Source organism: Aquarana catesbeiana, linkage group LG05 (assembly GCF_042186555.1).
Source record: "Aquarana catesbeiana isolate 2022-GZ linkage group LG05, ASM4218655v1, whole genome shotgun sequence".
Lineage (NCBI taxonomy): Eukaryota > Metazoa > Chordata > Amphibia > Anura > Ranidae > Aquarana > Aquarana catesbeiana.
The window spans coordinates 216,984,123-217,056,211 of NC_133328.1; the positions used below are offsets into that span (position 1 = coordinate 216,984,123).

A 72,089-nucleotide genomic window follows, 5' to 3' on the forward strand; every position below is an offset into this window, starting at 1 on the left:
AAAATGTCATTTTGCTGTCAGACTGTTCTAAACACAGGAAACATGCGCCCCTTTACAGGCACACTATAGACACCCCCCAGGTACGAAATTTAAAGGGATATTACACTTTTATTGATTGACTTTAAGTATTATTAAAATCACTGCTCCTGAAAAAACGGCCGTTTTTAAAACTTTTTTTTGCATTGATCCATGTCCCCTGGGGCAGGACCCAGGTCCCTAAACACTTTTTATGACAATAACTTGCATATTAGCCTTTAAAATTAGCACTTTTGATTTCTCCCATAGACTTTTAAAGGGTGTTCCGCGGCATTCGAATTTGCCGCGAACACCCCAAATTGTTCGCTGTTCGGTGAACTTGCGAACAGCCAATGTTCGAGTCGAACATGAGTTCGACTCGAACTCGAAGCTCATCCCTACTGCCAGGTTTGCTCCAGTGATGAGGAGGGAGGGGATGATGAGGTCACTGACTCAACGTGGGTGCCTGATAGGAGAGAGGAGGAGGAGGAGGCACATCACCAACGAGGCAGGATGCCCTCCAGGGGCCAGCCTAAGGGCAGCACACTGACTGCATCACACCGCAAAGCTCCGCATGTGCAGGGCGCTGTTGTCTCTGTGCGTTATTCCAAGAGTTCTTTGGTGTGGGCATTTTTTGAGACGAGTGCATCAGATCGCACCGCTGCTATTTGCAACATATGTCTCAAGCGTATCTCGCGTGGCCAAAACATCTCCCGCTTGGGCACCAAATGCTTGACCAGACATATGTTGACCTGCCATGCAGTTCGTTGGCAAGCGTATCTAAAAGACCCACACCAAGGAACAAAGAGGACCTCTCCTTGCTCCTCATTAGCTGAGATCTCCAAGCACACTATACCTTCAGTCCTCTCTGAGACCTGCACTGAGAGGAATGAAGGTGTACAATTAGGTGTGTCACAGCCAAGTACTTGTTGGCAATCTGCTTTCGGTACACCGACATCAGATTGTACCAGGCAAATTTTCCTGCCCCAGCTGCTGCACCGGCGAAAGAAGTTCGCTCCCAGCCATCCACATGCCCAGTGGTTGAATGCTAGCTTGGCAAAATTGCTAGTACTTCAACTGCTACCTTTTCAGTTGGTAGACTCTGCCCCCTTCCATGAGTTTGTGGAATGTGCGGTTCCTCAGTGGCAGGTACCCATACGCCACTTTTTCTCGTGGAAGGCGATTCCAGCTCTCTACCGGCATGTGGAAGGCAATGTCCATGCGGTCAGGGCGGTCAGCGGTAAGGTGCATATTACCGCTGACTCATGGTCCAGCAGGCATGGACAGGGATGTTACCTAAGTTTCATGGCGCATTGGGTGACTGCTGGCAGCTGGGAAGGATGCAGGACAAGGTGCAGTAGTGTTTGAGGTTGTTCCGCCACCACGCCTCCAAAATGCCACTACTAATGATTCTGGCACACCTCTCTCCTCCACCCCCGCCTCTTCTTCTTCCTCCATGGCCTCTTCCTGTGCTTTGTCCTCAGAACCAGCGGTGCTCCGTAGGCATTCAAGGGGCTACTCAAGTATGCAGGCCAAAAGATGCCATGCGGTGCTTGAGCTGGTGTGCTTGGGGGACAGGAGCCTCACTGGGGTAGAGGTTCTGTCAGCTCTGCAGGGGCAGGTTCAGAGGTGGTTGATGCCACTCCAACTTAAAGCAGGAATGGTGGTTTGCGACAATGGCACCAACCTCCTCTCCGCCCTCCGACAGGGACAAATGACCCATGTGCCCTGTTTGGCTCACGTCCTTAACTTGGTGGTGCAGCGGTTCTTGGACAGGTACCCAGGCTTACAGGATGTCCTGAGGCAGGCCAGGAAAGTCTGTGTGCATTTCCGCCGGTCATATAATGCCAGTGCTCGGCTGGCAGACCTCCAAAAGGAATTTAACCTGCCCAAGAACCACCTAATCTGTGACATGCCCACCAGGTGGAACTCAACGTTGGCCATGCTGCAGAGGCTGCACACGCCGCAGAGGGCCATCAATGAGTACCTGTGTGACTATGGCACCAGGACAGGGTCAGGGGAGCTTGTTTTTTTTTCCCCATGCCAGTGGGCCATGATCAGGGATGCATGCACTGTCCTGTCACCATTTGAGGAGGCCACGAGGATGGTGATGGAGAACACGCTGCGTGGAATAATGGACAGGGCACTTGAGGCAGAACAGAGGCAGGAAGAGGAGGACTTCCTTAGCTCTCAAGGCCCCCTTTATCGAGACAGTGTTCCTGCGTGCCCGCCGATCACACAGGAAGAGGAGGAGGAGGACTGTGTCAGTATGGAGGTGGAGCCTGGCACTCAGCATCAGCAGCAGTCTTTAAGGGATCAGTTACAGTCCCAAGAAACACATGGACTTGTACGTGGCTGGGAGGGGGTGGCTGCGGATCATGTCGTCCTTAGTGACCCAGAGGACTCCGGACCGAATGCCTCAGCAAACCTACGCTGCATGGCCTCCCAGATCCTGCAAAGCCTGCGGAAGGATCCTCATATTCGTGATATCAAGGAGGGGGATCGCTACTGGCTGGCAACCCTCCTTGGGTAAGGTTGCGGACCTTATCTTGCCGTCGCAGAGGGAGCAGAGGATGAAACATCTTCAGGAGGCCTTGCAGAAAGGTCTGTGCAACACGTTCCCAGAGACTGGGAGGTTACAAACTACTGTTTCTGGACAGCGTGTTGCTGAGGCTTCAGTCAGTCAAAGAAGGAGCGGTGGAGAAGGTGGCCGTCTGACCGATGCGTTCAGACAATTTTTTAGTCCACAGCCCTAAATTATGATCGGTTCCAGCAACCATCGCCAGCGTCTCTTTTACATGGTGCAGGAATACCTAGGGGCAAGATCTGACTTGGACACATTTCCCACCGAAAATCCTCTGGGTTACTGGGTCTTGAGGATGGATCACTGGCCAGAGCTTGCACAGTATGCAATTGAGCTACTGGCCTGTCCTGCATCCAGCGTTCTTTCGGAACGCACATTCAGTGCTGCTGGAGGCTTTGTAACTGATCACAGGGTGCGTCTGTCCACCGACTCGGTCAATCGACTGACCTTCATAAAAATGAATCAGTCTTGGATCACCACCAGCTAAAAAAGCACCTAATGCTGATGTAACCGAATACATTTTTTTGAAATGTCAGATCCCTTCAAAGACTGCCTATGCTGATGCTGAGCGACTATCCTGTTATACTGAGTAATTATCCTCTTCTTCCTCAATGATCATGATGATAGCTTGTAAGAACATTTTTGGTTCTGGGCGCCGCTAGTCCCACCACCAGTGCCTAAGGCCCAATTTTTCAGCCCCTGTTTAACAGGGGCATGTAATTACAATGTTTGATGCAATTCTTTGCAGCAGGGCTAGTTCCTGCGCTCCAACTAGAGTATCTGTGAGGGGTTGCAGTGTTGTGGCACCAGCACCAGTGCCTAAGGTCCAATTTTTCAGCCCCTGTTTAACAGAGGCATGTAATTACAATTTTTGATGCAATTCTTTGCAGCAGGGCTAGTTCCTGCGCTCCAACTAGAGTATCTGTGAGGGGTTCCAGTGTTGTGGCACCGGCACCAGTGCCTAAGGCCCAATTTTTCAGCCCCTGTTCAACAGGGACATGTAATTAGAATTCTTGATCTAATATTTCACAGCAGGGCCCGTTTCTGCACCCACCAAGAGTATCTGTGAGGACTTACAGTGTTGTGGCACCAGCACCACCACCACCAAAGGCCCAATTTTTCTGCCCCTGTTCAACAGGGGCATGTCATTACAATTCTTGATCTAATATTTCACAGCAGGGCCCTGTGAGGGCTTACAGTGTTGTGGCCACAACAACACCTAAGGCCCAAATTTCTGCTGAGTATATAGGGCAGGCCCCTACTTTCAAACATCCAATTTACAAATGACTCCTACTTGCAAATGGAAGGAGACAACAGGAAGTGAGATGAAATCTACCTCTAGGAAGGGAAATTCTCTCCTGTAAGAGTTAATATGGGAAAAACTTTTCTCCTTTCCACTGATGTTTTATCACCAATCCTTGTTTCACAAAAAAAACCAAATTTTCAAAAAACATTTGTCATTGGGACAAAAAGTGAGGTGAAATCTTCTGAAGATGAGCACAGACAGCAAAACAAATGTCACAGGGGTGATAACCCTTCCCTAGGTTTTCCAAAAAGCTTAAAATAGATTTTTTGGCTGGAGCTAAACACGTTAAAAATGTACCAGTTCAAAATTACAAACAGATTCTACTTAACAACAAACCTACAGTCCCGGTCTTGTTTGCACCGCCTGTATACTGCTGTTCAGAGTATATAGGGCCTGGGGGCCCCACACCTTTCCTTTTTTAATTTGGATGTGGGGTTCCCCTTAATATCCATACAAGACCCAAAGGGCCTGGTAATGGACTTGGGGGTACCCATGCCGTTTGTCTCACTGATTTTCATCCATATTGCCAGGACCCGACATTACATTAAAGCCGCAAGCAGTTTTAAATGACTTTTTTTCCTTTAAAAATGACATTTTGTGCAGGGACTGTTCTAAGCACGGGAAGCACGGGAAACACGTGCCACGTTGTACCCAAACAAAATTGGCCTCCTTTTTTTCCCCACAAATAGAGCTTTCTTTTGGTGGTTTGATCACCTCTGCGGTTTTTATTTTTTGCGCTATAAACAAAAGAAGAACGACAATTTTGAAAAAAACACAATATTTTTTACTTTTTGCTATAATAAATATCCCAATTTTTTTAAAAAAAAACAAATTTTTTCCTCAGTTTCGGCCGATACGTATTCTTCTACATATTTTTGGTAAAAAAATCGCAATAACCGTATTGGTTTGATTGGTTTGCGCAAAAGTTATAGCGTCTACAAAATACGGGATAGATTTATGGCATTTTTAAAAAAAATATATTTATTTATTTTTTTTACTAGTAATAGCGGCAATCGCAATTTTTTTTCATGACTGCGACATTATGGCGGACACATCGGACACTTTTGACACATTTTTGGGACCATTCACATTTATACAGCGATCAATGCTATAAAATTGCATTGATTACTGTGTAAATGTGACAGGCAGTGAAGGGGTTAACCACTAGGGGGACACAAGGGGTTAAATGTGTTTCCTAGGGAATGCTTCTAACTGTAGGGGGCGGGGACGTACAAGGGGAGGAGACCGATCAGTGTTCCGCTGTACTGGGAACACAGATCGCTCTCCTCTCACCTGACAGGACGTGGATCTGTGTGTTTACACACACAGATCCACGGTCCTGCCCGGTTAACCCGAGGCCGTCATATGATGTCCACCCAGGATGGGAGATCCCATCTGTGGACGTCATATGTATATACGCGGGTAGGGAAGTGGTTAAAGGAATATTTCACTTTTTTTTTTTTTACTTTAAGCATCATTAAAATCACTGCTCCTGAAAAAACGGCCGTTTTTTACAAGTTTTTTTTGCATTGATACATGTTCCCTGGGGCTGGACCCGGGTCCCCAAACCCTTTTTAGGACAATACCATGCAAATTATCCTTTAAAATGAGCACTTTTGATTTTGAACGTTCGAGTCCCATAGACGTCAATAGGGTTCTAACATTCGTGCAAATTTTCGGTCTGTTCGCAGGTTCTGGTGCGAACCGAACCGGGGGTGTTTGGCTCATCCCTAGTGTTTACCAATGCCAGGAGCCTGGCGGACAAGATGGGTGAACTAGAGATACTGTACAAGGAGGATTTGGATTTTGTGGGAATTTCAGAGACCTGGTTCAACAGCTCTCATGATTGGCTGGCAAACATTCAAGGGTATACCCTTTTTTCGCAAGGATATAGAGGGTAAAAAAGGGGTATGCCTATATATCAAGAATAATGTACAAGTGACATGACATCAGTAAGGGAGCTAGGGAGGAGGTGGAATCCTTATGGGTAGAGCTCCAAAGGGATGAAGCTAAGGGGAAAATAATACTGCGAGTATGCTATAGGCCCCCTAACCTGAGGGAGGAAGGGGAGACAGATCTCCTATCACAATTTGGATTAGCAGCAAGGATGGGAAGTGTTATAATAGGGGATCTTAACTATCCAGACATAGCTTGGCAGAGGGAACCACGTATTCATCTAAGGCTCGCCAGTTCCTAAATGTCTTGCAGGACAATTTTATGGATCAGATGGTAGACGCACCAACTAGAAATAAAGCGTTACTGGATCTACTAATTACCAACAATACAGACCTGATCACGGATGTGTAAATACGGGGCAATTTAGGTAACAGCAATCACAGGTCAATTGGCTTCAGTATAAATCACACAAATAGGAAACATAAGGGGAATACAAAGACACTGAATTTCAAAAGAGCCAACTTCCCAAAACTACAAACCTTGCTAGAAGGCATAAATTGGGATAAAATCTTAGGAACAAAGAACACAGAGGAGAGATAGGTTTGCTTTAAGAGCATATTAAATAATGGCATTAGCCAATGCATCCCATTGGGTAATAAATTTAAAAGAGCAAACAAAAGTCCTGGATGGCTTAACTCCAATGTAAAAATGCATATAAATGCAAAGGAGAAGGCCTTCAAAAAACACAAGGTTGAGGGTTCATCATCAGCATTCAGACTTTAAAAAAAGAATGCAACAAGAAATGTAAGGGTGCAAAAAGGACGGCTAAAATACAACATGAAAGACACATAGCAGAGGAGAGCAAAAAAAATCCCAAGAAATTCTTTAACCACTTCGCACCCGCGCTATAGCCGAAAGACGGCTGCAGCGCGGACGCTAACTGCCAGGAGGCCGTCCCTGGACGTCCTGCTGTTTACTCCCGCGATGCGTGCTCCCGCAGGCGCACATCGGGGAAGTTCTGTGCTGGCCGTGTCCCTTGGACACAGCCAGTCACAGATCGCCGTAAACGGACAATCACAGCGGCCATTTACAGTGCGATCGGCGGTTCCAATGAGAGATGATCTCATATGTAAACATATGAGATCATCTCTCATCGCCGGTTCTCTCTCCTCACACAGAGACAGCGTGTGAGGAGGGAGAGCAAACCGCTACAGCCTGAGTGTCAGAAAAAAAAATGGAAAAAAAAGTGAACACTACCTGTCAGTGCCATCTGTCCCCACTGTCATCTGTCCCCACTGCCATCTGTCCCCACTGTCATCTGTCATCAGTGCCATCTGTCATCAGTGCCACATATTAGTGCCATCTGTCATCAGTGCCATATGTCATCAGTGCCACATATTAGTGCCATCTGTCATCAGTGCCATCTGTCATCAGTACCACATATTAGTGCCATCTGTCATCAGTGCCACCTGTCAGTGTCACGTTCCATCTGTTATCAGTGTCACGTGTCATCAGTGCCACGTATTAGTGCCATCTGTCATCAGTTTCTTGTGTCATCAGTGCCACGTATTAGTGCCATCTGTCACCAGTGCCACGTATTAGTGCCATCTGTCATCAGTGCCACGTATAAGTGCCATCTGTCATCAGTGTCACGTGTCATCAGTGTCACGTATTAGTGCCATCTGTCAGTGCCACGTATTAGTGCCATCTGTCATCAGTGCCATGTATTAGTGCCATCTGTCATCAGTGCCACGTATTAGTGCCATCTGTCATCAGTGCCACGTATTAGTGCCATCTGTCATCAGTGCCACATCAGTGTCATCAGTGCCACGTATCAGTGCCATCTGTCATCAGTGCCACATCAGTGTCATGAGTGCCATCTGTCATCAGTGCCACGTCAGTGTCACGTGTCATTGTCCTGGTGCTCCAGTGCCTTCAAAAGTGTAATAGGTAGTCAACAAGTTAGATGTGTAATTTATGCTCCTAGAACACGTGATGGGACTCCCTGCATGTTGTGCCTCTCTATGTGGCCAGGCTGTGAAAAAGTCCCACACATGTGGTATCGTAATACTCAGGAGGATAAGCAGAATGTATTTTGGGGTGTTATTTGTGGTATATACATGCCATGTGAGAGAAATAACCTATTACAATGACAATTTTGTGGGGAAAAAAATCAAAAATAAAAAAATCTTCATTTTGCAAAGAATTGTGGGAAAAAATGACAACATCAAAAACCTCACCATCCATCTTACTAAACACCTTGGAATGTCTAGTTTCAAAAAAGGGGTCATTTGGGGGGTATTTGTACTTTCCTGGCTTGTTCGGGTTGCAAGAAATGAGACCAGTGCATCAGGTGTGATCAATTTTTTATGATTTGCACCATAGCTTGTAGACTCTCTAACTTTCACACAGACCAAATAATATCCACTAATTTGGGTTATTTTTACCAAAGATATGTAGCAGTATAAATTGTGGCCAAAATTTATGAAGAAAAATTAATAATTTGCAAAATTGTATCACAGAAACTAAGAAAAATGTGTTTGTTTTTTTTTTCAAAATTTTCGGTCTTTTTTCATTCATAGCGCAAAAAATAAAAAACCCAGAGGTGATCAAATACCACCAAAAGAAAGCTCTATTTGTATGAAAAAAAGGACAAAAAATTCATTCGGGTACAGTATTACATGACTGAGTAATTGTCATTCAAAGTGTGAGAGCACTGAAAACTGAAAATTGGTCTGGGCAGGAGGGGGGTTTAAGTGCCCAGTAGGCAAGTGGTTAAGTATGTAAACAGTAAAAAAGGGAGGACAGACCATATTGGCCCCATAAAGAATGAGGAAGGACATCTGGTTACAAAGGATGGGGAGATGGCGAAGGTATTGAATTTATTCTTCTCCTCAGTCTTCACGAGGGAATCGGGGGCTTCAGTAACCAAAACTGCAGTGTTTATCCTCATGACACATCACAGGAAGCACCTCAATGGTTAACAAAGGACAGAATTAAAATTAGACTTGGGAAACACTAACATTAATAAATCCCCGGGACCAGATGGCTTGCCCCCCGAGGGTACTTAGGGAACTCAGTCAAGTAATTGCCAGACCATTGTTCCTAATCTTTAGTGACAGTCTACTGACTGGAATGGTGCCAGCTGATTGGAGAAAAGCCAATGTACCACCAATATTTAAAAAGGGCTCAGAATACATCCCTGGGAATTACAGACCAGTTAGCCTAACATCAATAGTATTTTAGTAATGAGAACAGTATCATTAGCAGTAATCAGCATGGATTCATGAAGAATCGTTCTTGCCAAACCAATCTATTAACCTTCTATGAGGAGGTGAGTTGCCATCTAGATAAAGGAAGGCCCGTAGACGTGGTGTATCTGGATTTTGCAAAAGCATTTGACGCAGTTCCCCATAAACGTTTACTGTACAAAATAAGGTCCGTTGGCATGGACCATAGAGTGAGTACATGGATTGAAAACTGGCTACAAGGGCGAGTTTAGAGGGTGGTGATAAATGGGGAGTACTCGGAATGGTCAGGGGAGGATAGTGGGGTCCCCCAGGGTTCTGTGCTGGGACCAATCCTGTTTAATTTGTTCATAAACAACCTGGAGGATGGGGTAAACAGTTCAATCTCTGTATTCTAAGCTAAGCAGGGCAATAACTTCTCCGCAGGATGTGGAAACCTTGCAAAAAGATCTGAACCAATTTAATGGGGTCGGCAACTACATGGCAAATGAGGTTCAATGTAGAAAAATGTAAAATAATGCATTTGGGTGGCAAAAATATGAATGCAATCTATACACTGGGGGGAGAACCTCTGGGGGAATATAGGATGGAAAAAGACCTGGGGGTCCTAGTAGATGACAGGCTCAGCAATGGCATGCAATGCCAAGCTGCTGCTAACAAAGCAAACAAAATATTGGCATGCATTAAAAAGGGGATTAATTCCAGAGATAAAATGATAATTCTCCCGCTCTACAAGACTCTGGTCTGGCCGCACCTAGAGTATGCTGTCCAGTTCTAGGCACCAGTCCTCAGGAAGGATGTACTGGAAATGGAGCGAGTATAAATAAGGGCAACAAAGCTAATAAAGGGTCTGGAGGATATTAGTTATGAGGAAAGGTTGCAAGCACTGAACTTATTCTCTCTGGAGAAGAGACGCTTGAGAGGGGATATGATTTCAATATACAAATACCATACTGGTGACCCCAGAATAGGGATAAAACTTTTTCGCAGAAGGGAGTTTAACAAGACTTGTGGCCACTCATTAAAATTAGAAGTAAAGAGGTTTAACCTTAAACTACATAAAGGGTTCTTTACTGTAAGAGCGGCAAGGATGTGGAATTTCCTTTCCACAGGCGGTGGTCTCAGCGGGGGGCATTAATAGTTTAAAGAAACTATTAGATAAGCACCTGAACGACCGCAACACACAGGGATATACAATGTAATACTGACATATAATCACACACATAGGTTGAACTTGATAGACTTGTGTCTTTTTTCACCCTCATCTACTATGTAACTATTTAACTATGTAAGTCACTGATAATGAAAACAAGAAAGACGCCGCTCCAGGTGAGTAGATCCAAGTGAAATTAATTAAATGGGTGGGACTCCTATCACAGGTGCACGCCTCTGCTCGCCAGCCATAAGGTATCCATGTGAAAAGAAGGGGCTGCACACCAAAATTACGAAAGTCCATTTATTGCATCATCCCAATAAAAGTGCATGACAGATACAGAGGTTGACACGTTTCACAAAGTTACATTTTGCTGACTCATAACCAAGCCACTTCTTTTCACATGGCACAAAACTCAGTTTGAGCGTATCTTCAGAGGGGAAAGTAGCGACATGTACCAGTCCTTCTTACCTCCCTTTGAATTAAGTTGTTGGTTTAGAAGACAAAAAAGACAAATGCTCTTCCTTTGGCAAAAGAAGTAAAATTTCAAATATAGAATAGTGGGAAATGTGATGGGTTCATCGTTCAAGAAGTCAGATGGGAGTCACCATGAAATGTTCAGAAAAGTAGCGTCTGATACTGCCCCCCAAATATCTTGTGTGTGCATTGTATGGATTCTGACCAAATCCTTTTGGGATAGGAGCACCCTAATCCCTCATTAAGTACCTCTCATTAGTGTCCACTTGTGTCATAGGTGGAGACCTTTAAATTCTCCCATTTAGAAGAGTGTAGCTCTCATGGTTCAGAGAAGCAGGATCTCACAAATCTATGGAAAGTGTAGGACCCACTAATTATGGGGTACTTTGTCGCAGTAAGTGGGCTTAGCACCATATAGCAATATGGTGTGACCAAATCCCCATATTTTTGAAAATGTCTTTTTGAGAATGTTTAGGTGTTTTTAAATTAGCCTTGCTGGAGGTAAATCTTTTTGCATGTGTGCGCTGTAATATTTCTCTTCTGCTACTGCACAAGTCGCGTGGGTTGAGGTCCATAGGCACATTGTGCCATTGATCGGGACTTGAGAGCCTTCTGATGTTGGCTGAGAGTGGAAGATCTTGTTTGTAGAGACTTGGCAGATCTAGAGGAGTGTCTCATAGATGCAGAGTGATATGATTTAGATTCAAGTTGTGTGATTCTCACTTTTACCTTTGTAGTACTAAACTGGATGTAACTAGAGCAGGGGTGCCCAAAAGCTGGCCCGCTGATGTGGCCCGCCACCTCCACCTTTGTGATGGTGGGTCGGCAAGCCAAGATCGCGGGTTCCCAACCCCCAGAGCATCGGTGTGAAGAATGGAGCCGACGCTAGAGGAAGCAGAGCCGATGCTTCCTGTATAGCGCCAGCTCCTATCACAGGCGGAGTGATACCAAATGCACTCCGTCTGTGACAGGAGCAATTCGGGAAGCATCGGTTTTGCTCTCTACTGCAGCCGCATGCTTCCTCCAGCACAGGCTCTTGTCACACTGATGCTCAGAGGTGGCGGGTTGGGAACCAGCCAGCAATACCCACCAACAGTACCCACCAGCAGTATCCCCAGCAGTACCCACCAGCAGTACCCGCCAGCAGTACCTGCCAGCAGTACCCCCCAGCCGTACCAGCCAGTAGTACCCCCCAGCAGTACCCCCCAGCAGTACCCCCCAGCAGGATCCACCAGCAGTACCAGCCAGCAGTACCCACCAGCAGTTCCAGCCCTGGAGGACAGCCAGTAGCAGCCACCAGCCATACCCGCCTGGGGGACAGCAGCAGCCAGCGATACCTGCAGGAATCTTGAGGAAAAAGTGAAGATTGAGGTCAGTTGAGGTGCAGGTAAACCGCAGTGCATCAGTGTGAAAGCAGCCTTAGACCCCTTTCATGCAATCGGTCCGATCGGGTCCGCCTGTCTGTTTTTCAGGCGGACCCAATTGGACCCTACATTCACATCTATAGAGCAGCAGATGTAAACGGCTTTGTGTCCTTTTACACCCACCTATCTCCAATCCGATCCACTTAATAGAACAGAAGGGGATCTGTCCCCTTCTGTCTGGGCAGAACGGATTGGATGACCCATAGAGTAGAGCGTGCTGTGTCTGTGTCCACTCTGCATATGCTGAGTGGACACAGACCTGTCATCTGCCCGCTTTACTCATTGTGGCCCACGTCCAATTATCAAGTCGCTAAAGTGGTCCTCGCTCTTCAAAAAGTTGGGCACCCCTGATCTAGAGTAAGCTCATCTAATCCATTTAATTCTTTCAGTGACTCTTCAGTTTTGTACTGCTTCAAGAGATTAAAGAGTCATCTTTAAGGTGCAGTCTTTGATAACTCTCATAGATAACAATAAATTGTTGTAGTAAAATTAGGCCAAAAATGTATTAAAATGATTAAAAACGCACACTCGCATAGATATAAGCCAAACAGGCATCACATTATACTGTAAGCATTCGATCAGCCGCTGTCTCCATGTCAAGCCGCTTCCGGTATTCATGGAGACAGTGGCTTAATTTTACTACACTATGAAAGTGTGGATTGCTGGAGTGCTTATAATGTGGCATATGTGAAGACCTGTGGAGACTGGGCGGCTGCATATTCCTGAGCGCTATATGGCCATACTTATAATAAATGGGAAAATTCAGAAAAAGAGGGTTCCCCTAATTTGGATTTTTCCGGCACTTGCATAATATTTATATGGAGTGAGAAAGTACACAATTATATGTAGAATAAAACAATGTGTATATTTATTTAGAAACTTTTCATATTAAAAACAATGCAAACATTTGTGAACAACGAAAACATATTATGTAATACACATGAATCAAAGAAAATTCTGTATCTGTCTGTTAATGGATAACACATTAGATGATGGGGTTCTTTTCAAGCCCATCTTTTCAAGCCCAAGTAGGGCTTGAAAAGAACCCCATCATCTAATGTGTTATCCATTAACAGACAGATACAGAATTTTCTTTGATTCATGTGTATTACATAATATGTTTTCGTTGTTCACAAATGTTTGCATTGTTTTTAATATGAAAAGTTTCTAAATAAATATAAACATTGTTTTATTCTACATATAATTGTGTACTTTCTCACTCCATATAAATATTATGCAAGTGCCGGAAAAATCCATAATTAGGGGAACCCTCTTTTTCTGAATAAGCCTCCTGGATGTGGCACGGCCCCTTTTCTTCTTTAACCTAGGAGAACCAGTCATCCTCTTGTATACTTATAATAAATGGTCATATACAGTATATTTCTGGTAACTGGTGGATGAAAATCGTTGACATTTCTCCATTTGCTGTTAAATCTTCTCAAACTGTGGTTTACATTCTTTGTTGGGACACTGACACTAAAGCCTTGTACACACGATCGGATTTTCCGCCGACAAAACCGCTGACTTTTCTCCGTAGGGAGTTGGCCCCAAAGTTTGGTGAGTGTCGATTCGTGCTTTTCAGTTCGTGCTTGTCAGTTCGTCTCTGAACGGCCTTTCGTCAACTAGCCATGTTGCGTTCTCGTCAGAGAGAACATGCTATCATTGGGCTTGGAGTTATTGCTTTTACCCAAGTTCATTCCAGTAACAGGAGGAGGAGGAGTTCTTGGACCAAGAATTGGTTGCTTAATCATGACCAATTCTCTCATATGTCTTTGCTGCAGGAGCTCCAGGAGAATAATCCTGATGATTTTAGGAATTATCTCTGGATGACGGACGCCTGCTTTCATCGTCTCTTGGCATTGCTGACCCCCTATATTAAGAAGCAGGACACATGCATGTGGCTTGCCATCTTCAGGACCTCAAGTTTACCACTGGGATCTCCCCCAGGCTCTGGGACTCATTATTCCAGAGACCTGTTCTGCCATTATTCAAGTCCTGCAGAAGGACTATATTCAGGTAAGTGTTTTAGTCTTTACCATCACATTCTATGTATTTAATGTTTGCTAATGTATTGTATTAATTTCTTGAGTCCATAATTACCATTATTGTAATATGCTGTGAATGTCCTCTTCATCCTCATGCATGCTGTAAGCTTCTAATGGTCCTTTTTTGTCCTTCATGCATATTTTCCTTAACTAACCTCCCCAGCATGCTATCCTGGGCCCATACACACCGAGCCTAGTAACTTAACAATGTATTTTGTCAGCTACATTTTTGTGCTTACCCTAAAGACCCCCTAAAATGTGTCCAAATGATATTGTTGTCCTCAAATTCAGGCAGAGTGCAAGAGGCCATTTTTTGGGGGCACAAACTCATTTGGAACCCCCCCAAATGCTAAGTCAACCGATACCAGTACTCTATCTGCTGACTTTGCAAAACCCATACATACTATACCTCTTTTGTGGTCATATTTCTTGATGAATTCACCAAAGCATGTAGTGCAAGGGCCTGCCTGATTACCTTCAAATTGTAAAGTAGAAAGTTTTTGTCTCATATTATCATGATAGGTCATTTATGAATGGCAAAATGCGCTTCAATTTGGACATATTTTTAGATTATGACACTTCTTACCTGTCCACTGGGCTGCCAATAGTGTAAGTAAGGAGGGGTTGACCAAAGTATCACACATTATTTATGCATTCAGCTCTCATGGAAGTGGAGAGGGTTACCTGTATAAATACAGGTAATATACCCATTACCTCCCCCCCACCATAACATTTTTCTAATGGGCTACTAGATGGGGTGATAAATCTGATAAGTTGCCCTTACACTTTTGTCTTTAAATACTCATTTCAATTTTATACTTATGTTGGCCAAAAATGTTTTTGTCAAATCTGCTTGCAATTTTATGTGCAGAAGTTGTAATTTCTTCTTTCTTTTTTGACTCCAGTTTCCTTCCAACCCACAGCAATGGCAGGATGTTGCAGGCCAGTTTCAGCACCAGTGGGATTTTCCCAACTGTGGTGGTGCTATTGATGGGAAACATGTGAGGATTGTCCCACCACCCAACTCGGGCTCATATCATTTTAATTACAAGGGCTTTTGCAGCATAGTGCTGCTAGTTGTTGTTTCTGCAACGTATGAGTTCCTTTTTTTGGGTGTTGGGATGAATGGCCGTAACTCAGATTGAGGTGTCATAATGCAGACGGAGTTCTACCATCGTCTCCAGAAAAATGGCACCTTAAATTTGCCACCTGCTCAGGACAATGTCGAGGGCCTCAATTTTGTTTTTGTAGCAGATGAGGCCTTTGCTCTGGGGGAACATTTTATGAAGCCCTTTCCTATGAGGAACCTCACCCCAGAGCAAATAATCTTTAACTACAGGCTCTCTCATGCCAGAAGGGTGGTTGAAAACACCTTTGCCATCATCTTCAGTCACTTCAGGCTGTTTTTAACCCCCATCAACCTGGCACAATATAAAATAAACTATGTTGTTTTGTGCTGTCGCATCCTCCACAATTTTTTACGGAGGAATGCTAGCAGCTACCTTTCTTCGCTGTCAGCTGATGTGGACCCCACAGTGTCAGGCCCAGCTGAAGAGGCTGCAGTTCGTCTGTCGGAGGGCAACATGACAGCTCTCGAAACTGCCCATGCTGGGTTGCCCTCCCAAAATGCCTGCGATATCAGCCCAAAATATATGGAATATTTTGTGGGTAGAGGGGCAATGGCTTGGCAGCAAAATGTAGCTGATCCAGAATCATAATTTTATTTTATCATAAACTACTATTTCATTTGAACTACTGTTCTCTGTGTTTATTATCTGTATAATAGGTTGTCAAATGGCCTTTTTTTCCATTTTAGACAATAGTGCAAACGTACCTTATTTTCTACATGTGGTGACAATCTCTTCTTCAGCTATTATGTTGTGCTGTGGGTCTGCTACACACATACAATGTTTTTGTTCTTAATGTATCTAATGCATTAATTTCAAAAACATTATGCTTTTTCAACTCCTTTAATTTCTTTGAGGCAATAAAATTGCCTGAGTTGGGCACATTTTTTAGCACATTGTCGCTGTAACTACACCAACTTAACAAATACACCGGTATTGAGCATTGAAATAATAAGCCACACATTGTTTAGTAAAAAACATTTTACTCCAAGCACATTCACATGTGCGTTTTAAGGTTTTATAACAAACAAACATCTTGGTGAATAAACATGTATGTTTACCATCATTGTGGCTTTTTTGGGGGATAAACAGGCATGTTTGAAAACATAACATATACATCCCCAACTCAGGAACTTACAAAGTTTGCGTTTGTTAAAGTGAAGGCCATATGAGACATTAGTATCCCAAGACTATGTTGATGTTGCCTTCCTCAGATAGGGTGATCTCACCCCTCTAAAACACAAAAATTGAAGCCATGTCCCCGTAGAGGCATAACTGTTAAATGTCCCTTATGATCCCCTGCCTAAAATGTGTGTAGGTACAAACAGGTTAGTTTGTAAAGCCCCAAAACACACAGTGTGTCAACATGTGCTATCTCCCATCACAGGGTATAAATGGACTCGTTTTGTGGGTGCAACCCCTTCCTCATAACTAAAGTAGGTAAGAGGAAGAGGTTGCACCCCCAAAATGCGTTCAATGATACCCCATGATGGGAGCTAGCACATGTTGACCCACTGTGTGTTTTGTGGCTTTAGCAAACTAGATGTAGGGAAAGACACACATTTTAGGCATGGGATCATGAGGGAAATAAGAATATTTTGTCACCATTTGTGGGCAGCTTCAAAGTTTGGCTTTGCGATTCTTAAAAACACATAAAGATTACAATTAACATTACTTAGGGCAGTGTTTCCCAACTATCCTTCTCCAGATGCATTCCCAGGTCATGTTTTTTCGGACACTAAAGCCTAGGTTCACATTGGAGCGAGTTGTCATGCGATTTGAGAGATTAAATCACATGACAAGTCACAGCCTATTGGAGGCAATGACACTATTCCAATCGGTGCGACACAGAATTAGCGGCGCTGCACCAATTTGCAAAAGTAGTTCCTGCACTACTTTTGCCGGTTTCAGGTGTGACTTCAATAGACATCTGGGCATGAAGCCACACAAATGTCTAACAAGTAGCACCTGAAATTGCGCTGACCTTGCTACTTAGAAATCGCGCGACCTCAAGTGAAGTATTTCAAAGTAGCATCAATCTGAACCAGGGCTTACATTGATTTTTGCATTTGCCACATAAGGCTTTGTTGCCCAAACCGATTTGCATCCTAAATAAACAAAGTACGTATTTGTACTTTCCTGAACACAAAATACAGCATTCCTAAAGAAGCAAGGACAGACACAAAGTTGGTTCCTACTTTTTTAGATGTAACTTGGCTAACAGCCACATTTCTTATAAACATTTCTTAGAAAACTACATAAATTACAGGTAAACGTGTAATTAAAACTGGTGAAGGTATTCAAGTTTTTGGGAGAGATAGTAATATTCAAAATACGGTACAATGTGTGAAAGCACACCTTCAAGCTTTTTGTACATGGCAATTCTTTTGGAGAAGCTACACCACCATATTCAACAATGTGCAGTGTCCAATTTGGTGCTGTAGCTGGGGGAGCAAACCACCCTGAGAAGTGAGCAAAGTTAAAATATGAGCTGGCAACTCGATGATTCCTCTTTTTCTCACCAAAAATGTAAATAGGAAACAAGCTGATGTGTTTCATCTAAAGCATATTTAATCAACTGAGGAAGGCTGCAAACGCTGAAACGCATTGGTGTGATCCTGTTTAACATAATGTAGGCAAAAAAAAGATCATGACAAGTCATTGAGTTGCAGGTTTATATGTCAATCTTTTGCTAAAGTGAAATCGTACATTCAAATATAACAGTTGCAACTATTAAAAAAAGTGCAAAGGTTGGTCAATTTTAAACTGTACAAACACATGTACAACAGTACGAAAAAAATAAAACATGTTTGGTTTTTAAATTTTAGCTAAGATATTGATGATGTTGATAACTCTGTTTTGGAGAGCATGCATGTTTTCTTTCATTTTCTACAAATTCCCTATTGCAAACCAAGAGCTCACTGAAAAGTATTTGTGCACTTGCACTGCTGAAGTGAGTTTGGTCCTCCACAACATCCACATCACCTAAAAAAATATAAAACACACCATCTATCAGAAATATGCAGGCATGCATCTATTACTTGAAGCTGTGGTCTCAGACACTGACCTGTGGTCGACACAGTTTCAAGAACTTCACACAGTACTTCCTGCACATCAGCATCAACATCTTCTTTAGGATGTGTGGTGAGTTGACTTTCTGGATCTTCAGGAGGTGCTGGGTTACTGGTGTCCACACACAGCTCAGATGTTCCTCTTCATTTCTCCCCTATGTGAATACAAAAAAGGTATACTTAGCAGACAGACATGTTAGGCTAGAAATAGTAATATGAAACATTGTTTGGAAGTGTATTTCAATTGTCTGTTTTGGCAGGGATCCAAACTGAATACATGATTTTTTCCCTTTCCAAAGCAGGAATACTTATCTGTTTTGTGCAAGTTTCACACATGGAGATACCCCTAGTATCCACTGGAGCATCTGTGTGGGACACTATAACAAGGGTGTTATGGTGTCCCACACTGGTGCTCCTGCGTCCAGCTGCTGAGTGTCCTCTACTGACACTGAATCAAGTTGACATTTCATTAGTTACGAACACATCTAGACTACAATCGAATGAACTTATGTCACATCAAAATAGGCCATAACAAATGCATTTAACGTGCATCTACCAATAACGAAGTATTAGTGGTTGATCAAAACAATGTTTCATGTCCCGCAAAAGATTTCTGTGTCCACGAAAATAAAACTTGGCATTTAAAACTGTAGAACAGTAAAGAAAAGAACATGGACCAGCACGAAAGTAATAATAGGAACACAGGACAAATACTTACTTTTTCGCAGCACTTTCCTGATCTTTCTATACTGATCTTCCTCTCTCAAATTAAAGTCTGACCAGTTTTTTCTCAACTGATCCTTGTTTCGTCTTTCCCCCAAATTTATGTGCAGACTTCTCACAACTTTATCCATGATCTTGGCCTTTCTGGCATTTGGGGTTCTGTAAGGTCCATGTTTCCCATCATAGTCTGTCCTCACAAAGATGTCCACCATCCCCACTATTTCTTCAAATGACATATTTGTGGCCTTATAGCTCCTCCTGGATCTGGAAGTGGCTTTCTCTGGATTTTCATCATTGCTGCTCTCACCACATACCTGCTGTCTCGCCGCCATTTGCTCTCCCACTGCCCCAAAAGAGAAGAGGCAGGGAATACACTAAAAAGGACACGCATGCGCAGTGTATATAAAGCCATGAGGTGCGATCGATGTAACGGCCGTAGGAACGATCTGGGACTGGAGGACGAATGATAGCCATCGCCAGCACACAAAAGGAGCCATAAGACAAAGGTACAATTGTAAATTGGGCCATCGGTGGTTAGTGGCTTATACTGCTTAGATTGAGGATTATATTGGGACCAGATTATGAGTTAAGCCTGACATTTGCCTTGTGTTCTGTCTTGCAGGCATCAGAGAAAAAAATTGGAAATGGTGGATAAATTCACTGCACCCGACTTTTTGCCTCAATTTATCGACCAATACCGGGAGCTTCTCTGTCTGTGTAAGGTGAAAAGTAGGGATTACTCTAATAAAATCAGGAGGAAGGCAGCGATGGAGAAACTTCTGGAATTGGAGAAGCCTCTGTACCCCAGGGCAGACATCAATTTTGTTAAGAGCAAAATTGGGAACCTGAGGAGTACGTTTAATAGGGAGCACAAGAAGGTCCATGAATCACAGAGATCGGGAGCATCAGCAGATGACATATATGTCCCCAGGCTGTGGAACTACAACAGCCTGCGTTTTTTGTCCATCCAAACCCAACCCAGGCCATCACTCTCAACACTCCCTTCCACTTCGAATGAGGCCACAGCTCCTGAGGTCCACCCTGGTCCTTTGACACAGGATGAAGATGTGGAGGAGCCCAGCTTGACCCAGGTATAGCATTGTTGAACATATTTGTATCCAAAAATAGAATGATGATAACTAGACGTTATTGTTCCTAAATTTCTGCCTGAACAAAGTGGTTTTCATATCAATAGACAGTAGTGGCCAAAAATTATTTGGACAAGAAGGAAAAATGCTGGGGTCAGAATGATAGACTTTTCTATTTCTCCACATTCAATTTGCAAAAGTCATGAGCTCAAAATTGTTTGTGATTGATGACAAAAAAAAATACTAATTATGTCCCATTTTCATACACAGGAAAGTGGCAGTTTGGAGGAGCCAGTGGCCAGTAGATTTCCAGATCCCTCCCCTACGCCCTCCTGTTAAAAGGGCCAGGAAGAGCAGGAACCTAGACGAGGCCACAGCTGCCTTCCTCAGCAACGCAACAACAGCAATTAGTACAGCCCCAGATGCAGCTGAGGCATTTGGCTGTGTGACAGCTACTAAGTTGAGGGATGTGAATGTGGAGCAAAGTAGGATGTGCGAGGAACTAATCCTCCAGCTCCTCAACAAGGAGGGGAGGGGAGAAATTACATGAAAAACCCATATCTCTGATTTAGATGCCCCACCTCCACAGCCACCACAGCAACCCCACCCACCACAGCATGCCAGACGTTGGCAGTTCCAGCCCCAAGACACCCAACAAGCCCGCTGGGCTGGGGATTTTCATCCATACAATTTTGAATTTTTTTTATTTTTTTATTATGATTTTAGTTGTTATACTTTATTTCTTTTTGTATGCAGAGAATGCACTTTTTGGTTAAAGTTATTGAATTTTGATTTGGATGGCAGAGAACATGTCTAGTTTATTTTAGTTTATTTTTGGAATATAATGCACAAGAAAAAAAATGGCCTCAGCCGATGTGGAATGGAGCGTTGACAGCGATGGCCTTGGTTCGGTTTGTTCTGTCAAAAACCACAGGCTGTTGTAATAGCACAGCCTGGGGACATACCGGTCATCTGCTGCTGCTCTCGATCTCTCTGAGTCCAGGACATTCTTGTGCTCCCTATAAATGTACTCCTCAGGTTCCCAATTTTGCTCTTACATAATACAGGTCTGCCCTGGGGTACAAAGGCTTCACCAATTCCAACAGTTTCTCCATCGCTGCTTTCCTTTTGATTTTTATAGGACCTTCTTGTGATCCCTATTAAATTAAAAAAAAATAAATGTGAAAAATACTTGGCTATGTGTTTTACTTAAAATGACAGTTTGGGATTAGGTAGGTACATTTTAAGACGTAAAATTAACAAGGGACATCAACATTGTATCTTTGATCTTCAAAACTAGGGGATAATGGTGTTGTGGTAACTTGACAAAAAAAAAAAAAATCTCTTCTTGATATCACTAGAAAAAAAAAGCTTTTTAAATACGTTTGGCAGAACTCCGTCAGTATCACCAGCAAGGCAGATTCATTATTATCCCATTGAAAAGAAGAGAATGTGCGCTACATTTCTAGATTTCATAATTTGCCACGTCACGAATGTGAATTCTCCATTACGAACGCTAGTTTACAAGACCGACCGCTTCCGGCTTGTCCTTCCGAGCATGCGTGTTTGTACTTTGGACTTTTGTCCAACGGCTTGTGTACACACGCTCGTGAAATCCGACAACAACATTTGTCCGTGGAAAATATTAAAGCCTGCCATCCAACATTTGTCCACGAAAAATCTGACAATTGTCCGATGGAGCATACAAACGGTCGGATTTTCCACCAACAGCCTGTCATCACACATTTCCCATCGGAAAAGATCCAATTGTGTGTACGCGACCTAAGACCCCTTTCACACTGGGCCGGTTTTCAGGCGCTTTAGCCTCTGCTAAGTGCCTGAAAACCACCTCCCATTCATTCCAGCGTGACTTTTACAAAACTCGGGCAGTGCGCTTGCGGGATGTTCCGAAAAGTCCTGCAAGCAGCATCTTTGGGGCGGGTTGGGAGCGCTGTATTTAGCACTCCCAAAACACCTTGCCCATTGGAATGAATGGGCAGCACTTTCAAAGTGCCTGAAAAACACTTTTGAAGTGTCGCAAAACGGGAGTTTTTAACCCGTTTTTGGAGTTAAAAGCGCCCTGCTAGCGGCTGAAAAGTGACGCTTAAACAGCGCTAAGGCTCAGCTAAAACGAGCGGAGCTTTTACTGTGAAAGCACTTTTACTTTGTTATTTGCATTCATGTATTAGTGGCTCATGTGGCCACTTCTTCATATGGACACTTGAGAGGCCTTTTTGAGAGGACTATTATTTTTAGGACACATTTGTATTTATTTATACAACAAAGGGAGGAAAAAAATGGGACTTTATATGAGGCAAGTCACTGAATGCATACCTTATTCAGTTAACTTATAAAAATTATTTAATAACAAATCACATCATAGAAGGTGTCAATCTAATACAGGACACAATATAATGTAAAACATTCGGTGTAACTCGAAGCACGTTTCATGGCCCATGCCAATCATCAGGAGAAAAATGCTCTGAAATAAAGTCAGTAATATCTATAAGTATAGGATATCCTTTAAACGGAGATCAATCTCTCAAAATAAAGGTGTGTAACTTACAGTACGGCCAAATGGTGTCGCCCAACCTTAAATCCAAGGGAAGAAGAGGGACAAGGATGATCATCTCCCCCGGGGCTGAGGTGAGGAATCCCATCCAGACCAGAGACAGCAGCTAGGTGAAGACCAAGTGACCATGTCACGACCATGTGATTCTGGTGTGTGCTTAACAGTCCACACTGCTCTGCAAGGGTAGGAAAATGAAACCGTGTGAAATAAATGTGTTGATGTAATGAAATGAAGTGTATGAACTAATAAAAAAAAATAAAAAAACTACAACCAAGAAACATACCCGCTAAAAATAAAAATAAAACCAAACCAACAGTGGATGGTGGACTGTGTAATGTGAAAAATAAAAATGAACCCAAAGAGATGTTGTGATGAATATGAATCAAACTAAATTACCAAGTGTGTGGGTCTGTGGCTGGAGACATGCCTGCTGTCCTGCTTGTGTAAATGGTTCATGTGAAATGGTCAGCTGGCCAGCCTGACCAGCTTATATCCCCAGCAATGGGTAGGTCCCCACCAGCACCATGAGCCCCAATTTATTTATATAGCAATGCACTTCTTTTTTACATATCTATTGTAGATTTGGTATCACAAATCCAACAGTGCTGGCAGCTTGCTCACAGTTACAACTAAGCACAGAGTTTCTTCCCTTATAAACAAACAATGCATGTGTAACATCAGCAGTTTGTAATACAGTGGTCAGTAGCTTATAATGCAGAGTTCAGATGTCAGTAGTTTGTAATACAGAGTTCAGTGGTTAGTAGATTCTAAAGCAGAGTTCAGGGGTCAGGAGTAAGTAATGAAGATTTCAGAAGTAGTATGGAAAGCAGAGTTTGGGGTCAGGAGTAAATAATGCAGAGTTCAGAGGTTAGTAAAGCAGAGGTCAGGAGCAAGTAACGCAGACTTCAGAGGTCAGTGGTAAGTAATTCACAGTGCAGAGATCAGAAGTAACACAGTTCACATGCAAAAATACCACCTTCCCAGGTAGGAGGTTCGAACTAATGTGTAATTTGATCAGAAATTTGCTGTATTGCATAGTCATTCACATAGGTGAGGGCACAAACATCTGGGCACCCTCTTTACTTAAAGGAGGCTTCCAGATTCTGATAGTCCCCCATTCCCCTTCCACTGGGTCAGGGATGTAGGAAAGAGGCTCTTGTACCCATCAACATGGTAGGGCATTAGGACTGGTATGAAGCAGGGAAGATGGGGATGCATGTTTGCTGCTCTTCCCCTTCCTGGCCTGCCTTGACTAGGGTCTTGTATGGATATATAGCGGGAACCTCACTTTCTTTCTTTTTTTTTGGTGCAGGTCCCACTTCAATATCCATAGGGTTTTATATGGATGTTTAGGGTAACCCATACGTTAACCTCCCTGGTGGTTTTACCGAGTGTGGCTCAGGGGGTTAAATTTCAGCAACCTTAGCGGTAACCCCGAGCCACATTCCGGATTGCATCTCAGGATCCTGGTGCAGTGTACTTACCTTATCCCCAGGATCCTGCGATGTCCCCCCGCTGTGTCCGTGGGCTCTGTCCTCCACCCGAAGCCTCTCTGTGCCGGAGCGTTGCGACGCACGGGGCGGAGCCCGGCGGCAAATTCAAAAAATGAAAAATCATAATACATACAGTACACTCTAATCTTATAGATTACATTACTGTATGAAATTATTTCACATCCCTTTTGTCCCCAGTGCTTTGTCCAATGCCCTGCATGCAGTTTTATATGATATAGACTGTTCTTTCTGCCTGGAAACTTGAGATTGTCCATAGCAACCAAAAAGTGTCCCTTTACGTCAAAAGTGGTTTTAGATCAGCTAGAAAACAGCGATAGTAAATTAGAACACTTGCAGAATTGAGCGATAGTGAATGGTGGGGAAATTCATATTATTTTTTATAATTATTTATATTTATTTATTATATTATAATTTATGATTTTGTGTTTCAAACTTCATCATACCCGGGATATCTACTAGACTCTTGGTGGACAGATTTAAGTGTGTTATTGCTAAGAATTATAGGCCTACAATATAAAATGCCAAATTTCTATGCAAAATAATTGTACCGCTTTGAGACGCAAAAATCTGACAAAATCATACCGCCAGGGAGGCTACTGATAGTTTTGTGTAGATTTTAAGAGGGGGGAGGATTCCCGAGTCCTCATGTCAGCAGTAAGATGTCATCTACATATTTTTTCTTTCACAAAATGTCAATTTTGTTGCAATACATCCTGCGCATCCTACAGGTGAGATTCTTCACAGGCAAGTTTGCATCATGCTTTATTGGGGTTTTTGCCTTCCTCTAGATCAGGAGTCTCCAAACTTTCTAAACAAAGGGCCAGTTTACTGTCCTACGGGGGCCAGACTAGAAAATATCCCAACGTCAGTGGGAATAAACAATGCCTCATCGTTGGTGTCAGTGGGAAAATACGGCCCCATCATTGGTGTCAGTGGGAGGAATTGTGCCCCATCGTTCGTTGGTGTCATTGGGAGGAATTGTGCCCCATCATTGGTATAATTGGGCCCCATTGTTGGTGTTATTGAGAGGAATTGTGCCCCATCTCTGGTGTCACTGGGAGGAATTGTGCCTCATCATTGGTGTCAGTGGGGGAATATTGCCCCATTGTTCATATTGGTGGATTAAAGTAGTGCCCCCAAGGGCCAGATAAAAGCAAGCAAAGGGCCCGCATTTGCCCCCCCCCGGCCACAGTTTGGAAAACGCTGCTCTAGCTCAACCATGAGTATAGAATTGTGCATATGGAGGTTTTCTTTTTTTTCTGTTGGGTTAACTAAAAGAACTTGTGTCTTGTTTCAACCTAACTAGGTATAGTAACTATGTATAGGGCATTCCCTAAACACGTTACTCTAATGCCACGTACACACGAGCGGACTTTCCGGCATACTTGGTCCGGCGGACAATCCGACCGTGTGTAGGCTCCGGCTTTTTCCCAAAAGCCAGCCGAACCTAGATTTGAAACATGTTTTAAATCTTTCCGTTGGACTTAGTTTCTGGCGGAAAGTCCGCTCGTCCTGCTGGTCCGACGGAAAGCCCGCTCGTCTGTATGCTGGTCCAACGGACCAGATATGACGCAAGGGCAGGGTATTGCATTTCGCGCTCGCTGCAATAGGAAAAACAAATTTTCCTATTGCGGCGAGCGCGGGGCATACCAGGCCCTTAGGTCTGGTATGGATTATAAAGGGAAACCCCTCGCCGAAAAAACGGCGTGGTGTCCCCCCTAAAATCCATACCAGACCCCAATCCGAGCACACAGCCCAGCTGGTCAGGAAAGGGGGTGGGGACGAGCGAGCGCCAGAGAGCAGTCCAGCCGGAGAGAGCTTCGTGTCAACATCTGGAGAAGAGGGAAGAAGACAAGAAGCCCAGAAGTCCGGACCTCCGCTGGCAAAAGAGCGGCCTGAAGACAGCGGAGGAGCCGGCCGAAGAACTGGAACACCCGGAGAAGAGGCCGGAGAGAGCGGAGAAGAACCAACCAGACGCCGGGAGAAGAGGAACCGGAGGGACCCCCGAAACCGGAAGAAGACCCCCGAAGCCGGAGGAAGACCCCCCCGGAGCTGTTTAATAAATTATTTTAAAAACCCGTTTAGTGTGTTTTATTATTGACACTTTTTCCCTAGGTGAATGGGTAGGGGTACCATGTACCCCATACTCATTCACATAGGGTGGGGGGCCGGAATCTGGGGGCCCTCTTATTATAGGGGGCTCTCGAATTCCGATAAGCTCCCCGCCTGCAGACCCCGACAACCAGCGGCCAGGGTTGTCGGGAAGAGGCCCTTGTCCTCATCAACATGGGGACAAGGTGCTTTGGGGTGGGGGGCCCCGCAGGGTGCCCCCTCCCCCAAAGCACCCACCCCCCATGATGAGGGCACGCGGCCTGGTACGGTTCAGGAGGGGGGGCGCTCGCTTGTCCCCACCCCCTTTCCTGACTGGCCGGGCTGCGTGCTCGGATCGGGGTCTGGTATGGATTTTAGGGGGGACCCACGCCATTTTTTCGGCATAGGGGTTTCCCTTTATAATCCATACCAAACCTAAGGGCCTGGTATGACCCGCGACGGGGCTTGCAACGTGTCAATCTTGCCGATAAAAGCGGCAAGATTGACTTCCTTTTCTAGACCCGTCGTACCTGAGTCACGTTCAAAATGAACGGACTTGTCCGTGTGTGGGCAAGTCCGTTCATTCTGAAAGTCCGCCGTAACTCCGGCAAAAGTCCATCGGAAAGACGGGCGGACCTAGCCCGCCGGAAAGTCCAATCGTGTTTGGGCAAGTCCGTCCGTTTTTAAGTCCGGCGCATCTGGCGGACAAAGTCCGTCGGAAAGTCTGCCGGACCAAGTATGCCAGAAAGTCCGATCGTGTGTACGCGGCATAAGGAACTTTGCATTTGATTTTTGCATTGATATATGTAGCCCAGGGCAGTGACCAGCTCTCCATGCCATTTGTCTTAAAATCCCTTGCATATTAGCCTTGAAAAAGGTCAGAATTGATTTAAAAAGATCTGACCCCCATTGAATTCAATTAAGCTCAGATTAACATTCGAACTTAGGAGTAGTTTGGCAAAAGTCTCACAAACTCAACCCAGATATATCTGGCTCATCAACACAACCAAGTAGTGCAGAGTGTCTCCTGTATCCAGCTGTCAGTTTCCCATGTATGCCAACATTTACATCCCCTTGCTGGGGGTGATATTTCCCCCCCCCACCTCCCATCTGCTTCCCTCCATAAGCAGAGCAGCTCAGGGATGCGGTGGAGAGATATAGTTACCAGATCTTGTTCTCTGATCTTTGTCAGCCCTCCTCATGTGTGATGCACGCTCCTGTAATGAAGGCGACAGGAGCACATCAGACAGAGGACTGGCATGGCGGGGACACAATCTATCCCTCTGCCCACAATCTTTATCGTCAGGGATGAACCAATGGTTTGGACCCATTGCCCAAACCTTTGCTCTTTCGGTTCCCAAGCAATAATTACAAGCAGTATTTCTATATATGACATCTTCCTCTGGCATCCGCTGCATCCCTAGCAATCACCATAGTCTCCTTCACATTGCTATACATGGCCTGAAATCACCAGACCACATAAGTAAAGGGGCAGAGATAGTAGTGACATCACTGTCAAAATATGGTCACTGGCTAGTGGTGTGCTAATCCTATGGGAATGCCTGGTATCCTGGGGGAGTGTATCACAAACTATCACCAAGCTAGGGTGATGTTACTTTAATAAGGGTTAACAAAGAACTAAGGTTTTTGCAGTACACTGAAGAACACTGGAAAACTATATTGTCTCATCAAGATTTGATAAAGCCCAGCTTGACCAAAATCTTTTCTTCCATCTTGGACAGAGAGTAGAAATGTTACAGCCTGTGAGGTTTTTATTGCAATTTGTGTTCACTTCTGGTCAGGATAGGAAATTCTAAGTGATTTCTTGGGGGTTTTTTTGTTTAAAAATACCAATGTCATACTTACCTGCCCTGTGAAGTGGTTTTGCACAAAGCAGCCCAGATCCTCCTCTTCTCGGGTCCCCCGCTGGCGCTCCTGGCTCCTTCCCCCACAACAAGCAGCTTGTTATGGGGGCACCCAAGGCGCTGCTCTGTGTGTCCATTCAGACAGAGAGCTGCAGCGCAGCCACACCCTTCTCTCTCCTCATTGACTCACTGAGTTTGATTGCTAGCAGCGGGAGCCAATGCCAGCCGAGGCTCTTGTGCAACATCGCTGGATCAAGATGGGGCTCAGGTAAGTATTAGGGGAAAGACTGCACACTGAAGGTTTTTTTTTTTGTTATCTTAATGCATAAAATGCATTAAGATAAAGAACCTTCTGCCTTCAGAACAAATTTAACCCCCTGACGTAATGCAAATATGCAGCCTTCGGCTTGAAGGGGTTATACATGGGTGATGCATGCGGCTGTTATTACAAGCAACGGGAGGGGACATCCTCCCCCTTCCATGGCTCGTTCAGGCTCTCCCATCCCACCGGGAGGCTGAAGCTACACGCCAGCATGTCCGCTGGCTGGAGAACCGAACAAAGCCGGCATTGACTTTGATCGGGTCTCGGATCTAGTAACCCGGAAGCGATGCATGACATCACGTCCTGTTTACTGGGGCCTTAAAGGCGCCAAATTTGATAAAAATGACAGTATTCAGTACAAAGTACAAAGGAGGGATTTGGGGTCTTATAGACCGCAGATCCCACCATAAAGAGTACCTGTCACTGCCTATTACTGTCACAAGGGATGTTTACAGGCAAAAGAAACAAAAGAGATCTTTAGTATAAAACAGCACATATTACACAAATTAACACTTGTTAGGCACACATTTAAATCCTTTATTACCGCTATAGACACCATATATAGGGCAAATTACCCCCCATTATTTAAAAGACTCAAGGAGGATCTTCGTTGTTGGGCAGACTATTCCCTTTCATGGTTTGGCAGAGTCAATTCAATAAAAATGATGTTACTACCTAGACTCCTTTACTACTTTAGAACTTTACCGGTGACAGTCCCGAGGGGAGACATACAACGTCTATAGGCTGAGGTTCTGCGGTTCGTATGGGGTAATAAAAGACCTCGGATATAAAAGCAAACACTTTACAAACCTAAACCTATGGGGGGACTTGGTCTCCCCAATTTGCAGGCATGTTACCAATCAGCTCAGATAGCCCAGCTAGCTTACATCACAGCTAACGGCTCAGTCCCTCTTTGGGTCTCCATAGAAGCACTTGCTTGTCATCCGTTTGCTATAGGATCCTTAATGTGGCTTCCTAGCCGTCGACGCCCACCTATACTATGCCCCACCCTATAGCATTCTTTAGCAATTTGGTATAGGACACGCAACCGCAGTCCTTTATTGTCCTCTCATACACCACTGGCTCCCATTTTCTGTAACCCGGAGTTTCCACCTGGTCTAACTCCGCTAGTGTTCCAGTGGTGGCTCAATAAAGGGTTGCTGAAAATCAGAGATCTTCTGAACGGGGATCAATTGCATACTATACAATATTTTAAAGACAAGTTTCTAATGCCCCCTAACGAAATATTTCGATACAACCAAATTTCATTGTTTGCCAGATCTAAACTTAACCAGGTGGTGGGCCCCCTTACGCTTACGACATTCTAATTAACATGTTAGCCCAGAGGCTTCCAGAGGGGTTGGATTTCTGCGATATATACTTTCCTCACCAAGCCAAATTCAAAACTTGCTTATATGGACCAGTGGGAAAGAGATTTGAATCTAACTTTTGATCTTACTGAGTGGCAAGATATTGCTTATCAGTTATCCAAGATCTCCATTATTACTACTCTTATAGAGGCTAACTATAAAACGCTCCTACATTGGTATCTGGTACCCACTAGAGTAACTAAGATGCATCCTTCCAAGTCACCAAACTGTTTCCAACGATGCTGTCAGTTGGGGCGATGCACCATAACTGGTGGCAATGCCCCCTCGTAACTAGATTTTGGATTTGAATTTTCAACTTAGTCAATACAATGACGGGGATAAACATTCGCAGATCTCCTGAAGCCTCCCTCTTTCACAAATTGCCTGAGGAAACACCCAAAAAAATCTGAAAAATTGATTATATATTACTGGCAGCAAGAATTACCATCGCAAGACACTGGAAACAGTCGATAATCCCTCTTGACCAGGTTAAAAATAAACTCAATTGGATTATGATCAACGATAAACTCACTCATATTTTTTGTAATAAAGTCAAGAAATTTAATAAGATATGGGACCCATGGATTGACTACATTTCAACCCCATAGCGAACCCCAGGACGACCCTCTCCGTCCCCACCTCACTTTCTCTCTCGTTTCTTCCTTTCCTCTTTTCTCTTTCTATTTGTTTTGTTTTGGTTTTTTTTCTTCCTTTCTCCAGAAACATCATACACAATACAGATGATCTCATATGAGGCCTCCCACGACCATGAGCCTTGGGACTGTCCCAGAGATCACACGCGGGACCTCCCAGGACTCTGGGTCTATACCATCCCCTCACACTGGGGTTATCCAGATCATGACTGGAAGGCTATTGTTAAATCCCATCCATTTTTGGATATTTAATCGCACTCTTTATGTTTTGTTATTGCGATAGATGGTGGATAAATACTATGAACATACTTTTATTTTTCTGTATTGGAATGTAATGTTTTGATAACTTGACACTAATCTGCCTATGTGTCTGGCTATTCTGTACTTTGTTATTCTTTCAATAAAAACATTGAAATTTAAATCCTTTATTACACGTGATGTTAACCCCTTCCTAGCCTGTATCATTAGTACAGTGCATCGTATTGTCACTGGTGATGTCAGTGGCAGCAAGGCAGTTCCCACTGCACTTTCGCAGTCCTTGTATAAGTCGATTATAACCGCCATTAGTAGTATTTAAAAAAACCAAAACAATATATATATATATATATTTTTATTACACACATACACACACACACACACACACACATATATATATATACATACACACACATATACATTTTATATATATATATATATATATATATATATATATATATATATATATATAAAAAACACACACACACACAGACAATGACCCTAAGCACACAGCTAAAATAACGAAGGAGTGGCTTCACAACAACTCCGTGACTGTTCTTGAATGGCCCAGCCAGAGCCCTGACTTAAACCCAATTGAGAATCTCTGGAGAGACCTAAAAATGTCTGTCCACCAACGTTTACCAACCAACCTGACAGAACTGGAGAGGATCTGCAAGGAGGAATGGCAGAGGATCCCCAAATCCAGGTGTGAAAAACTTGTTGCATCTTTCCCAAAAAGACTCATGGCTGTATTAGATCAAAGGGTGCTTCTACTAAGTACTGAGCAAAGGGTCTGAATACTTAGGACCATGTGATATTTCAGTTTTTCTTTTTTAATAAATCTGCAAAAATTTCAACAATTCTATGTTTTTCTGTCAATATGGGGTGCTGTGTGTACATTAATGAGGGAAAAAAATGAACTTAAATGATTTTAGCAAATTGCTGCAGTATAACAAAGAGTGAAAAATTTAAGGGGGTCTGAATACTTTCCGTCCCCACTGTATAGATCTGTGTGTGTATGTATATATATATATATATATATTATTTATTTATTTATTATATATTACACACACACACACACACACCCACACACACCCACCATAGTTTGTAGACACTATAACTTTTACGCGAACCAATCAATATACACTTATTGGGATTTTTTTTTTTCTTTACCAAAGACATGTAGCAGAACACATTTTGGCCAACATTTATTAAGAAATTAGATTTTTTTTTTACAGAAGAAAGTTAAAAAAAAAAATGTTTTTCCAAAATTTTCTGTCTTTTTCTGTTTCTATAATAAGAAATAAAAAACCCAGTGATAATCAAAAGAAAGCTCTATTTGTGTGAAAAAAGATTATACAAATTTTGTTTGGGTGCATGACCACCCAATTACCAGTTAAAGTAGCAAAAAATGGCTTGGTGATGAAGGGAGTAAAACCCTCCGAAGCTCAGGTGGTTAAGGAGGACAGCTAAGGCAGCCTCTCTAGTTCTCTTCAAATAACGGCTTCCATTTTACACACAAAAAAACAAAATTCAAATACATGCCTTTATTTATCCAGGAATTTTATAGACATTTCTTTCATAAAGCAAAACGTGGCATCATTTTTCCTCTGTGTGACAGAACAAATAACACCTGAAGAAAATTTGGAGAAATCAGCACCTGTTTAGGTCATAGCCGATCAGGAGACACAGGCTGCTTTGGTACAGGAGTAGCAGAAGATTCTTTGCTTTCAGTTAGTGCTCTAGGCTGGTGTATAAAAACACTAAATTTAACACCTTGATTATTTGCTGCTCTTACAAAGCCACTGTTAGCAGTCATTGTGATTGCTTTCAAGTTGTCCCCAGTGCCAAATATGGAGACTGAACGTAGGTTTATTTTGGAGCTGACTTCGAGTTTTAAGGCACGTTCCGAAGGCTGGTCAGGTACCACAGTAATTCTTTTAATAAGCGATGTGGCTCGCTCCCTTTCTTTTGGTCCTCCCAAGGTTTTCAATATAGCCTGGAAGTCCCTCACTGCAGACTCACATGCAAATAGTTCTTTTTCCTCCATGAAAGAATTCAGCATTGGCAACACCTTCTCCTTTCGTTCCTGAGCTGCCTGTTCTGTTAGTACCTTCTCTTTAAAAACCAAGTAGCAACCCCCATGACTAAGTGCAGACACATAGGTGATCAACGTAGTGATATCCAAGTTCACTCGCTTGCAGACTTCAACTTTGACCTCCCTAGGAAAAGCCACACTGGCCACTATATTTTCCCTATCTACTATACCGCCACGTAAAAGCCCTGTAGCATCATCATCAGATTCGCTACCACTTAAAGTCTCTTCTTGTACAGTTTCATCAAAGGCATTAACAGCTACTATATCACCACGTACTGAGATTCCCATCTGCTTTAGCTTTTCAGCCATAGGACAGGAAATACCATTATAAAAAGCAAATATGATGTGGGGACTGCTATACTGTACAGGTTGCTGGTGACTAGCTTGTAGGTAATCCTCTGCTTGTTCAATAATGCTTTTGTCACCATACTGACCACGGCCAAGCCATATATTATGCAGGGCTTCAGCCTTTCTTCCAACTGCTTTAACCCATGTGTGGCCATCATTAGCTACTACATCCACTACAATGGTTTGCTTTTCACCAAACTGGTCTTTGTAACTAAAGACATGGAGTACACTGACCACATCCTCTAGACTCTCAGCAGACTCAAGAATGGCTTGTAGATGAGTGAGGTTGGTGCTTTTCAAGTGAGACTCCTTAATGGCCACTTTTCCAACTTCCACTTTTTGCAAGAACTTCAGCTCAGCTCTTAACTTGCTGCATAGTTTTGCTCCACCTTCAACTCCTCCGGCTCGAGACTTAGAGAGGGCTTCAGCTCTCTTTATTAATTCTTTGGCAATTACAATGCGGTCATAAAGCAATGAATGGACAGACATGCTGGCAGCATTATCCCTAAAAATAAAAAGATTAAACAGATTTTTAGCATAAGAAATTAGAAAAAAATAATGATTTCTTGCATAATGAAATGCTTCCCAAAGTCTGGTCAGCTGGGTGTCACCACTGCAATCTTTGTACAGTAGTATTTAAGCATCGACTTTACAAAAAAAAAAAACTAAATAATTAAAAAAAAAACAAACACACACACTAGATGCTACTTCACAGACATATATGCTGGAACTTCCTTCTCTCTGCACAGGCATATGCCCTTTTCTCTCCTTGTAATTCAAACTAAACTTGCAGTGGCGCTCTAAGCTGAGACAGAGATCTCCCCACCGGTTGCAGTGAAGGGAGCTGGTGTCAGTGCACCAATTAAAGGTGTAAGAGCATTATCAAAGAAGAAAAGGCACCGCTCACCAACCCAGTGCATTAATATGTACAGTAGATGAATGTGGCCCCAGCCAGCGCCGCTCCAGCCATGCTCCCCTGACATGTTTTGTCCCCCTCACCTCTGTGACCAAGCCCCGTAAGTGGAGCAGAACATGTCAGGGGGGCCTAGCTGGAGCGGCGTTGGCTGAGGCCACACTCATCTAAATACTAATGCACTGGGTTGGTGAGTGACACCTTTTCTTCTCTTTGATAATGCTCTTTTCTCTTCTTCTCTGGGCTTCTTGGGCATCCTCTATGTTCCCAGCTTTGGATAACGAATGCTTCATCCTCTGCTCAAAACCTAACATAGACATGCCAAATCTCATCTTCTGATAAAATCCAAGTTTCATATAGTGCCTGTAACAAGTAGCTGGTGTACACAGTACACATATTCTTTCACAAGACTTGTTTTGTACACAAAGCTTGAAAATGTCAGACTCCTGCTCTCATATAGAGTATATGGGTCTGAAACACCCCCTGCACTGTAATCTAATAACGCTGTTCAGGGAGCATTGCTAAATGGTGCACTGTACAGGAGGTGCATCAGCCTTTTTGTTTGTTTTGGTTGCAGGGTGTTTGTGGCACTTCCCCAGACTAGACCCTCAGTAGACTAGACTCAGAAGATCCTCACTGCAGATTTACATGCAAATATTTCTTTGCCCTACATGAAAGAATTGGAGAGAAATGTATTTTAGGGAGTCAGGGTGAAGTTACTCTTTAAGCACTTTCCATCTGGCCGTAAAAGAGATCTGAGTGGCTATACAGCTGCTGGATCACTTTTACAAGCCGTGGAAGAGGACCCCCACCTGCTGCCAACCACCACCTTTACCGTGCTCTTCCAAGCAATCGGGGGGTCTGGTACTGCCACTATGTTCCAAGGGGAGGAGAAGGAAGGAAGGTACATCTATACCCACCTCCCCTCTGTAATGTAAGAAACCAGAAGTGACAAGGATATTGGTTTGTTTGTCAACAGTTATCGACTTGTATAGCATCTGATCTAACCGATCTTGGTGTGACCAAATGCCTTGGAGGCCAGAGGAGAGATCTGAAGTCTAACAGACCCCAGATCTCTCCTTAAAGACAACCTGTCACCTATCATAAGAGATGTCGTTCATCTCTTGTGATAGCAAAAAAGTTGATTTAAAAAAAATAAATTAAGGAAAAAAAAAAAAAAAAAAGTGTAAAAAATGTAAAGCGCCCTGTGTTCTTGCGCAAATGGGAATGTGCAGGTAGGTCCCACATGCATATGTAAACGGTGATAGCGCCACACATTGCAGAACTTAAATTTCTGACTAAAGTTCCACTTTAGCCTAGGTTCACACTAAGTGAGGGAATGAAATCATGTGAATTCAGCTGAACTCACGTGATTTCATTCCTGCATGTCAGTCCCAATTTCAGGGACGATTTTAGAGACATCTATGCGGGTTTCTGCACAGATGTAAATGGAAATCGCATCCAGAAATCACCAAAAGTAGTACAGAAACTACTTTTGAAAATCGGTGCGGCATCGCACCAAATAGGACAGTGCCATTGACATGTCAAATCGCATCAATGTGAACCGGGACTAAAGTGTATTTTTTCCTGAAAACTTGCGTTTGATAAACCTCCGTGCAAATATTGTGCGACATAACAGTTACAACGACAACCATTTTATTTGCCAGTGCCTCTGCTTAAATATATAATGTTTGGGGGTTCTAAGTAATTTTCTAGCAAAAAAAAGAAAAAAAATGCTGATTTTTACATATATGTGAGATTTATCAGAATTCGCCCAGACTGGAGGTGGTTAAGCTCATCTCCATCTCCAACAAACTGGAAATAAGTATACCAGCTGACCTAACTTCCACTAACTGCGTATGCACTGCTGCAATGTATTCTGTGACTTGTAGTACTTTTCAACCTGCACTTTGTCACAATAATATGAGCGTCTCTGTGTAAGCTTGCTTTGGGCAATAATTTTCTGCTCATATGTGGCAAGTGGAATGCATGAAAATTACTGGAGTATCCCTTAACCCAGCAACATATTTGGCTACGGGTGAAGTGCCTGATTGCATTTAAAAAATAGCCAATTTACTTCTCAGTAAATTACAATCTGTTGGTGCTAGGAGTTCCCTAAACTCTGCACACAGTTTTCCAATGTGTCAATAAAAGTTACATCTTTAGTGGTTTGTAAAATACAACGCTTACTAATGCTCTTTAGTTTACAATCTAACCCCACACATAAAAAATAGTTTACTTGCTTATAGCATATGGCTCTTGACCCCTCATCTAGATGACATTTCACTTCAGTAGTTGTCAGTTTCTTCCGTCAATTTCATTTATAGTAGATCTTTGGAACAGTACCTTAATCATCAAGTCTACGTCTCACAGTCACTGACTGACAGGATACTCCGTGATGTTTGCAATTCACTCCTTCCTGCTGCTGCATTCCAAACCTCCTTCTCATTATCTCTGCTTCTGAGTTCCAAACCTCCTTCTCATTATCTCTGCTTCTGAGTTCCAAACCTCCTTCTCATTATCTTTGCTTCTGAGTTCCAAGCCTCCTTCACATTATCTCTGCTTCTGCATTCCAAGCCTCCTTCTCATTATTTCTGCTTCTGTGTTCCAAGCCTCTTTCTCATTATCTCTGCTTCTGCATTCCAAGCCTCCTTCTCATTATTTCTGCTTCTGTGTTCCAAGCCTCTTTCTCATTATCTCTGCTTCTGCATTCCAAGCCTCCTTCTCATTATTTCTGGTTCTGTGTTCCAAGCCTCCTTCTCATTATCTCTATTTCCGTCTTCCAAGCCTTCTTTTCATAATCTCTGTTTCTGTGTTCCAAACCTCTTTCTCATGATTTCTTTTTCTGTGTTTAAAGTGGAAGTCCATGCAAAATCTAAAATCCCTGCATCTATAGACATCCAGGGATCTAACACTAACCTCTCTATCCCTGTAAAGAAAAAACAAGTATATATACCTTCTTGGAAGTCGATCTGACCTGCTCCGACTGGATCTCACGCTGAGCATTCAGCCGCAGCTTCTCTGTATAGGCGAGTGCAGAGGAGACGGAAGACAACAAAAGCACCATAGTGAATGGGACAAGTTCATATTACAAAAAGAGACCCTGTGGATCGAGCGCCTTAATGCCACCAGGGCACCTGGCCTGAACGAATCCCATTCATATAAACCCTTTCTTTGATCTTACAGTCATCTCTGAAAATCCCCCCATTGTGTTTCATTATACGCGAAACAAATTCTCCACTTGGATTCAATAGCATAATTTAGTTTACTTTGATCTTTACCCCAGACCAACATATTTTTAAGCCCCTTCCCTTTGAACTGTAAATTGATACTTTGAATGGTTATATACAGTGTTGGATTCCAGTTAGATTTATAATCATATATATATTATTGTGCATACAAATTGTATACCTTTTTTTCCCCTTTTTTTCTTTCCTCCCCCTGTGGTGACTTTAGTATTGATCCCTTAGTGTTGGTTTCCCTTGGAATTGTTTGGCCTTCGCCCTTGGTGAGTTCCGTTGCATAGCGCCGCACATCCGGTTCGATCCTCCAACCGTGCGTCGCACGTGCGTGCGTCGATCGACGGGGGCATGGGGGACCTGTTCGGATTCCCCTAGACTCCGCCCCTGCTGTCTGCGCATTGGCCGGACCTCGTCCCTCTGTGCCATGGTTCAGCGCATGCGCGGAGTTACCCCTGCCGCGTCTGCGTCGTTTTGCATGGAGGTGATGCAATGGGGCCGGGGGACGCCATGCTCTACGAGGCCGGCTGCTTCCGGTCAGGGCTGCCTATATAGGGACATGTTGTTGTCCGTTTTGGGAGCATGGACAAGGCACTAGCCTAATTGAGCAGCGCACTCCCAAACCTTTTTTCCATCTGTCTCTGGGTAAGTTTAACTTGTTGTTTCCCCTGCAAGGACTACTTTTTACATGCAAACAATGACTGGTCTTGCAATTTATGGTGACCGTCATTTCTGCAAACTGTGATTTTTTACTATGTTCCTCTCACACAGCAGAATTATAGCTCACAAAAGCTATTCCTTCTACCCATGACTATTCGATGTTATATGCACCTGGGAGGCTCCTGGCTCTGACCGCTGCTTTTCCGATCCAACTCAGATACTATTACTTCCGATCGCTTTGGCGATCTACTGATCACTCGTGTTACTGAGAGCATCCATATTCACTATACCTAATTGGTAAGCGTTTTTCTTTTGGTACAAACATTTCTTGTATGTTAATATATAGACCCCAATTTGATTCGACTTTTTTTATATATAGTTACTTCCCCTTCCCTGTTCCCCCCCTTCCCATCTCCCCCCCCTTCCCCCCCCTCCACCCCTTCCCCCTTCCTTCTCTCTTCCTCCCCCCCTTCCCCGTTTTTTGTTCCTTCCATACCTGCAATATGGTCTGAATATTTGATGATCGTATATGACAGTATAACTTTTTAGTTTTTATCTGGAGCTCACCCATCACTACTTATTTTAATCCATGTCAATAACTTCTCTCATGCCCCTTGTATTGGCTGCCCTAGACCACCAGGTTGTGCTGTCCTTCCTTTTGAGACCATAATCTTTTATAGGGTCTCTCCCTTAGATCACCACGGGAGGGTGGAATTTCTAAAATAGATTTTTATATGTATACTCCTTTCTTTGAAGTCCACGTTTTGACAACAGTGTATAATTATTGTTATTGTGATATATATTTTTGTCTTCTCTTTTTCTGTGCATTTTTAATAGAACCTCTAGCTCCTGAAGAAGCGTTCTTTGTCAACGTGAAACATGTAGAGCAATTAGAGAGCATCTTACCTTGGAATACCAGACCTGCAGCATTCTTTCAATCCCAACTCCATATTCTTCCATCACCCTATGTTTGGGGAAGTTTACTTTCTTTCCGTTTGGAATGAGTGTTTGAACTGTCTACCTATAGCCACAAGGGATTTTATAAGAGTTTGCAGGACAGGATCCAATATGGTGTATTTAATTAGGTTTCATGCCTAGTCAGACCTGTTTTTAAATCTCTATGTTTGTTTTCTGTGTTTTTGTACGTTGTAATAGTCCCTGTCACTGGGAAAAGGGATGGGATCTCTAACCCTGTGTCCATGTCTTATGGAGAGCCAGCAGGTTGTGTGCCCAGGTGCACACTGCCCATATAACGAGGGGCTAGTGAGAGCAGAGGGTGGAGGAAGGTGGAGTGTGTGCAGCTTGTTGCTACTGCTGTGTGAAGACAGACCTGTGTCTGGAGAGTGGTCTGCCCTGTGGGAGTCTGCAGCCTATGTAAAGGGGATTCTTTGCCCAGGGACTGGGAAAGGCTGGCCAGCCTTGAGAGTCGGGGAGACTGAGGAAGCCAGTGAGTCCAGGGGGCTGTAAAGAATTGGCAAATCTGTTGAGAGCAAGCAGAGGAACTGCTGACAAGAGAGCCAGGTGGCTTGGTATGTTTTCCTTATTTTTGGAGTGCTTAATGAAGTTAAACCCCTGCGTGGGAATCCTGAATGGACCTTTTTGCTTTTGTTTTTCGGCTTAATAAACGTGGGCTACCAGGCCCTTAACTATAATGCCTGTCTGAGGTGGACTCACTGCACTAAAAACGCATTTATCGCTTGAGCTAAATACCCCAAACATTACAAGTGGTGTTCGAATGCGGGCAACAGACGGTGAAGTCCGGGTCTCTGCGCCAGTAGTGAGTCATTTCAGGAATTGCTGCTAGCGGTGTGTGGCAGCCAGGCAAACTGCATTGCGCAGAAGTTAAATTGATGAACTGTGTTTGTGTGCATGAGACAGCACAATCTGTGTGTGCACTGTGCAGGTGAGGAAAGCTTGCATGAAGTGAAAAGCAACTTGCTTTAAAGTAACAGTGCTTCATTTTTTGCTGGAAAGCGCAAAAGTGTGGTGGAGTGACTGCAGAGATGAAGCAAGAGTTTGAGCCTGCCGGAGAATATTGCAGACTGTTTTTTGCTACACTTAAAGGGGAAGTGCATGCTGTTGCCCCTGGCAACGCTGGTGCAAGCAGGCCAGCTATTAAGGTGCAAAGTCCCAAGCTTACAAGAGGATGCAATTTGGGAAGCCCTGTCAAGGCTCTGAAGCAAGAGCGCTGTTTTCGGTGCAGAGAGTGGGGGCATGTTATCTCCAAGTGCCCTTTGTCTCAGTCTCCAATACAAGGCGACACGGCCAGACAGAGGTCTGCAACAATGTTTAGAAAGCCTGATTTAAGTCCCAGGAGTGTCCAAAAGGCTTATCAGAAGTTTGACAAGTATGTGGTTGCCCGTAGCAATGGCAGTGATGTCAAGTCTGTGGACTACGCGAGAAACGTATTGCCGACAGAGGATCGTGGCATGTTTAAAGCAACAATGCTTCAAGGAGCGCAAAGTCGCTGCTTTTGGGAGAGTCAGCAAAGTACAGCTGGAAGAGTGCCATCTCCCTTAGCAACAAGGGATCGGGTGTTAACCGGAAGGAGGAGATACAGTGGAGATGTGGAGCGGCATCCCATTAAAGATATGTGTAAAAATGTACCATGCCTGGAATGTGGTCAACTGGGGCATGAAATTTTTTCTTGTCCCAGGTTATGGAACATGCCTGGAGATGTGGTTACTGGGCAGAAGTCTTTGTCTGCAAGCCCAGATTTTTGTGCAAACCTATTTTCAGTCACCTCTGGCAACAGTGAGGAAGTACCTGTTGTGCCTGCAGGGGGTGCTAAGGAGTCAGAAGTGGCTGCTGCAGTTTCATCCCATGGCCACCAGGGAGAGTTAGTCAGTAAAAGTGCGATAAAGGATAGACAACGTACTCAAATGAAGCCAGAGTTACCTGCTACAGATTATGGTAAGACTGTTGCAGTTTGCGGGACTGATCCCAGTGAAGTGGGAGTATATCCGGCTGGGAGATCAGCAGAAGTGGTAAAAATGGACTTGCTGCAGTTTGCTACCCCGAGTAGTGGGGAGACACAGGTTGAAGCTCAACCTGCAGCAAGGTTAAGAACTCAAAAAGACTGGACTCTGTATGTACCTGGTGTAATCCACCAGAGTGCTGGAAGTGGTAACCTAGGGGTGACCAATACAGTTTGTGTGCCAGGTTCCCTAGTGACAGGTGCTACAGAGATGCCCAGGGAAACCTCCCAGGAGCCCGCAGTGGTGAGGCACATGGTTTCCCAGGACAACTGTGGAGCCACCCTAGTGGGAAAAAGAATGCCTTTGGAGAGGAAGGGTGGTGTGTTGAGCGTTACACGGGGTGCTGTGTGTTCTGACCAAAAACAGCCTGTTAAAGCTTATAACACTGCTATGTCTATGGCTGATGATACATGTACTTATTGTGATGTATTCAAAAGTAATGATGATGTTGAAAAGTGTATTACTGACAATGTTGATGGTTTGGTGTCTCCCATGGTAACCACAGGTAGTGCAGCAGAGTTGTCCCAGGAAATCGCAGGAGGACTCCCAGTGTTGGAGCCGGCGGGGCTCCAGGACAGCTCTGATACTGCTCAGGTGGAAAACAATGGGAAAATAGCTCAAATGAGGGAGTATGTATTATCACAATCTGATGTGGTTGACAGTGACTGGTGCAGATTGTCTGCTGCTAAACCACTCTGTCCACCTGTGTCTCCATGGGCAGAGGGAGCAGTACTACAGAGTGCTGATGACTGGAGCACAGACAGGATAGACTGGGATAGTCTCGCCATTAAGGTGATAGCGTGGTGGAAAGAAATTTCTGAAGGTAATAGTAAGCTGGACACTATTGCTGCTGTGACAAATGGAGAGGCTGCAAAGCCAGTAGACACAGGTGCGTTGGCTGTTGCAGAACTTAACCCCCTCCAGGCGGAAGGATCGGAAAAGGGCGCATATATAGCAGAAGTTTTGTCCACAGCAAAAGAGATGAGTCATGTTGAGTGCCAAGATGATGGGATAATGGATAGGGACTTGGAAGGGCTCAGTGTTGCTGAAAATGAGACAATGAGTGTGACACATGCATTTAGCGGTGCTCATTGGGAGCCGCAAGTTTTGTCAGTGGCCTCTGAGGTGGAGGTCTCTTTGAGTGTCTCAGCCTCTCAAGCCTTAGCAAATGAGCCCCTCCACGTCGTTAGTAAGGGAAACGTCCCTAGAGTTCTGTGTTTAGATGTGGCATGTCTAGAAATAACTGAGATGTTGTTGGAATTGGTGAAAATCTTTCCGCTGTATACCTGCATGTATCCACCGCAGATGGACGACCTGGTACTGCGTAGTACCAATCAGTGGAGACACGTGGTACAGGCGATGTTAAGCAATGTTGATAAAAATTGGTTACTGCAATGTTGGTTACTTTTGCAGAAAGTGGTCTCGCAGTTCTCTGCGAGAATGCTTCCAGCGACAGTTATGTGCGGAAGGCGTTCAGGGGAACTGCTAAAGGAATCAGAAATGATAGACATAGTAGAAGTCTCTCCGTATGCTGGTGTGATGAGGTGCATTCCTGCTGGTGCAATCCGAGGTGCAGCTGAGCAGTGGTTGGTACATGGCGCGTGTGCTGTCTCACCCGCTAGACCTCGTGAAAGGGAAGGGCCCGGAAAAGACGCAGCAGTAGTGGGAATTCAATCCATCACTCGCAGGGAGGTGCAGTTTGAGGTACCCGGAGACACTTTGACAGGAAATGGCAGTGTTGGTAACTGTAATGAAAAAGTGTATGAGAAGCACTGTAGAGCACTGTCGGACAACTCAGAGGTATTGGTTGAGGTACCAATGGACACAGAAATGGTTAAAGAGATTGGTGTGGAAAAATGTGGCGCAAAATGTGTGTTGGTAGGACAGTCGCTATTGGAGTGTTGGACAACCGGGAGCGATGTGAAACTGCGGGAATGTCCCATAGGGAGTAACTGCTTGCCTGTAGATGGTCCCTCCCTAGACCCTGTCCTAGCAAACCAGGTGACAAGAGGTCTTGATGATGATGATGATAATATTGAATTAAATAACCCCTTGTGGAACATTGCTATCGAGGTTAAACAGAAGTATGTGGTGTTGATCTCAGATGATTTGGTTGCCAAGGGTAACCACACAGGGGTTAGTGAACCTGATAAACAGATGTTGTTGGTTAGTGTTGCGTCAGGTAGTGAGAGGGGTCAGTCCCTGACAGATTTCATGGAAATGGGTCCCCAACAGTCCCAGGAGAGTAGGTCTGTGGGAGGGAAAAGGAGGATCCCGTGGCCAGAAGGTGGAAGGGATAGAGAGATTAGTGGGAGCCCATGGTTCAAGGTGAAGTGCTGGTGGAAACATACCCGGAAAAAGAAATGGGCCTACGCAGCGAATGGCTGGCACAGAGGTGTCCCATTCTTAGTGACTGGTTTATGTGTTCCTCCCTCCGGTGCGAAACAAGGGGGGAGTATAGGGAAATGTAGGACCCTGTTAAGATCCAGGGTGGGACGTACCTGGAAGCGCACCCGGAAAAAGGTTGGGCCTACGTGGCTGACAGCCAGCACAGAGGTGTCCCAACCATGACGGGTGCTGGTGTTCCTCCCTCCGGATCGAAACAAAGGGGGGGGATATGTAATAGTCCCTGTCACTGGGAAAAGGGATGGGATCTCTAACCCTGTGTCCATGTCTTATGGAGAGCCAGCAGGTTGTGTGCCCAGGTGCACACTGCCCATATAACGAGGGGCTAGTGAGAGCAGAGGGTGGAGGAAGGTGGAGTGTGTGCAGCTTGTTGCTACTGCTGTGTGAAGACAGACCTGTGTCTGGAGAGTGGTCTGCCCTGTGGGAGTCTGCAGCCTATGTAAAGGGGATTCTTTGCCCAGGGACTGGGAAAGGCTGGCCAGCCTTGAGAGTCGGGGAGACTGAGGAAGCCAGTGAGTCCAGGGGGCTGTAAAGAATTGGCAAATCTGTTGAGAGCAAGCAGAGGAACTGCTGACAAGAGAGCCAGGTGGCTTGGTATGTTTTCCTTATTTTTGGAGTGCTTAATGAAGTTAAACCCCTGCGTGGGAATCCTGAATGGACCTTTTTGCTTTTGTTTTTCGGCTTAATAAACGTGGGCTACCAGGCCCTTAACTATAATGCCTGTCTGAGGTGGACTCACTGCACTAAAAACGCATTTATCGCTTGAGCTAAATACCCCAAACATTACAACGTTAATAATAAAATCTCAAAAAACCCTATTTACCTTTTTGTAGTTTAATACCGTTGTGCCCCCAAAAGTCCCATTGCTTAGTTTTTATACGTTTACAAAAGCACCATAGTAACTATGGTTGACGTCATTTCCCATTCATTTCACAGCCGTTGTCACCTGTGTCCTTTGCAGAGCTTCCGGCGCTGGAGATCAGGTCGGTGCGGGTTTGCTCAGATCGGCTGGCAAAAAAAAAATACTCATCTTTTCTTTACAGGGATAGAGAGGTTAGGGGTGTTAGATTCCTGGTGTCTATAGATTTTGCATGGACTTCCACTTTAAGCCTAGGTTCACATTGATAGCGGGAATGAAATCGTGCAAGTTCAGCTGAACTCGCACAATTTCATACCCGCATGTCAGTCACGATTTCGGGGGCGATTTCGGAGACATCTGTACGGGTTTCTGCACAGATGTCTATTGAAATCACAACCCGAAGAAAACTACTTTTGGGAATTGATGCGGCGCCATAATGTCAGCATCGCACCAATTCGGACGGTGCCATTGCCGGCAATAGCGGCCGATTTGGTATGCCATTTGACAGTCAAATCACATGCCAAATCACTGCAATGTGAACCAGGGCTCAAGCCTTCTCCTCATTATCTCTGCTTCAGAGATCCAAGCCTCATTTGATTGTACACCTCATGACCACCCATCATACTATGACAACATACCTAAATAATAAAGTAAACACGAAACAAAAGTTGTGGGAAAACTTTAGGCCATAACTCCATTACTGGGTTTAAATCAATTTTAATTATGAAATAAACCTTAACCTTTAATACAACACAAAACCATATTTAACCAGTTTCCGACTGGGCCATAGCCAAATGACAGCTACAGCGCAGTCGTATAAGTCTGGGCGGGCATCATATGACGTCCTCCCAGAATCGCGCCCCCTGGGGCACGCACACGGGACCAGCCATGCTAACTGGGTTCAGGGGTCCCGGAGTGTCACAGATCGTGGTGAAGGGCCAATAGTAGCAGCCCTTTACCCTGTGATCGCTCCATCCAATGATGGAGCAATCAGATTGTAAACAAGCCGGGGTCATTCAGCGGTTCAGCTCTCTCCTCTCTTCAAACCGATACAGCTTGTTTTGAGAAGAGAGAGATCGAGTGCCCAACTGCAAGTTTTTTACATTTTTCCTGTGCCCAGCAGTGCTCTACAGCACCACAACAGTGCTCTTCTTTGCCCTACTGTGCCATCAGTGCCACATCAGTGCCTCTACAGTGAGTGCAACATCAGTGCCACTACAGTGCTCATCTGTGCCATCAGTGCCACCTGTGCCTATCAGTGCTCATCAGTGCCACTACAGTGCCCATTAGTGCCACACCTGTGCCACTACAGTGCCACACCTGTGCCACTACAGCACTCATCTGTGCCCTACAGTGCCACCTGTGGTACTACAGTGCCCATCAGTGCTACATTAGTTCAACTACAGTGCTCATCTGTGCCCTACAGTGCCATTAGTGCCCATCAGTGCTCATCAGTGCCCCGCTATTAGTGGATCTTCATCAGCACTCGTGAGTGCCACCTCATCAGTGCAGCCACAGTGCATTAGTGCATATCAGTGCAACCTCACCAGTGCACATAAGTGCACCCCCATCAGCACCCATCAGTGCACCCTCATCAGCACCCATCAGTGCAGCCTGTTCAGCACCCAGCAGTGCAGCCTCATTAGACCAGCCTCATCAGCACCCATCAGTGCAGCCACATCTGTCCTAGTGTCCTATCACAACACAGCCCACAGTCACCAGTGACTCGGTTAAATTGATGATAGGCAACCCCTATCCTCATATTGATTAGTGGTTCCAAATTAATAATAACTACTGCAGTAGGGAACAGACACAAAAGATACGCTCAGCATCTTTCCAAATTACTGTTCTGCCTTATTATGACGCAATTGAAGGTTTTTATGCACATGATTACGTAGGTATCACATTAATATTACAATTGTACATTTATGGTAACAAGGGGCGTTACATAGGAAGGCTAATTCTAATCAGGACTCGAAAGAATGTAAAACATTATTAGTGCCGTGTGCACAGTGAGGGCAGAGTGCAATACATACAAAATACAATACAATTATATACAGAACTTACAAATTTCCATTACAGTCTCCCCTCTTTTGATCAATATTTTGATCACTAACCATACCTGCTATCACCTTTAACCTGGAACCTCCACACGCTTAGGTGGAGGTAGTCCTGGCCAAAGAGGCAAAAAACTCCACTGTGGAGAAAATAATAGCTGAGCAACTTTTTCATTACAAAATGACTTTTCATTGTGAAAAACAAATGATTGATAAGACATATTTACAGAGTACTGGCTGTACACTCCTGTGGCCAGAATGGCCTTCTAGCTGAATTGTGGACATGCTGACTTATCAGCATATGTAAACACAGACAATTCTACATATAATGGAAGACATACAAAAGACAAATATGACTTCAACATGGCTAAACTATTTTTCAAATATATATATATCCCTTACAATTAAAGTAATTGAATCAAAAAGTACCCTAGACTGTGATCACAAGAGGGAAACAAATCAAACACAGAGATTTCTTTAATTTAGTCATTTTTGCAGTGTCTGGTGTGGATCCAGGTGACTTTTCCTTCAAGTTTTGCAAAAACTGTACATGAAATAGATGCTGTATTGAGTCTCCAAACATTTCCTTATATATAAATGTCTCTTAACAATCCAAAAGTCACCTGGCTTTAGTTTTAGATCCTTCCAAACTTTTAGGATCTGGAATTAGGGAGAAAACACATAAATGAGTTTGTAAAAAACCTTAAAAGATCATCAGCATTCTCCGTGAGATCCGAATGGAGGACTTCAGCTGCTGAGACAAAATATAAGCAAGTGAGTAACACACTCCCAAACCAAATCTCATAGGGAGAGAGTCCAATATCCCCCTTAGAGGCCTGATAAAATTTAAGAAAACATTCAGGCAAAAGTTTTCTAGTTTCTTACTTTACTTTGTCCGTTATATTGTAGACAGTAGGGGGTGTAAAAATAAAACCTCAAAACTTCTAGTAAGGACTCTCCTATAAAAATTATTTCCTCTGTTACTCTCTGTACTTTCTGCACTATGTACTTACAAACTACTTCTGATAACACTTTTTACTGTGGCCTTTGCAGTAGCATTTGCCACTGGACATCCAAGAAACATGTCCATACAGACAAAATGCATACTTGTGAGATCCTAACTTGGGCATCTGGATATATCTTTTTTGTAATCTCTGGAAGGGATGTTCAGCTTTTGGTAACACCTTTGGTAACAGGTAAAACAAGAAGTGGTATGTTATAAAAACAACTGTGGAGAACCCTGGCTCTATCCCATGCTCATTTACTAAGGCAGCCATAACTGCTTGTGACTGATGACACGGTCCATGTGTCAAGCTGGAGGGAAAAGAGTGGCTGGCAGACATAAATGATCACCTTTTCCAAAGTCCTGTTTCATAAGAAGTTGCCCCCTGTGGACCACTTGTTCTTCTCGTTCTGGGGTCCTTAAAGTTGAATTATTAATCCCAGCTATACTGGGCCAGAACTAGGGTGGAATCTGTGAGTTGCACAGACCCATCAAGTGTCCGGGGCTGTAAATGCAGCATCCTTAGTCACCTGGTCTGCTTCCATGTGTGAAAGTTAATATGGCTACCTCAGCAAGAAGCTGGAAGGCTGAAAACAGCCGATCAAATTAACTTGGCATGCTTGGTTGGTTTACCTGCCGAAGTAAAAACAAACTTCTGGCCCTTCAAATGGAACCAAAAGCAATCTATATCTCGACTATCTATATAAATATACATTCTTTTTATAGCTCTCAGGCTTTGCTAAAACATGGAGCTCTGCTTCTTGAGCTGGGGAAAAAGGATCCAATGACTTTGAATACAGAGTATCCTTCTGGGTGATAAACTGCATACTCAAATCTAAAAAAATTAAATATCTGGGTCTTCAGGGAGTGTGTCCTGCACTGGGCTCACAGCAGCTGATTCCTACACCATCAATTTAACACACATGTCTTCCTTTGTCTCCAGCCTCCTCCAATAGAGGCAATAAGGTGGCTGGATTCAAATGTACGCATTTTTCATTGTTAGATTTGTACGTAAACAAACTCATATTTTAAACCTTTCATTAGACAAACATTTAGTTATCTGTATATTTGCTGCGCAGAATGTCAGACCATTGACCAAAACAATATCTAACTTTGTCTAATAGCACCTTTGCATAAAAGCTACAGCTCTGATATATCGGGATGAACCCTTCATTACTAGGTCCAGCTTGCATAAATATATTACAATGGCTTGTTTTCTATCATGCTATTTGTGTAAGAACTCCAGTTTCATGTTTCAAAAGACAACTTTTTCCTGGCAATATTATAATAAATGATAACAATACCCTGCGGTCATGGAGAGATGTCCATAAATCCAAACTATTCTTCTGCTTATACCACTGTACTTACAAGGAAAAGGGGCACATCATTTCACAATCCACATATTCTGCTTTGGATTTCAAAAATAAAAATAAATAAAAACAAAAGGACCAATCTGTATGATGGACCAGAAAGCATCAAAAACTATAAAACAACTGGCTGCAGGTGGCATCTATCCTAACAGGGTGTGTGGACTTGATGTGATGGGTCTGTTATATTTAAATTTTATTTATTATTACTCTTACATCATGGACCACACATCAAGTTATCATCAAAAACCTTACAATATCATTTTTGTAGAAAAACTTCTTATGTATCCCATCCATCTTGGCTTTGTTAAATATTATGGCAGCTTTATTCAAAATAACAACCTCATCTTAATCTTTTTTTCTCTCAATAAGGGCTTATTGTATAAATGTAAAATTACAAAATTGTTATCTTAATCTAAACTAATCCCATTTTTACAAATTTCCCCAATAACCTGGATTTCATTTCCAACCAAAGGTTGTCTAAACCAGTTTCATTATATCTATATAATTGTTAAACTCATATTAGAAATTAATACTCATTATTACTTAATTTTACTTAATTTCCCTTTTTTAAATGCACTGTTTCCACTATCAAAGGATATTCAATTTGTGTAATACACGGTTAAATGTAACCTTCATTTTACCATGTTTGGAAAACAGATTCAAAATAATTGTGATCACATTGTTTACCATTAGATTCGTTAACCCGGCACATGTTTTGTCTAAAAAACTGGAATTGGCATGGTGTCCTTCCAGCTTATCACTGACCTCTCATCCTAGCCACATTTCTTTCAGGAGAGCACAAAGGAGGGGGTCACATCTGCGTACATGACACACACAAGCAATAGAACTAAAGGTCCCAGCATTCGCACACACACCAATATCTCTCTAAAATCGTTTACATTTTCCCATTTGTACACAACACATGCATATCATTCTCTCACTTTCTTTTAACTCTCATTAATATTTCCCTGCCTAAATTCTGCTTTCCTTATTTTGTTCAGATAACTTTTATATCTAGCTTCTATGATCAGATGGGGAGCCACAGTGCTCATCCCATCTTCCCTCTCTGACAACATATAACCACCAATCAATACAGTTCGATTAAGGGGAGTAAAATAGGTACCCTTTGTCCCGAAAATGCCTTACCGATCAAGGAAGTCTGATAACTCAAATGTAAGTAAAAGGCTTACCTCAGCCGGCTGATTATCAGAAATTCCCGGATCGTCTCAAGCTCCTCGTTTCGGATACTCAGGGTCACCTGGAATCCCCTCCTAAGGCAAAGCTCGCCATGCTAACTCGGTTAAATTGATGATAGGCAACCCCTATCCTCATATTGATTAGTGGTTCCAAATTAATAATAACTACTGCAGTAGGGAACAGACACAAAAGATACGCTCAGCATCTTTCCAAATTACTGTTCTGCCTTATTATGACGCAATTGAAGGTTTTTATGCACATGATTACGTAGGTATCACATTAATATTCCAATTGTACATTTATGGTAACAAGGGGCGTTACATAGGAAGGCTAATTCTAATCAGGACTCGAAAGAATGTAAAACATTATTAGTGCCGTGTGCACAGTGAGGGCAGAGTGCAATACATACAAAATACAATACAATTATATACAGAACTTACAAATTTCCATTACACCAGTATGGCAAAAAAATAAAAAATTCCCCCAAAAATGCATAAAAGCTTCTTAGCCTGAGCGATGAGAGCAGCGGGGAGCTCTCCAAGTCTGTGCCCGATTCTGATTTGGCCTATGAACCCGTTTTAAGCAGTGGGTCTGCTACAGAATCGGAGGAAGAGGAAAATGTGCCCATGAAACAAAGGCATTCTGGAGAGGAGCAGCAGGCTACTACAAGTAGAGCAGTGGCATCAACCAGAATCTCAGTGCCATCCACGAGAAATGGAGTACCACTGCAACAAAGACCAAGCACTTGTGGGGTGTCATCTCAGCCCCATAGGGTTAGGACCCATGCCAGCCTTCCTTATGCCCTTCAAAACCCTCTGTGGCTTCTCTCTAATTCCGGAGCAGCAAACATCTCCCCTTTCACCACCCAACCAGGTGTCCAGGTGAGCACGAATAATTTTGCCCTTATTGATTTTTTTTTGTTTTTTTGTTTATATATCTTTATTTATCCAAACAGTTTACAATTTTTAACAAAAACACACAAAACACATGCCCATCCAGGTAGGCAGCATATCTTAAAAATGGCATTATATCACATCTACTACCCTTCTATCTATCTATCTAGCATTAGCCATGTACATGAACCAATTTAACTCCCAACCCATATAACACAACCTGACAACACATCCATAAAAAAAAAAAAAAAAAAAAAAGGGGGGGGGGAATAATCTCCCGTTCCTCATCCCTCAGGATCCAATATCACCAGGGTTCTCTAGGCTTTTATCCCTCACACAGTAGTTGTGAGGAGGCACTATACTCTATCCATCTGGCCCAAGTGGCTAGTGTCTGTTTTATCTGCTTACTCGATCCCTCCTCTACCATTTTTCTCTCCTCCATGGTACGCATCTCCGTCAGCTCAGCCTCCCATTCCATCAAGGAAGGCGCATTTACGCTTTTCCATTTCCTCGCTATACACGTACGAGCTGCAGTTAAAAAATATTTTAATGGGCTTTTCTTTATATTTTTCACAGATCCGGGTATCATAGATAATACAGTCATTTCTATATCTGGCTATAATTCAAACTCTGTCATAGCCCTGTAGATCTCAAAAATTTTTTGCCAGAATGGTAGGATTTTAGAGCAGTAATACCATATATGGGACATTGTGCCTGGTGCTTCCTGACATCTCCAGCAATCTTCTTTATTTATTGGATTTATCCTATGTAGATCCACCGGGCACTTATACCATCTAGCTAAGAGTTTATAGTTTCTTTCCTGATGTTTAATAGACACTGAGAGTTTATGTGTTACTGTAATAGCTTTTTCCCATTTTTTCCTAGGGATCTCCAGCCCCAATTCCTCCTCCCATTTCTTAATATATGGTAACGCCTGATTTTGGCCTTCCTCACTCAAGATTTTATATACCTTTGATAGCACATGTGACGGTCTATCCGCTTGAGTAAAAATTTTTTCTAAGGCCGTTAACGGCCTGTCTATTTCTGCTTCTTTTATCAGGGATGTAGCATATCTTTGGAGTAGGCCGTGTTGCATCCAATCTTTTTTATGATCTTCCCCCATCGTCTCTAACGGGAGCACATTATTCCCCGTCAGCGTTTCTATTATCCTCGTGTCTTCCTGTCTTTTCCATTTAAGGAATGTCTTTGCTCCTAGTGCCAGTGGAAATTCTGGGTTATCAAATAATGGGGTCATAGGCCCTCTAAAAGTAGAGCCGAGTCTCATTTTAATCACAGTGTCCCAAGCTTTCATTGTTGAAACCACTAAAAAAGGAGTATAGCTACCTGACGGTCTTAGTTCTCTTTTAATCCAGGGCAGAGATTTCAGTGTTAAACCTGTAATCTCTTCCTCTACTCTCACCCACTGTTTATTATTCCTACTTTGAAACCAGTCCACAATTCTAGTAACCATTATTGCTTTAAGGTATACTACTATGTCCGGGAGGGCGAGGCCCCCATTCTTTTTGGTCTTATTTAGCACCTTTCTACTAATTCTAGGCGTCTTGCCCGCCCAGACGAATTGTCCGATCACTCTGGACAGCTTTTTCAAAGTACCCGTTGCAGGGAATATAGGGATCGTTTGTAAGATATATAATATTTTGGGAAGTATGTCCATTTTTATAATATTTATTCTACCCATCCATGAGAAAGTACCTTTTTCATATTGGTGGAGTGTTTTCGTTATTTTTTGCACCATCGGGACATAATTATATTCCTCCAATTTCTTCAAATCCGTAGGGATGTAGGTACCAAGATTATTAATAGCGTTTTCCTGCCATCTGAAGGAAAAATCTTTTTTAAGCAGTTCTACCATGGTTCTTGACATATTAATGTTCAGAGCCTCAGATTTATTAAAATTCACTTTGAAATTACTCAGGGTACCGAATCGATTAAGTTCAGCTATCAAATTTGGTAGAGTTATTAGAGGGTTTGCAACATATAGCAAGATATCATCTGCATAAACAGACATCTTATATTCCATGTCCCCTACCTTTACACCTTGTATATCTTTGTTTGCCCGAATCGCATTTAACAAATGCTCCATGACGAGTATATATAATATCGGGGATAAAGGACAACCTTGTCTAGTTCCATTCGCTATATATACTTCCCCTGACAAACCGCCATTCGCCCGGATCTTAGCAGTTGGGTGTTGGTATAAGGCCATTATTTTATCTATCATTACGGATCCTAGTCCCCATTGTATGAGTGTCTCATTAAGGAAGCTCCATCCCACCCTGTCAAACGCTTTTTCGGCATCTATTGCAAGCAGGCAGGATGGGATGGAGCCCTTCTGTGCATATTCCATTAAGGTAAGAGTTTTCAAGGTATTGTCTCTAGCCTCTCTTCCTTTTACAAATCCCACCTGGTCCAGGTGTATATAGTCCGGTATTATAGAGGTGAGTCTATTAGCAATAACTTTGGAATATAATCTAAGATCCAGATTCGTTAAAGATATTGGTCTATAATTCCCGCATAAGGTATGATCCCTATCCACTTTTGGTACAAGAGTAATATAAGCCTGCATACTTTGTGATCCAAAAGGTGTTGTTGTGGATACCGCATTAAAGGTCCGTTTAATTATAGGCATAAGCTCCGCTTTAAATATTTTATAAAACCGTGGGGTAAAACCATCCGGGCCTGGGCTTTTCCCGGGTATTAGTGAGTCTATTACCCTTTGTATTTCTTCTATAGAAAATTCTCGCTCTAACTGTCCTGCCTCTATAGATGATAAGGCCGGGATTGCAGTTTCCTTTATATATTGATGTATATTTTTCTGATACTCTTCTGGGTTATTATTAGCTTTATAGTTAGGTATGTTATATAGTTTCGTATAGAATGCCTGGAACTCATTCAAGATCCCTTTAGGGTCATATCTCACTTCTCCAGATTCTGTCTTAATCTTAACAATTGGTGATGTTTTAACTCTATTTTTTAAGGCCCTTGCCAACAATTTACCTGGTTTATTACCCTGTTGATAATATAGGGACCGATTATTGTCCCTAATATATAGCGTCCTTTCGTTCATCAATGTTTGTAATTCTGCCTTTAAACTCGTTACTTCTATTAAGGTTTCCCCTGTTAAATTTTGTTTGTGCTGAGCTTCTGCAAGCAATATTTCTTTGAATAGATGCGTTATTCTATTATTTTTCATTTTTTTCAATCTAGCCCCATGCTTTATAAATAGACCTCGAATCACACATTTTAATGCTTCCCATTGTATTGGCAGGGCTGTATTATCTCCACTATGATCCTTTGAAAAGTTCGTTATCGCTTTTCTTATTTCCTTTACACATGCCTCGTCATATAACAAGTTATCATTAAGTCTCCAGTTTCCCCTATTATTCTCGCCCATATGTATGTCTACTTTAACAAAAACGGGCGCATGGTCGGACCATATTGTACTACCAATCTCGGCGGCTATAATAGCGTTTACCCCTCTCAGATTTATTAAAAAAAAGTCTAGTCGATGGTATGATCTATGAACTTTAGAATAAAATGTTAAATTTTTCTCTGATGGGTGTAAAAGACGCCAGATGTCCACCAGCTGACCTTTTGCCAACATATCTTTAAATTTCTTCTTGTCCTTACTAATCTGTACTGTCGACGGAGCTGTAGTGTCAAAATTTTTGTCCATGACAAAATTAAAGTCCCCCCCAATTATTATTATACCTTCCGCCTTTTCCATTAGTTGCCCAATCAATTGTAGTCCTACTTTAATCTGGTTTTGATTGGGTAAGTATAGATTGATAAAGGTATATTTTTTACCATATATATTAAGCTTAAGTAATATTGCTCTTCCATCTCTATTGCGCCATTCTTCCAATACTAGACAGGGAATTGTTCTATGGATTGCGATAGACACCCCCCTTGATTTAGAGTACCCATAAGAATCATGGAACCATGTTGTATAGTATTTATTTTGCAGGTTAGGAATGTGGTTCGTCCGGAAATGCGTCTCCTGGAAAAAGACAATCCCCACCTTCTGTTTATGAAGTGAGTATAAAACCTGAGATCTCTTTGATGCCGAGTTAAGAGCCCTAATATTATATGAACATATGTTCATTACTATTTAAGGCTTGGTAACTGAGAGATGTAGAAAGGGGAGAGAGAGAAGAAAAAAAAAAACCCCAAAGAGGGGAAGAAAAAAAAAAAAAAAATCAATACAACCCACTCACACACACCCCCCGAATCGTACCCTAATGACTATAAAACAGTCTATCTTACTTTTATGTAAGTTCCCTCAACTAGGGAGATCAGAGTCTGACGTCCCCTTACTGCCATCCAGTCGGTGGCAACACGCTGCTTTTAAACTATTGTAATCTTATTAATATTACTTTGTTTCTTTATATTACACAACAACCCACTGGTTATTAGGGAGCCAGGGGAAAACAACCTATCATATGGGAAATACGTGTCCTAAATCGTCCCTCCCCCTCCCCCCCCAAAATATGGAGCGAGGGGAGGGTAGGGCGAGGAAGAGGAAGGGCACGAGAGCAAAAAAGAGCACGAGGGGATGAGGGAAAAAAAAAAAAAAAAACATCCCCTCAGATCCCTCATACAAAACCCTACCTTCCATGCTTATCTTAACAATATTTATAAAATACTATTATTTGACCATAATAAATTACCCTGAGACCCGTCTTGTACATAACCTTAGAGCCCCCCATAATAAAAAAAACAAAAAACAAAAGGGGGGGGTATCCTCCCCCTTCCTATATCTTAAATACAACATTTGATGCAGTGACTCAGTGATCAGAATACAACAAATATATATACCCTATATAATCAAATATTACCATGTTAATAAAAGCTGTGCAATAGTTTATACAAGACATCCTATTAGTGTCTTGTAGATGTACATATATACCCATATCCATAAAAAGAAAGAAAAAAAAAAACAAAAACAAAAACAAAAAAAACAAAGGGGGGGGGGGTTTGGAAGGGAAAAAATATCCTCCCCCTCCCTGTATCCTACATACAGCATTCAGTGCAGTGTCTATCCAAAAATAACAATTATCTATGAAATATATTATCAACTACAACCGAATTAATAGAAAATGTGCAAAAGTCAACACAAGACACCATATTAGTATCCGGTAGATGTGCATATATACCATATCCGTGTAAAAAGAAAACAACTACAAAAAAAAAAAAGGGGGGGAGTTTGGGAGGAGAGAAAAAAAAATATCCTCCCCCTCTTTATATCCTACATACAATATTTAGTGCAGTGTCTAACAAGCTGCAAAAAAAAACAAAAAATATATAATCATATACTACCATATTAAAAAAAAAGTGCCATAATCAACACAAGACACCGTATTAGTATCCTGTAAATGTGCATATACTCCAATATCCATGAAAGAAAAAAAAAAAAAAAAAAAAAAAATTTTTATCTTCCCCCAACAATTATCTATGAAATATATGATCAACTACAACCAAATTAATAGAAAATGTGCAAAAGTCAACACAGGACTCCATATTAGTGTCCTGTAGATGTGCATATATACCATATCCGTGTAAAAAGGAAACAACAAAACAAAAAAAAAAAAAAAAAAGGGGGGGGGAGTTTGAGAGAGAAAAAAAAAATATCCTCCCCCTCCTTATATCCTACATACAACATTTAGTGCAGCGTCTATCAAGCTGCAACAAATATCAAAAAATATATAATCATATACTACCATATTAAAAAAAAGAGTGCCATAATCAACACAAGACACCGTATTAGTATCTTGTAAATGTGCATATACTCCAATATCCGTGAAAAAAAATAAAAATAAAAATAAAATTTATCTTCCCCCTCCCTATATCCTACATACAACATTTAGTGCCGTGTCTATCAAAATATAACAAATATCAATAAGATATATAATCGACAGTTACCATATTAAAAAAAAAAAAAAAAAAAAAGTGCAATAATCATTATAAGACACCATATTAGTATCCCATAACTGTGCATAAATGCCAATATCTGTGAAAAAAGAAAAAAAAAAAAAAAGGGGGGGGAGGGGGAGTTTAGGAGGGAAAAAATATCCTCCCCCTCCCTATATCCTACATACATCATACAGTGCAGTGTCAATTCAAATATAAAACATATATTCAAATACTACCACATTAATAGAAATGTGCAAAAGTCAACACAAGACAACTTATTAGTATCCTGTAGATGTACATATATACCATATCCGCAAAAAAAAAAAAAAAAAAAAAAACAACCCCCCCATCCCCTACTCCCATCTATCGCTAATATTACCACAGAATTATCTGGGCATTTTTATATATGGAGTTGGCCAGTCCGGTAATTCTATTTCTGGTAGATTAAGCACTGATACAAACTGTGGTAGGTCCTCAAGCTCCCTAAATACTGCAGTACGTCCCTCTTTTTGTGCTTGTAGTTGGAATGGAAATTTCCATCTATACTGTAAGTTACTCCTCCTTAGCTGCTCCACTAGAGGTTTTAGCGCTCTTCTACGGTCCAGTGTAAATTTGGATAGGTCTTGAAAAAGTTGTAATGGGACGCCCTCATACTGGATAGTGTTGTTTTGGCGTGCGGCGTGCATAATCCTATCTTTTATGTGAGCAAAATGCATCTTACAAATAATGTCCCGTGGCTTGCTAGGATCCACTCTTCTTATTCCCGCTGTTCTATGGGCCCGATCAATTATTATGTCCTTTAGTTCTGTCCCCCGAACTAGCTCCTGAAAGATCCTTTGTAGTGTAGTTATTAACTCTTTAGCCCCCACATCCTCCTTTAGTCCTCTGATTCTAATATTAGATCTCCTACTTCTGTTTTCTTGCTCATCCAAGCTGTTTATTAATTGATTTATTTGTTTTCCTTGTTTTAGAACATTTTCCTTTAAATTTTTTGATTCTTGTACTACTTTCGAGACTTTATTGTCTAGTCTATCTGTTTTTTCTTGTGTAGTTTTGATGGCCTCTTTAAGCTTCTGCAACTCAACTTTATAAGAATTTTCCAGTCTGTATATGTATTGGTCCATATCCTCCCTAGTTGGAAGTGATTGTATATATTTTCTCATATCCCAGTTTTCTTTTTCCATTTCTTTTGGATCACTAGCTGAGCCAGTTGTATCTAATAATGAACTACTTCTAGGGTGTTGCAGATGTATTTCCCCTGATGATCTAGAAGTAACCGATGTTTCCGCTATATTTGAAATATCTTGTGGCGTGTGTGTGGCTTGTATTACTCGAGGATATTGTAATTGTAGTTGTTGGAATATCTCTTTGATATCTGACGTCTGTGTAGTTTGTGTCCCAGTGGGGTTTTTACTTTTGCTTTCCTCTTTATCCTTCTTACTTTTCTGAAGTTGTGGTGTTTTATTTCCCTTTTTGGGCACCATATTAAGAGATTCTTATTCTATTGTTTTAATCCACTACTTTACTTTTTACCTTGCCCTCTCCTTCCTTCCTATGGAATACTTTATATATCCATAGAGTTGCGATCCCACATATGACCTTTAATATATGCTATACCAGATTATAAACCAACAGTTTTTCTTTTCCTCCGTTTTACCTACTAATCTTTTACGTAGAGATCAGAAGGACCAGTAGCTCTTATAACTATAGTGACCTTTATATTAGTACGTGTTTTTTATCTTCCTTTGACCACCATATTCCCATCCAACAAATCAGGCGTTCAAGTCCATGAAACAGCTAGTATACTTTTGCGAGCAGATTAATATTTTGCTTACACCAGTCACCTTATATAGAGGTTTAAGGATCCTATTCTATGCACCATCTTATATTTACTTTACATTTCCATCCACAAACTGGCACCTTCATTTATCTTACCAGTACCAGGTCATGATTAACTTGCCCAGAGAGGATTTCTTAAACCATGCAGTAAGAAGGGGAGATCTCCAGGTCCTCCTGAACACTGCCGAACCCTGCCGGTCTGAGCCTCCAGACTGTCCCGCGCCGCGCGCTCCCGCCAGCGAGGTGTCTCCGCCGTCTCTGCCGTCTGTATGTGCAGACACGCCAGGCACTCGTCCGGCTTCGCGCACTCACGTGGTCTCGTTCACGCTCTCTCCTCCGGCACTCCACAGGTATGGCTTCTCCCGGGTACTTACGATGGCTCATAATCACTCTAGCCTTTTGTTGTGCATACAAATGTTCTGCGATATAGCATAGCTGTCTGTGTATTTGAGTCAAACCGCCTGAAGCCTCTCACACTTCAGCGTCTCCAAGCTCTAGAGCATGTCAGCGTGTCAGCCACCCCACTTCACTAAGCGGCCATCTTGGGCGTCAGCTCCTCCTCCTGCCTTATTGATTTTTTTAATTACATTTTTACTGAAGAACTAATATCTTCCATCATGGCCCAGTGCAACCTCTAAGCACAACAGTTCAAAACAAGCAACCCTAGTTCAAGTTACGACCATCCCACTGAGTGGAAAGAACTTACCGTGGAGGAATTTAAAACATTTTTAGGTCTAACCTTCAATATGGGACTCACAAATTTGTTTTTATTATACTACTACTGGTCCACCAACCCCATCCACCACATGCCAATCTTCTCATCCCTTATGCCAAGATCAAGATTCCTAATGATTATGCGGTTTCTCCATTACAATGACAACACCCAGTGCCCTCCCCATGCTTGGGGAGGGCACTGCTTATGACAAAGCTGACCCAGCTTATGACAAATTATTTAAAATTCGACCACTTCTAAATTTTTTCTCTGAGAAATTCCCCCAGATATTTACCCCCGACCAAAATATCTCCGCGGATGAGTCACTTGTCAAATTCACAGGCAGGCTGGGCTTCAAGCAGTTTATCTCTAGCAAAAGGGCCCGATATGGGGTTAAGCTCCTCTACAAACTATGTGACCGAGCCATGGGGTACATCTACAGCTTCCTGGTGTACAAAGGGAAAGATACCCAGCTGCATCCCCCTGAATGCCCAGAGTACATTGGAGCCAGCGGAAAAGTTGTTTGGGAGCTTGTCTATTCACTCCTTGAAAAGGATTACCATCTATATGTGGATAATCCCTACATGAGCTTGTCCCTCTTCTGCAATCTTCATCGGAGGAAGACTCCAACATGCGTTACAGTGAGATGCAATAGGAAGGGCTTCCTGCAAAGGCTCGTTAATGAAAGGCTACGATGAGGAGAGACAGGACGTCTTTGAGGAACGATGAGATATTGGCTGTCAGGTGGAGGGACAGACGAAACGTCTACATCAGGGGTCTCAAACTGGCGGCCCTCCAGCTGTTGCAAAACTACAAGTCCCATCCAAGGTTGCCAACTGTCAGTAAATTCAAGGACAGTTTACAAAATCGATGATTTTTCTGTCCGTGAATGTCCATTAGGGACATGCAGACTGCATTTCCCTAATAAAAACCCAGTGGTGATTAAATACCACCAAAAGAAAGCTCTATTTGTGTGAAAAAGGGACTAAGGAGTAATTGTCATTTAAAATGTGAGAGCAGCAAAAGCTGAAAATTGGTCTGGTTAGGAAGGGGGTTTAAGTGTCCAGTGGGCAAGTGGTTGTAAAGGCAGCAGTTTTTTTTATCTTAATGCATTCTATGCATTAAATTAAAAAACCTTCTGTGTGCAGCAGCCCCCCTCAGCCCGCTTAATACTTAAGCCCCATCTCTGACCAGTGATGTGCACAAGTGCCTAGTCTGTCCGGAACTCTCCCTCTTGACTGGCTGAGACACAGCAGTGGTGCCATTGGCTCCCATAGCTGGCAATCAAATCAGTTAGCCAATCAGGACAGGGGGTGGGGCCAGTGTCAGTGTCTTAATGGACACACAGAACTGTGGCTTGGCTTGGGTGCCCCCACAGCAAACTGTTTGCTGTGGGGGCAGGAGGGAGGGGCCAAGAGCACAGAAGAGGGACCCGAGAAGAGGAGGATTCAGGCTGCTCTGTGTAAAACTACTGCACAGAGCAAGTGTGTATAATATGTTTATTATTTTTAAAGAAAAAAATGAAACTTTAGTATTACTTTAACCATTAACAGAACAACACGTTTAGGCTGGCTGTAGATGTATTGTTTGCTGTATTGTTTTTTTTTTTTTATCAGCCAGAGGGCTTATTCAATAAAAACGAGTGGATTCCTGCATCCACACAAGTGAAGTGGATGGAGGAATCCTTCCTGCTGTGCTACTGAATTCTGACAGCAGGGACTCCTCAGAATATACTGATCAGCACTGCAGCTGCTAATTGAATGAATGTTTTCTAACAGTGCTGTTCTTAGCGGAACGGCCATGGATGGATCGAAATTCGGCCAGTCCCTGCTGAACCAGCTGAATTTCATTACATCTGAGGCCTAAATAACAGTTTACCAACCACTTTCCACCACAAAGTGGACGACATTACCCCATAAAGATTGACCGCGACAGGGGAAAAATAACAAAGGGGAAAAAATAACAAAGGGGAGGATGGATGGGAGAGCAGGTCAAAAGATCTAAAAGGAAGAAAGAAGATAATCTGAAGACGGATATTTCACTTCTGCTTCAAGTTAGAGGATTAAAGTATCCATGGGGGTGATTTACTAAAACTGGAAAGTGCAAAATCTAATGCAGCTCTGCATAGAAACCAATCAGCTTCCTGTTTTTTTTTTGTCAAAACGTAATTGAACAAGCTGAAGTTAGAAGCTTACAAAATTTGCAGCGCTATGATATATACAAATCTCTAAAGTGAAAATAAACATAAAAATGGTCCTTCTGTGTTACTCCAAATAAAATCCTATAATCCTACTAAGTAAGTGCAAAATGATCCGGCCACTATAGGGATTGAAGGCTTAATGGAATTTTTGGCTACACAATTAAGTGCAGCAAACACGTATTGATAAAGCCAATCGTGTTGGTGTGTCTTCTCCTTTATCCTTATTTTTGAAACTCCAGATATGCCGGAAAAAAACTTGTATGGTGTAATATTGTTACAATAAATCACACCCAAGTGAATAACACCCAATGCTAATTATTTGTGCAAGCATTGATCACCAGCCTTCACCAGCTTTCACCTCCATGCAATGCGCACTCACCAAAGAAATAATCTTTAAAGGAAACAAGGGTGAAGTTAGGAATATCTGCAAGTTGCAATGCAAAACAATTCTTCCCAATCTGTCTCACTTTACAGGGTAGAGCTCCATGCATATGTCCCCAAATACCAAAGGCAATAAACAAAAAATATGCCTCAAAGTGCAGTATTTATTGGAAAAGATACAATAAAAACAGGTATAAAATACATAAAAGCAGTGTAACAGCCCGCTAAACTTACATCTATCACCGCCACCTGGACCTCCGATGTGGCAGCGCAACGCTCTGGCTCTTAAATCCTACCCTTTGCTATTTGCATAAAAATGCATTCTTAGGGGCCCCTGGGTGGCGGTGATAGATGTAAGTCTAGTGGCTTGTTACACTGTTTTTATGTATTTTATACCTGTTTTTATTGTATGTCTTTTCCAATAAATACTGGGAAGCTTATCCGGCGGACATACTCCTCTTGAGTAGGGGGTCCGTCACAATTTTTATGTTTCAATATGTTTTTATTACATTTTATGGGGAAGTATACAAGAAATGGGTGTACATGTCATCACCTGATAACAAACAATTAGGAGAGGGAGAAAAATGTACATTTGCAATAAAAATATACAGACACAAAATAATGGGCAGAAAAAACAGTAGAAGACTACAAACTATGCAGTATAGTAACAGTCCATGAGCCTGGAGTTCTAAAGCACTCAGTATAAGAACCAAAGGTAATAGGGAAAGGAATCTTGTGATTCACAGCCAATCAGTATAAGGCAAGGAAGTAATGATCCCATTATGGGTGAAAGCTTTCAAGAAGAGCAATAGTAGATATTATTAGGCAGTATAAAAGGGGTGGGTAAACCACAAATTCCAAGCGAGGTTAAACTTAGACACAATTATTTTTTGTGGCGTATATGCGGACAATTCTAATTCACTTCTTTAATAATATCAAACACTCCAGGGATAATGGAAGAGTCAGTATTGGATTTAAACATTGGGGGACTCGGTGCACTTCCAGTTGGAGGGCCCTCAAAATAGAAATTAAATTAAATGACAGGATTTGGGACACAGAAAAAAACACTGATTAGGAGTCCACTTCACTACTACACTCTGCATGACACATAGGGAAGGAAGATCCTCTACTCTCTGCCAATTTCGTCCGACACTCTAATATGTCATAATGGCAAAATTCTGATCCAGGGCCTAGCCTGTCCTGAATTCGACTAATCTTGTAATTCCGGGTAAAACTTGCTAACAAAGTTTTACCCTATTTGAGATTGCGGAGTGTCGAATTCGCGCTTGACCCATTGAGGGTCAAGCGGAGGAGTTTCTCTCTCATGTTTCTCACTGTGATAAATCTATGCTGGTCATTAACTTTACTCCCACACAATGAGGTTGGGGCTGTTGTTTAGAGGAAAGTACCCCAGATGTGTAAATTTTCACAGAGGGCTGAAGGTAAAGCGAAAATATAGCTGATGCGAATGGGGCCTGAAAATCCAAATTTCTGAAAGACTGCCTTGAGGATCCCCAGTGTACTCAATCAAACACTTTTTCAGGGTCAAGGGTCAAAATAAGAGATGGAAATTTACGAATTTCAGCATACTAATTAGGTTCAGAATTCTTTTTGTGGCATCCGGGGCCTGTCTTCCTTTAATAGGATCCACTTGATCTGGAGGGATTAGGGAAGGAATGGTTTTCAATAGTCTAAATGCCAGGGCTTTGGCAAAGACTTTGATATCTGAGTTCAGTAATGAATGCGGTCTGTAGTTACTGGGTATGCTTTGTGAATAGTGATAATCACTGCCTGTAACATTTCTTTTGGAAAGTGACCATTGGCTAGGCTATAAATGGCATCAAATGAGGTGATAGAGCAAATTTAAATTTCTGATAGTATTCATTAGGGAAGCTATCAATGCCCAGTGCCTGCGAAGAAGGCAGACTGTTTATGACCTTCAAAATTTCAGGTTCGTTAAAGGGTCGGGATAGTTCAGTGAGATGAGCATCGTTTAAAGTGGTTATAAGCCTCAGACATGAAATATGAACAAAGCATATTCTATTGTGTACTTGTCTTAATCCAGAGCACTAAATGTGCTTTCTGTCTGCTGCCATGTTCCTCTGCTAGATGCATGAGTCACTTCTGACAAGTTTTCTTGACATCAAGAGGTAAAAAAGGTGACAGGGAGAGAGCTCCAGCACACAGCCTGTGATTGATAGCCTTAGCTCTGCTCCTGTGTAAAGGGGGTGTGTTTCATCTCTGCGATCAGCTCTCACTAAGCTCTGCAGAGTATAAATTGAGCTCCCTGGCCCCTGCTTTCTGGAAACTCAGACAAGCTGTATAAATTCTGCACTGTGAATGGATGTAGAGAAGAGGGGGCTGCAGATAGAGGTAGAGGATTTGTTTCATCTCTGTGTATCACCTGAGGCTAGTCACTTCACTGGGTATACAGGGGGGGTTATTTACGAAAGGCAAATCCACTTTGCACTACAAGTGCAAAGTGCACTTGAAATTGCACTGGAAGTGCAGTCGCTGTAAATGTGAGGGGTAGATTTTATTTCACCAATCATGTGCAAGCTAAAATGCTGTTTTTTAATTTTCCTTGCATGCCCCCCTCGGATCTACAGCGACTGCACTTCCAAGTGCACTTTCAGTGCAATTTTAAGTGCAAAGTGGATTTGTCTTTCGTAAATAACCCCCAGTGCCTTGCAAAAGTATTCACCCCCCTTGGCTTTTTACCTGTTTTGTTACATTACAGCCTTTAGTTCCATGGTTTTTTTTATCTGAATTATATGTGATGGATCAGAACACAATAGTCTAAGTTACTGAAGTAAAATAAGAAAAAATATATACATAAAACTATTTTTCAGAAATAAAAAACTGATAATTGGCATGTGTGTATGTATTCACCCCCGTTGTTATGAAGATATAAAAAGCTCTGGTGCAACCAATTACCTTCAGAAGTCACATAATTAGTGAAATGATGTCCTCCTGTGTGCAATCTAAGTGTCACATGATCTGTCATTACATATACACACCTTTTTGAAAGGCCCCAGAGGCTGCAACACCTAAGCAAGAGGCACCACTAACCAAACAGAAAGCCATTACTTTCAACAAAAAACAAAATGCCATGTTTTGGGTTTGCGAAAAGGCATGTGGGAGACTCCCAAAATGCATGGAGGAAGGTGCTCTGGTCTGATGAGAGTAAAATTGAACTTTTTGGCCACCAAAGAAAACCCAACACATCACATCACCCAAAGAACACCATCCCCACAGTGAAACAAGGTGGTGGCAGCATCATGCTGTGGGGATGTTTTTCAGCAGTCGGGACTGGGAAACTGGTCAGAGTTGAGGGAAAAATGGATGGTGCTAAATATAGGGATATTCTTGAGCAAAACCTGTACCACTCTGTGTGTGATTTGAGGCTAGGACGGAGGTTCACCTTCCAGCAAGATAATGACCCCAAACACGCTGCTAAAGCAACACTTGAATGGTTTAAGGGGAAACATGTAAATGTGTTGGAATGGCCTAGTCAAAGCCCAGATCTCAATCCAATAGAAAATCTGTGGTCAGACTTAAAGATTGCTGTTCAAAAGCGCAAACCATCCGACTTGAAGGAACTGGAGCAGTTTTGCATGGAGGAATGGGCAAAAATCCCAGTGGTAAGATGTGGCAAGCTCATAGAGACTTATTCAAAACGACTCGGAGCTGTGATAGCCGCAAAGGGTGGCTCTACAAAGTATTGACTTTAGGGGGGTGAATAGTTATGCACATTCACTTTTTCTGTTATTTTGTTCTATTTGTTGTTTGCTTCACAATTAAAAAAAAAAAAAAAAAGATCTTCAAAGTTGTGGGCATGTTCTGTAAATTAAATGATGCAAATCCTCAAACAAGCCATGTTAATTCCAGGTTGTGAGGCAACAAAACACAAAAAATGCCAAGGGGGGCGGGGGGTGAATACTTTTGCAAGGCACTGCATGTGTGGGTTAACAAGCACTTTAATGTAGGCAATTAAAGCGGTTGGAAAAATTTTGGTATCTGTTCTAAGGTAGACTGAAGTGCACAGCTATCCGATTTCAGGTCGTATAAAGATGAAATTTTCAACAATGTGAACAGGGTCTGAGGCCTTAGATCAGTGGTTCTCAACTCCAGTCCTCAGGACCCACCAACAGGCCAGATTTAAAGTATTACTTTGGGGAGATGCAGACTGGAATACTGCAATCAATGAGCAGCAAATTATATCACCTGTGATGTATTTCAGTTATCTTGCAAACCTGGCCTGTTAGTGGGTCCTGAGGACAGGAGTTAAGAACCACTGCGTTAGATCCATTCTTCGGATCAATTAATTGAGAGATTTTGGTAGTAAGTTGTCTATGCTTGATGCATCTCTCCAAGTGCCTGATTGTTTATTGAGGGCATAAGAGTTAGCTTTGAGTATTCAAATATGTTTCTCATACTGATACAATAACACATTTCTAAGAGCTAGCCTGGTTCAGATGATTTTTGTGTGAAGTTGGGTCCCTTTAATGAACCTCTTCAAGTGATCTAATATCTTGAATCAGTCAGTTAAACTGTTGTGATTCCACAGCATAAAGTGGTCGATGACTGCAGTATCGTTTATGGAGAATAGATCATGGCCATCTGTGATTTGTTGAGTATAGTCAGAGAGAGACAAGGTAGGTGTGTAATTTCCATAATGGGACTGAGCCGTTATGGGATTCATAGACACCAATCGTTACCGGGGCTTGGTCTGACCAGGAGATAGTTTCAACACTTGTTTACTATTAGAATTGAAAGTAAAAGAAAAATCCACATTTTGTGAGGTCCCCACAAAAGTAATAGAGGGAAAATCTTCCAATGGGGACACTAGTTTTGATGACCTGGGGATCCCCAAGGAACTGGTCTGAAGTGGTTAAGAAAGTTGATCTGTCTGATATTTGAGATGTAATATAATGACCAGAGTGAACAATACACCATTAGGTTTACAGACCACAACAATGTATCGATCATTATCATCTTCCAAAGAGGAAATATGTTGGAAAGTGAGTGAGGCTCCCACAGCAATGAGATCTCCCACTTTCTGCTTTTCAAAATTTGCAGGAAAAATATGGGAAAGCTCTTAGGATAGTGATTGGGAGCCTTAAATTTCATAACATGGGTTTCTTGTAGGAAAATAACATTCTCGTTTAGAGCTCGACTTTCCTTTCGCAATGCTCTTTGCTTATAGGGGCTAATAAGACCCCTCACATTCAGGGACACAAATTTAAGAGTCATCGTAGGTAAAGTAACTGCTGGAGATAGCTGATATAGTACATAGATCAGCACAGTACCTGAAAGCTAGCAAAGTAATGATTCAGGGTGGCATTTAGGATTTCACACTATAGAGGACCTTTGAACATTCGTGGAGCAGCAGAAAGTCTCAGAGAAATCTGAGGAGGTGCTAAGAATACTGATCGCAAAAAGGACATACCAGATTAAAAAAAAAAAAAACTTTGGGGATATTGGACATCAAGAGTTAAGGCTGAGAGATTGGTAACTTTAGATATAAGGCCTGTAGAGGCAGCACAGCAAGGTTGTAACCAGTGGAGGGATCCTAAATAAGTTTTATTCATCAGTTAGGACCAGTCCATCGGTAACTTAGAAGCGATAATTTTGTCTGGCAGCGGGGACTCCATGATCTTCCATTCTTTCAGTAGTTCAGTAGTTGCATACATTTGTCTAGGGAGTAAGTCGTGTAGGTCTTGCCTTGTCTCGAGGATTTTATTATTCCTGAGTGCTCATGTTATAGTCAGGAACTGTTTCTTGGTTTGGATAGCAGCTACTGATAGGCAGCTTGCATCCCTTTTTTTTTTTTTTTTTTACATGAAAGAAATGGATCCTTGCAAAAGCAACATAGGGTGTTGTTTCAGATAGAAACTAGGGATTTAGGGTGTAGTATGCTCCATCAATAAGTAGATCAGCTTCCATCACCTCTTAAATAGTAGAGTAGAAGCGGTTGGGTGACCATTTCTGAGATCTAATATTGCTGCGTCTGGACTTGTCTTCTAAATCTACCAGTATAGCATTGATACGCTGTTAGTTCTGAGTCGTGCCACATAAGAATCAATTAAATCATTGTGTGCCTGACGAATGTCACGGATCTTCTGCATGTGAAACTAATGTTGAGATCCTGCATTGCAGAGGTAATGCCAGTGAGCATAGTGGACATGTCTTTGGACATAGTGGACATGAGAAAGCAGCATGTCTTTATAATCTGAGAAAAGCAGGCTCAGAGGAAGTAGGGAACTCCCCTAATAGTGGTAGTGAGGCAAAGAATGTAGGCTAGGTAGTGCAAGTATGTCTGGATCCCCCTCCGCTCACGATATCATGGTTCAAGAAATTGAACTTGCTATCCAGTCCTTTACAAAGAACAAATCAACTGGTTTGCATGGTATGAACCACACACTGAGATTTTAGCTCTGGGGTTGCAATCCGTTTTCAAGCTCTTGACACTTTAACCTGAGACTATGTTATAAGTGCATGTGGTACTACTCCCCAAGCCTGGTAAAGACCTCACCGAATGTTCATCATATAGACCTACTGCACGTTATTTCTGCTTTGGTAAATATAGATCAGACCGGATTCATCCCTAAATATCTACTGATACTAATTTGCAATAAACTTTTCTCTCATTTACAGACTGAATAGAAAAAGCTTTCAATTCTGTGGACTGGGGATATATGGGAAAAATGTTACATCATACGAGTTTTGAGCCTAAACTCCAACACTGGATATTGATATACTTTATAGAAATCCCAAAGCTGCCATTAAAATAGGGTCTACCCTCTCCCTTTTTAAGATATTGCCAGGGGAACCTGTCAAGGCTTTCCTTTTTCACCCTACCTGTTTGCAATCATGATGGAACTCCTGGGGAGGGTGGAATAGGTTTTCTAAATTATTATAGCCTGCTATGTATAGGCGTTAGGCCCTGCAAAGCAATATTTGAAACTGTACACTTTTTGTACTATATTTGTACCTTTTCTTTTTTTTTTTGTAACAGCTTTTTGCAATACCTTTTAGAGCAAGAAGAAAAAAAAAACGAAAAAAAAAATGCAACTCAATTTGCCCAGTTAGTAGGCTTCTCTTTGGTGCTTATTGTTCAGGAATGCTGTATGTTGCTTCTGCATTCCTGGAGAAATCCAGATTGATGGTTATGGTCTTATTATTGTTTTCTGGCAGTACGTAGCATTGCTGTCTTGTTCTTAAGGCCTCATGCACACTGGGCAGAAAAAAAAAGCTGCTTACTTTTTCAGCCTGCAAATGCACCTGTATGTTAGCCTATGTGTCTATGCACACACAGGTATTTATAGGAAAAAAAAACAAAAAAAAAAAAACCACCAGTACCTCCTGCTGGAGAGGAGTGTTTGGACAGAGAAAACCTGAATACGCATAAAGGCTCGTTAATGATAGGCATTTTTTTTGTGTGTTAATGCATTCTAATGGTCAGAATAAATTACTCTGACCAATAGAATGCATTGACACCAAGCAAACAAACGCATATAAACAATGTGCAAAACTTAGCTTTTACTGTGTTCTTTAAAGTGGAGGTTCACACAAAAATTGAACCTCCGCTTTTTGGAACCCCCCTCCGGTGTCACATTTGGCAGCTTTCAGGGGGGAGGGGGGTGCAGATACCTGTCTAATACAGGTATTTGCACCCACTTCCGGGGGTAGACTCCCACGGGAGTCTACGCCACTTCCCATCCCCCCCGTGCTGTCTGCTGGGACACACGGGTTCCAGAGACAGCAGGGACCGTTCTGATTGCACATGCGCAGTAGGGAACCGGGAAGTGAAGCCGCAAGGCTTCTTTTCCTGATTCCCTTACAGAAGATGGCGGCGGCAGCACCCGAGAGCCGAGCGACGGTTCAGCCTCAGGTGCCGACATCGCTGGACCCTAAAACAGGTAAGTGTCCTTATTTTAAAAGTCAGCAGCTGCAGTATTTGTACCTGCTGACATTGAATTTTTTTTTTTTTTTGCGGGACTCCCTCTTTAAGCAGCTTTTCACCTGCAAGGAGAAAAAGCATTTAGGAGGGGCTGAGCAAAGCCTAAAGTGTACACAGAGGTCTGTCCCCGACTTCTCAAGTCTGCAAGGCCCAGACAGTTTTACCAAAATTCACTCATTAAACAGACTGTTAAACCATTTACACTCGCAGGTTCTCTTGGCCAATGGCATGTGTAAAAGTGGCTGACACTAAATATTATTTTAACCTATGCAACATATAGCTCAGAAATTAATTTCAGGCACTATTTAGTACCTGGTTTTAACACCCAGTTTTAACAGAGACTAAGTCAGCTTAGACATTATCTAACCCTGTGGACATGAAAGTTCCTAAGACCAATCTAAATATTACCACTAGGGGGAGAATGTATCAACTCTCTTTTGTCAAAGGTCCTCAATTGTATGACTACGTGCATACTCCTAATATTGATTTCTTATGAAAATTTACTGTGGTATTAACAATCAACCCCCCAATATAAATAAGTGGGAAATAGAAAACTCAAGAAAAAAGTCCTTGTTGTATTTGATATTATTTATTGTGATTAGAACCATGTCATTTTAAAAAAGATCTGTCAGACAGGTAGAAATAAGAAAGTATGCAAAAAAAATCTGCAAAGAAACATTTTTTTGAATCCTTTAGTGGCAGAAAAAAAAAAAACACTACACAGGACTGGAAGCCCTTTTATGCTATAGCAGCTAAGTAATCTTTGACTTCAGCAGGAGTGAGTCGCTTAAATCCAGCTTCATTGCAAATACCAACTTCAATGTTTGTCTTCTGTCATCTGACCCTCAAAACTTTCCTGCAGAGTAAAGAAAGCAGCACAATTAAAGGAATTGGAATTATGAGAAAAAATGGATAATCTGGCATTGCTTCAGAAAATCCTAGTTGTATGGTTCTCTCATTGTGATCTGGCTGAAAAAATTTCTGCATCACAGACCGATATTACTATGAAGATCACAGATACTGACTTAACATTTACATATGTATTCAGTACATTTGACTCAAGGTACTAAAGTCAGATGTACACATGGCAATCAGCAAACTTACCATTTCAAGAACGGGTCAGCAATGAAAAATTTCACTCGTGATAGGGTTTCCTTGAAAATATCAGTTTTCCTGGGGACACTGCAAAACACTGAATAGTGTTACCTTAACAGAGTAATTACCTTTAATGTTAAAAATTGCTGTGTGTATAGCATCTTCAAGTTCAAGATCTTCATTGTATCTAGGAAACAAAGCAATATCAGATCACATTCCCATTCGGCTAGATATACCAACCAGGAAACTACAGATTTTCAGAAAAATTGTCCTCCTATTTCAAATAATTCAGAAAGCAAGCATTTGAATATCTGCAGACCTATCAAAAACCATGCTGTTCTGTCTTTTAAGAGCCATGGAATAGTTAACCTTGTCGGCAAACACCACAACTTCTAGCTCTTGCCCTGCCAGTGTCACCAGCTGCTGTAGTGCTCCAAAAACCCTGAAAAACCAGAGTTAGAGACTTACTGGTAACTCTGTTTCTAGGAGTCATCAATGAAAAAGCACTAGAGAGATAGGCCTCCACCTCCGGAGGCAGGAAAAACACAAAAATTCAAATCCATAAAGTGTGGCTTTCTGTCCCTCTTCCCCAGTCTTTTATCTGAGAATTTCCCACGGCTGGCGTTTTTTTTAAACTGGACCGCCATAGATCCGGTGTCCATGCTCGCCACGCGACCCGGAACCGGAAGTGGTGTCACGGAAGTCCCCCCGCCCTCCTGCGTTCCAAAGGCTGGAACTCAAAGGCCTACGCCCGCCCCCCGCTGGACTCTCCGGGCTATCCTGGAGGACAATGCCGGTATCAGCTCTCCGCAGCCTGACTGGGGGACTCAGATGCCTGCCATCCCTGTTCAGGTACTTGCAGACCTCCTTCCCCCTCTCCCTTAGGCAGCCCTACCTAGGCTCAGGGGAGGGAAAGCTCCCATCCAGCCTCCTCCTCCGGTGGAGGAAACAAAAAGACTGGGGAAGAGGGACGGAAGCCGCCCTTTATGGATTTGAATTTTGGGTTTCCTGCCTCCAGAGGTGGAGCCCATCTCTCTCTAGTTCTGTCCTGGACGACTAGAGAAAGTCCTATGCCAATATGGAATATGTAAGACGACAATATGCAATAAGGACTGGCCTAGGAAAAGGTGACTTGTACAAAG

The 72,089-nt window shown here is 42.6% G+C and overlaps 2 protein-coding genes across 3 annotated transcripts in view; both read right to left on the reverse strand.

The window, feature by feature from the left end:
• Positions 1–31,992: 31,992 nt before the first annotated feature.
• LG05H7orf25 (linkage group 05 C7orf25 homolog) lies at positions 31,993–36,688 on the reverse strand. 2 transcript variants are annotated; one of them, XM_073630544.1, is made up of 2 exons: positions 36,402–36,688; positions 31,993–33,750 (listed from the first exon to the last, which is right to left on the reverse strand). In XM_073630544.1, the coding sequence occupies exon 2, from the start codon at positions 33,732–33,734 to the stop codon at positions 32,469–32,471; it is 1,266 nt and encodes a 421-aa protein (XP_073486645.1). In that variant the 5' UTR covers positions 33,735–33,750; positions 36,402–36,688; the 3' UTR covers positions 31,993–32,468. The 2 variants fall into 2 exon arrangements, with proteins under 2 accessions (XP_073486645.1, XP_073486644.1); XM_073630543.1 differs by having other exon boundaries at positions 36,505–36,677.
• A 33,734-nt stretch (positions 36,689–70,422) lies between these two features.
• PSMA2 (proteasome 20S subunit alpha 2) overlaps positions 70,423–72,089 on the reverse strand; it is a 29,510-nt gene continuing 27,843 nt past the window's right edge. The window contains 3 exon segments of the mRNA XM_073630546.1: positions 70,423–70,677; positions 70,679–70,708; positions 71,065–71,134. Coding sequence (XP_073486647.1) covers positions 70,591–70,677; positions 70,679–70,708; positions 71,065–71,134 — 187 coding nt within the window. The 3' untranslated portion in view covers positions 70,423–70,590.

Coding starts and splice junctions, on each gene's coding strand:
- LG05H7orf25 (XM_073630544.1), bottom strand. CDS start 33,734: ATGTCTGTCCATTCATTGCTTTATGACCGCATTGTAATTGCCAAAGAA.